This window comes from Lactuca serriola, chromosome 9 (assembly GCF_051521515.1).
Source record: "Lactuca serriola cultivar US96UC23 chromosome 9, Lser_US96UC23_V15, whole genome shotgun sequence".
NCBI classification, from domain to species: domain Eukaryota; kingdom Viridiplantae; phylum Streptophyta; class Magnoliopsida; order Asterales; family Asteraceae; genus Lactuca; species Lactuca serriola.
Window position 1 is genome coordinate 91,626,114 of NC_136416.1, and position 72,089 is coordinate 91,698,202.

At 37.1% G+C, this 72,089-nt stretch overlaps 2 protein-coding genes across 2 annotated transcripts; both read right to left on the bottom strand.

Moving 5' to 3' along the window:
* Positions 1–20,105: 20,105 nt before the first annotated feature.
* On the bottom strand, positions 20,106–21,429 carry LOC145073925 (tropinone reductase homolog At5g06060-like). The gene is made up of 4 exons (XM_079020395.1): positions 21,011–21,429; positions 20,701–20,917; positions 20,530–20,636; positions 20,106–20,452 (listed from the first exon to the last, which is right to left on the bottom strand). The coding sequence occupies exons 1-4, from the start codon at positions 21,317–21,319 to the stop codon at positions 20,267–20,269; spliced, it is 819 nt and encodes a 272-aa protein (XP_078876521.1). The 5' UTR covers positions 21,320–21,429; the 3' UTR covers positions 20,106–20,266.
* Positions 21,430–38,978: 17,549 nt separating this feature from the next.
* LOC145074662 (tropinone reductase homolog At5g06060-like) lies at positions 38,979–40,282 on the bottom strand. Its single transcript, XM_079020996.1, has 4 exons — positions 39,915–40,282; positions 39,582–39,798; positions 39,410–39,516; positions 38,979–39,317 (listed from the first exon to the last, which is right to left on the bottom strand). The coding sequence occupies exons 1-4, from the start codon at positions 40,224–40,226 to the stop codon at positions 39,132–39,134; spliced, it is 822 nt and encodes a 273-aa protein (XP_078877122.1). The 5' UTR covers positions 40,227–40,282; the 3' UTR covers positions 38,979–39,131.
* Between the last annotated feature and the right edge of the window lie 31,807 nt (positions 40,283–72,089).

Genomic DNA, 72,089 nt, shown 5'->3' on the forward strand with positions numbered 1-72,089 from the left:
TCTCTTGATGTTTCTGAGGTTCCTAGTCCATAAAGTTAGCATCTTGATGGTTGTGGATTAACCATACATGTGTTTAGGTCCATTTGGTGAAAGTAGAATGCTAAAGTATATTTTGGGTTCTTTTAAGCCATGCAAAGGCTCCAAGTTGATAACTTTATGGATTAAGACGTTCCACAAGACTTAGATCTGAAGTTGGATGAAAAGGTTTTAAGGGAATAAGACCCTAAGTTGGATTTTATGACTTTGCCCAGTACGTCAGGCGTACTCCATAGTATGCTGCGCGTATTGGGTCAGCAGGCCGTTTGTTTGGGTCAACACGCGTACGTGGTGCATATGACGAGTACGCAAGGGATATGTTGTGATTGGGCTTCTTTTGTTTTTGGTCCTTCTTTTGGACTTTGACTCCCTTTGAACTTTGGGCCTTACTTGGATTTTGGGACTTGTATTTTTTGGGTCATATTTGGATCGTAGGTTTATGGGTTGGGCCATTATTGGGCCACTATAGGTTTATTGGGCCAAGCTAGTTGGGCCTAATAAGGGAAAAGGTAGAATAGTCTTTTACTCTAGAGGCTGAGGGTGTTGGGTTGGGGACCCCGTTTATGAATTTTTACCTAATAATTAATTAGGGTATTGTTTGATTGATTAACGTGGGGATTTTTCCAGATCAGCAATCCAGACATTTATCTTATATTCATCAGTCTGAGGTGAGTCTCCTCACTGTGCCTGGCGGGTCGAAGGCACCAATGTCGGCCCATGATTTATTATGATTAGGATGCTAGTTATGCGTGTGACTCTTGAATATGTAGTATGTGATATGTATATCGGGCGGGGTCTGATGCTAAGCGGGGCCTGATGAGTGTATTGTATGCTATTTATCTTAGTGATTCTTGCATGAGTTTTATGTGTTTGTATGAATGTCGGGTGGGGCCTGATGCCAGGTGGGGCATGATGAATATGATGAGGCGGGCCCATCTCATGTTATTGACAAATCTGTTCTGAGCGGGGCTCGATGCCGAGCAGGGCCCAATGGTTGTTGGGCATGACCCATTATATGTTTGATATGTATGGTATGAGGTATTTTGAGGAAGTCACTAAGCTTTGTGCTTACGGTTTTTACTTTATGTTTCAGGTGCTTCCGGATCGAAGGGAATGGCTCGAGATGATCGCACCGCACACACTACGTTATTTCGCATTTTGTTGACTTGATGTACTTGGGTGATTATTAACATACTCTGATTTTATTTTATCATTTTATGAACATGTTTTGGATGATGATTTTATTATTATAAAAATAAAATTTTTGGTCTTAAAATTTGGGACGTTACAGTTTGCAGGCATTCTAGTAGGAGAAGTGGTGGTACGTAGGTCGACGAGTCCCATTGAATTAAGCACATTATTAAATTAGAAAACAATAAAAAGAAGCATTAACTTAAATATAAAAGATATAACAGTCTTTTTATCTTTGTTAGGGACCAACCGCGCAACAAAACCATATAATATGGACGGTCTAGGTTAATAAAAATAAGTTAGGAACCAAACACACAAATTATCCCAAACCATAGGGTCATAGAGACCATTCACATAATTTACTCTCTTATTAAATTGATTATTATTTTGTGATTTATGTTAAAAAGTTGACATCAACTCGCTTTTTAATCATTTTAGTGCCTAAATACTCTACAAGAATCTAACCCTTTGCAGACGACACCTATCCAGACGACGTATGTCGTTAGCAAAAGTCGATCTATAGAGACGACATGTCATCTGGACAGCGTTTTCAAACATTGATCATATGTATTTGACCAGAAAAGCTACACAGACGACAAGTCGTCTGTATAGGCTCGGCGGGAAGGAGCAAAATATTGGTGATATATCAAATTTCTATACCGACGACCTGTCGTCGGGAGGAGGAATTAAAAAAATATTTTCGATTTATTTTAATTCTTTGTCGCAGAAAAGCAATATGATGCTGTTTTGGTCAGCCTATGCAGACGACATGAGGGTGCTTAAAAATTAATTTCAATTGATTTTTTATCCGTCTTGCAGAAATGGAATACGATGTTGTTTTGGTCACGCTATCCAGACGACATGTCGTCTGGAAAAGGTGGGACCGATCCGCGTGAAAACACTTTTTTATTTTATTTGATTTTTTCATGACGTGAAGTGGAAAGATGCCGTTTTTTGTTTACCTATAGAGACAACATGTCGTCTCTATAGGGTTTCGCTGTAACAAAAACGCTTTCAATCTTCATTTTTCAGTCGGCTGCCCCTTCCATTTTCCTCTCAAGCTTCAGTGATCCCAGGCAGTTTTCGACATTCCACTTCATCGACTAGCTAAAAGGTAAGGTCTTGGTCCTTGATTTCTTCTTAATTAGTAAGAGCTTGAGTTTTTACTCCAATTTTGGGGGATTTGTTTTCGGTTTTGGAACCCTAAAACACTATCGCCGACTGAACAAGAACGGTGACCACCGCCATAGAAAACGATTTCCGGTGATATACCTTTCTTCACCACCGATTTTAAGGTTGGTTTTTTTTTATTTTTTCCCCTGCTTAACGAAACATGAATGCAGTTCTTTTTTTTCTTGTTCCTTTAATACACCATGATATATATATACTTTCTTAGGTTTTTTTTGGCTAATTGCTTATATATATACATATACATATATATATATATATATATATATATATATATATATATATATATATATATATGCATTAGGGAATGAAAGTGTGTTTTGGCATGAAAATGAAGTTATATAGGCATGATTTGTTTATGCTCATTGTGGTATGATTGTATGAAATTTAATGTATGTTTGAAATTGGATGAAAATTGGAATTGTATGTATGAAATTGAATGTATGTTTGAAATTGGATGAAAATTGTAATTGTATGTTTGATTTTGAAATTGGATAAAATTGGAATTGTATGTTTGATTGTATGGAATTGGATGAAAATTGAAATTGTATGTTTGATTTTGATTTTGTATGATGTTTGATTTATACATTTGTATTGTATGTCTAAAATGAAATGAAAATTGGAATTGAATCTATTGTGTACATGTATGATTATGTGATATTTAGGTTTATTAGTTTGAGTGTATATAAGAAAGTGCATTTTGAGGTATGAAAGTGCTTAATATGGTTTCAAAGTGCTTAATTTTGTTAGTGACTTAATGTTGGTTATTACAACTTTAGCTTAATTAGGTTATTAATAACAACGTACTTTTAGTAATTTAAAATTAATTATAAAATAATGGTTAATTAATTTTAAGAAAGTCAATAAAAAATATTAAATTAATTGTAAAATCAAATTAATATTAATTTTAAAATAAAATAAAATTAATTATAAAATCCAATTAAATTAGTTTTAAAATCAAATTAGTGACTTAATGTTGGTCATTACAACTTTATCCAATCTGTCTGATTTTTACTTCTCGAGTATATATTTTTTATATACTTGTGAATACTCTATCCGTTCTCGGGTATATATTTATTTATCTAGCCCAAATACAATCTAACTTTTGAGAGAACCGAAAGTCTTCAAAATACTTGGAAGGTCTTAAAAACTTTATGAAGATTGCTGAGAAACATGTCAACTCTAAAGGCAAAGTGCGTTGCCTGTGTAAAACGTGTGTGAATTCGTATTGACATGTTTTACCTACGGTTTATGCCCACTTACATGACATTGGGTTTCTAAAAACATATACTACGTGGATTCATCACGGTGAGAAACATGTCGGTTCTTCTGATTTAAGCTACAATTTGACTCCAAGAACAAACACGCCCACAAGTAATGAGATGTTTGATGTAGTTGATGATGTTATGGCACAATAAAATACAAATGATGATATAGACGAGGAGGGACGAGGTATAGACCCGTAATTTGATGATTTTTTTGAGGAGTTTAATACCAAGTTATACCCTTATTGTAGCGATATGTTTGCCTTAAACTTTTTGGCAAAGTTGTTGCATATTAAAGTGATCAATAGATAAACAGAAGTTCGTTTGACCAACTTGTAGAGTTACTAAGAGCTGCTTTCCCGAAGAGCAAGATTCCAGCTTCACACTATGAAGGTAAAAAGAAGTTGAGAAAGATAGGGTTAGGATATCAATCGATCCACCCTTGAAAAAATGATTGTGCTTTGTTTTGGAAGGAGAACGGTTCCATGCAGAATTGCCTGATTTGTAAGGAGAGTAGATGGGTGGACACAACTATAAAGGGGAAGAAAGTACCACAAAAAGTGTTGCGGTACTTTCATTTGACTCCAAGACTTCGAAGAATGTATAGCTCCAGATTCACAGCTAAAGATATGAGTTGGCGTAATACTGGACGCTCAATAGATGGTATGATGTATCATCCGGTTAATGGGAAGTCATGGCAAGATTTTGATCAACGATATCTAGAGTTTGCTAAAGAACCTAGAAATGTTCGTCTAGGTTTGGCTGCTGATGGCTTCAATCCATTCAGCAACTTTAATAGTACTTATAGTACTTTGACAGTTATATTAACTACCTACAATACACCACCATGGATATGTATGAAAGAGTCTTCTTTCATGCTAACTTTGCTGATTCCTGGCCCTAAATCACCCTCAAAGGACTTTGATGTTTTCTTGAGGCCTTTGGTGGATGAGTTGAAAATATTGTGGGCCGAAGGAGTCCAAATGAGAGATGCATCAACCAACACCGTATTCAACATGCATGCGATGTTGTTATGGACTATCAATGATTTTCCAGCACGTGGAAGTTTGTTTGGATGGAGCGGTCAAGGTTATTTAGCATGCCCTACTTGTAACGTAGACACATCTTCCATTCATGTCACCAACAAGATGTCTTATGTTGGTCATAGACTATTCTTGCATATGAACCATAAGTGGAGGCAAAGTTTATTGTTTAATGGTCAACCTGAGAGAAGGCCACATCGAAGATGATTCAACAATACAACTATATTAAAGCAATTGGCTTGTCTCCTTCATCGTATTCCAGGGAAACATCCTGAGCATGAGGGTGCAACAAGAAAGCGCAATGATGAAACAAGAAAAAAAGAGTTGAATTGAACGAAATGTAGTATCTTTTTTGAGGTTGAGTATTGGTCTTCCCTCGAGCTAAAACACAATATAGATTTTATGCATGTGGAGAAAAATGTGGATGAGAGTTTTGTAAATACTGCATTAACGAATGAAAAAACCAAAGACAAAAAAGAAGCAAGAGAAGACTTGAAAAATATGTGCATTCGGCCAGATCAATGGCCAAAAGAGAAAGTCAATAAGAGGAAGAAAGTCAATAATAAGTAGGAAGACAACAAGAAGAAAATAATACTACCACATGCTGATTACTCTTTTAAACCAATTGATCGACAACGATTTTGTCGATTTATTAAAGGAGTGAGGCTACCTGATGGTTTTGGATCGAACTTTAATAAGAAGGTGAATGATACCGCATCAAATTTGGTTGGGCTAAAGTCTCACGATCATCACATCATCATGCAACGATTGCTGCCTATAGGGGTTCAAGCATTTCTCCCAGAAAATGTTTCAACAACAATCATTGACTTGTGTACATTCTTCAAAAAAATTTATGCATGGTAATTAGATATTAACGACATGAGAAATGCCAGAAAAGAGGTGGTGAAGATTTTATACAATCTTGAGTTGATATATCCTCCAACATTTTTTGATATCATGATTCATCTTATTCTTCATTTACCTGAAGAAGCCATTCTTAGAGGGCCTGCACACATGAGATGGATGTATCCTTTTGAAAGATACATGAAAAAACTTAAAAATTATGTCAGAAACAAAGCCAAGCCAGAAGGCTCAATAGCAGAGGGTTATGTTGCAGACGAAGCTTTGACATTATGCTCTATGTATCTTGAGGGTATGCAAACCAAATTCAGTCGTGTTGATAGAAATGAGGATCATGGCCTTCCAAAAGGCAATTTACTGTGTTCTCATCACAGTAAATTTTGTGATCTATTAACTACTTTTTCGATAGTGCTATCATATCTTCAAATTATTCTAATTGTTTTGTCTCACATCTAGCGAATTCAAATTAGAATCATCTGAAAGTGATTTGAAAACAGAATTTCCTCCATGGTTCAAAAGAAAGGTAAATACCTTATATTCTAATTTATAATATAAAACTAATTTATATTATTACTTAAATGTACAATATTATATTTCCTTATAGATTTATCGCCTCGAAAGAGAATCACCTTCGGACTGTACTAACGAATTAAAGACGTTGGCACATGGTCCGTTAGATGCAACTTCTTACACTGCCTGCATAGTAAATGGTGTTTGATTTGTTGTGCTTAGCCATGATCTCTAACGTACTACTCAAAATAGTGTCATCCTTACATTAGGAGTAGACGGTACACCATTCTACGGTAAACTGGAGGACATCATAGAGTTGCAATATTTACATGGCTATTCAGTTGTACTCTTTCATGGTAAATGGTTCAATGCATCATTAGGTAATGGACGTTTAATTAGTAAAATGAATATGGTTGTTATCGATACCATTCATGAATGGTATGTCAGTAAAACATGGTATGACGATCAATAATACATCTTAGCCACTTAAGCTAAACAAGTGTTTTATCTCCAAGATCCTACTCGAAACAATAACTGGAGAGTTGTGGAAGATGTTCATCATCGAAAACTTTGGGATCATCTAAGTATCGGTGTTAATGAGATAGATGTGGTGAATGATACTCGATCAAATGATTTTCCCTTGGTTGTCGATTTAGGTGATGATAATGATGATGATGATACATACTCCGTTGACGGTGATGATATGTTCTTTTTAGATAACGATGACGATGGTGAATCAAGTGTGGCTCCTACTATAAATGATGATAGTTTCTTTAATGATGACAATGATGGTGGTGATAAGTACTCTTCAGATAATGATGATGATTTCATAAACGATGACGAATTTATCAATGATGATGTTGTACATGTATATTATTCGAGTGATGATTCTGATTGATGGTATGTTACAGTTGTTATACATTTTGATTGCTTAAAATTGTTTATTATTTTTTAAAAGTATGTTTAGTATATTTTCTAATATTTTTTAAACAGATGGCTACACATGTTGCGAGGGGGCATGGAGGAGATGGTGGGGAACGACCTCCACATGAGCGTGCAGACAAGATATCGGCGGGTTGTTAATCATGTAAGTTACATGAAATTCTTAAATATATTGGATATATTTTTAAAGTTTTAATTTTCTAAATTTTTAGTTCTATGTGTCAATGTAGCAAACCCGATACATCGACATGGAAAAGGAAGATGCTTAAATATGCGAAAAAAGTTCAATCACAATGGTCAACCTTTACCTGTGGAAATTGATAGCATCGGGGGGACCTATAGATTCATAACTACAAATGGCAAAATGTTGACAAGGTTTATTTCAAACTTTGCGTGACCACCGTCAATTTCTGGTCAATTTAAAGTCAAATAAAGTCAACAAGTCAAACCGGTCAACTCATCTAACCCTTGTATATTAGGGTTTACAGTATGCTTACTATTGTACAACTTACTATCTTAATGCAAAGTGTCACTTTGAGTTTTCACGTGTTCAGAAAATTTAAACCCTAATCATGGTAAGTGATGGAACTACTCGATAAAACATTTTTACATACCCTCCGGGGGCGTATAACACTCAAAACAAGGTTTAACCGGGCTTACGAACCTTGCATTTTGAGGCTAAACACTCACAAAGGTCACAAACAAAGTCTCTCTAAATCTCTTTCACTCGCTCTCTCTCTCTCTCTCTCTCTCTTTCTCTCTTTCTCCCAAATCTCTCCTAAATCTCTCTCAAAATCTCTTTCAACTTTTTATAATCACTCGGGGCACCCCGACCCTTAATTTAGTCGAAAACAACTCAAAACAGGAATATTAATGGAAAAACAACCTTAAAGGACCGAAACCCCTCCATTAGAACCGAACCTACTCCTAAGACTGAAGCCACCTTCAGTTTCGCCTCCTTGCAGTTCGGTCCGGCTTCAAGCAGTTCGGTCCATTTCGCCTTCGGTCCATTTCGCTTACCATCCACCTTTGGTTCCCACTCGAACAATTTCGTACGCGAGACCTCTCGGACCGAACCTACCTTCGGTTCTAAGCTCCAAGGACCGAACCCTCACCTCAGACTTCGGTAGTTCGCCTCATTTTCCCGGTTTTCGACCCTTTTCACGTTTTAAGCATGTTTTTGGTAATTTCAACGCGGGATTTTCATATAAATCCATATTTTATAAAGTTCAACCCTCTAAGATCACAAAATATCCATATCCTAGAGAATTCTAGGATATAATCCATAAAATTTATTTGGATAAAAGTGCAAAGTAGAAGAAGGTACTTTGACTTTTCCCATAAAACTATGACAACAAGCCACCTCCCATGTCCCTTTCTATGACAACCTCCAGTCACTATTCACACTTACCATATCAAATCCCTTTCCTTTCATACAGCTTCCAACACTCCATATGATTCTCTAACAAAATCATAAACAAACACTACCTCCTCTAATACTTCACACTTCTCACCAAAAACAAAACCCATTTCCCTCTCACTTTCTCTCTCTAAAATTGAGATTTCAAGGCTATTCTTGAGCATTCTCCTCCATTCTTGGTAATTATTTTCATCCTTCTCTTGAATACTCTACACTCCTTCACTCAAATCACGAATCTCTTACACAAATATCGTCATATTTGTGCCTAGGATCTTCAAATCTTCAAGCACCTCCCAAGTGTTCTTGACTTGGAAACCTCTCTTCTTCCAAACTCATCCCATAAAATCACTCAAGGTGAGTTCATACCCCTATATTTTCATGTTTTCTTTAAGTATTAGGGGGGGGGGGGGATACAAGTTAAATCACCTTAACATCACTCAAACTCCTACTTCATCTTTTCACAGAAAAGTTGAGTCCTATTCACGGACTGTTTTGACCATCTTAAACTTAATATCTTTCAAAACTGTTTAACATGCAAGTATTTCAGGTTTATACCTTTGTAATGACCACTTGTACATGTCCATACGATTTTTCTATAGTTTATGGAGATTTTTACAAAACTGCCTATCATTTCAGAAACAAATTCGGACCGGTCTGTGAATATGAGCATTTGCATACAAGTTAGAGACTTCTAAAAATGATAATAAAAATTATGAACGAAATAGATACATTTTATAAACTCTCAGAGTTTACGGATTCAGTTTTCGACTTCATATGATTTTTCTGTGAATTTACTAAAACAGCGTAGAAAAGTTAAAAGTTAATTGAACAACTTACAATATTAAACTTCACCTTGTAAAATGTTGAGCAAGGTGCATACCATAAGTTTCTAAATGTTGAATGTATTTCTTGTTAGTTTAACATCATAAACAAAAATTAGTCATTCATGACAAAGGTTTTTAATTCAATACGAACACGTGCAATAAACTAAAATAGGTATAATTTATGGATTCTACATTACAAACATACTACATAAAAAGGGGATTTACTCCCACCACAGAAAAGGCTTTACACTCAAACCACATGTAAACTTGTTAACGTAAGTTGTGAGACAATTCTTCAATTGTACTCTTAGAGTACGGGTTAAAAATTCCTATAAGTTATAACCGGAGTCTTTTATAGGGAGAGCGTGATAATTGTATATAGATCTATATTGAGATTGACACCCCACACCTTGCTGCTAGCTACATTGGGACCTGTAGGTCTACGGGTGACAAATGTCATAACATTTCTAACGTCTGAAAAACGTTGTATCAGGTCATCCAGTTGTAGTATGGTTATAGCGACTCACATAGGGAGTTAACAACACTTAAAGTTTACGGAAGATTCTATTTCAAAAAGGGATTTTATCTATAGTAAACTACATATTTCATTACAATTATGAAACACACTCATACATTCGGTCTTGGGATTTAGGACTACATAACATTTTCTAAAGAAAATATCGGATTTTTCTTGAGTATATGTTACATTTACAAACAAAGATTTTCAAACACTACATCCAAAAGCTTATGAACTCACCAACTTAATTGTTGACACTCTTTCAAAACTACTTGTATTCTCAGGAAACCAGTGAAACAGGTAACCAATTGCTTTTGAGGACGAGACGCAAAGACGTCAATTAATACATTTTGACATCATAATGTAATTGATTTTGAAACATGTAATTCATACAATGATGTAACTTTTTCAATTATATTAAGTATGGTTGTGTTTGCTTTGGTCACTATTATACTCGTTGTTATGATACTATACATGAAGTCATTCCCTCCCCCGGACGTTCCCGTCATCCTTGGTTTGGGGGTGTGACACTTTGTGGCAGATCATGTACCACTCCATTATAGGACTTGGAGACGTGTTCCTTTCCATTACTATGAAGCTATGTATCCTGAGATTGAAGTAAGTACAAAAATACTTTTTATATGTGAAAATTTTTATACTTTTTAAATATTTTTTTACTAATTAAATTTGTTTTTTTTATTGCAGACATATTTTAATCTTGATATGTATCAGGGTACAGATCTATGGGAAGCCGTTCGAGTGACTGTACAGAGCGACTGCCAAAGAGCTTATTATTGGAATAGTGTCTAAGGCTGCAACTATATTGGGCAAGTACTTGACCCGGTTGTGCATGGTCCTTTTGGGTTGCCTTCACCATAGCAACTTGATAGGATGATTTAATAAGAGAGAGTAAATATTATTAATATATTATGGGAATAATATAGTGAATAATATATTTGTTATTTGATTAATATAAGTCATAGAATTAATTAGAATTAATTTGGTGACTTAAAGAGATTAATTAAATAAAGGGGTATAAACTGTCAATTGTTTGATAGTTAAACTTTAGACTGTAAATCCATTGGGATATGCTTTGGACGAATTCTAAGGGTTTTAGGATAGCTAAAACCGTCCATATAGATATCTAAGGAATAGATTTGGATAGCCTTAAGAGAAGATTATCCAATTAGGGTTTAGGTTGTAACCCTTAAGGAGTCTACAAGTATAAATAGACCCTATGGCATGGGGAATTCGACACCTGACCAAAAGTAAGGAACCTCTGGTCGAAATTCCTCCCCTCTCCTCTGTCCCAAATCATCCTCCTTGCTTTGGTGTTTGTAAGCCATTAGAGGAGTGACATTTGTGACTCTAGAAACTCCAAGACCTCAAGATCAACAAGGAACTCAAAGGTATGATTCTAGATCTGTTTCAATATTGTTATTTAACCTAATTAGTCATTAGAAGACTTGGATTCAAAGCATGTTTATTAGAAAGCCTAGATCCAAGCATTAGGGTTTTGCATGCGCACATAGGAAAGTTCTTATGGCTAAAACCCATCAGTGGTATCAGAGCCTAGCTTGGTTTTCTTTAAATTGTTGCTTGATTAACTGAAACAAACCTGCAAAATTCGTTTTTTTGGTTTCTGAGTCACTGACTCGGCGAGTCCCAAGGTGGACTCGGCGAGTAGGCCTGACTCGGCGAGTCCCCTTGTGCACTCGGCGAGTCCAGGCGTCAGGAATGGCCAGATTCGGGATTTTTTCATAATTATCTTATGGAAACTTACCTTAATCATAATAGATCAATCTAAATCCGATTTTTTGATATATATGACTATTATCTTGATCTAGTTAAAGGTATTTATCAACTAATAAAATATTTGATTTCCTTATATGATAATTAATTAATTATTTTAATTATTTTGGTAATTATCTTGAATAAAATCAAATATAGATAATTAGGATATTAATTGTTAATTGGAATTATTTGTTATTTGATCCTCCATGTTTTAAATGTTTAAAACTTGCCCTCAAGTTTTGAAATTTATATTTGTGATTAAAAGCTTTAATTTAGACAACTTAAATTTCAAAACCCTAGATTTTAAAAGGTTTAAAATACAACCCTATACTAATATGATATTACTAGTATAATATATATATGTATAACTAAATGCTAGTCTTACCGTTAGTAGGCCTCATTCACGAAGCCGATCTATAAGGTGGGTATAAGGTTGCGGCCTATAAAATGGCGCTTAATGGGTGTACACTCACACCCACCGCTTGCTTGATTGGTGGAGGGTCGTTAGCCGAACGGGTAGGATAGGGCAACCTCATCCTCTCATTAAAAGTATAATAAGAAATATAAAGTAACTACACATATTTTAAAAATTTCCCAATCTTAGTTACTTTAGGAAAAGTGAATTGATGCAATCCCATGAAATTACACTTTGCACCTTGCTAAGAAGTTAGTGGAGCGTGTGTGGTTTACCGGCACACTAATTGGTTCTAAGCGAAGGTGGCAAAGGGTGATTCATTGTATATCATAGTTCGATGGAGCGTGTGTGGTTTACCGGCACATCGAATAGGTGATCGTTACAATGAAGGCACCATGTGAATTTGCATGGTAATTCACACCCGCTTTGTGATCCTCGGCATCCCAGTCACAAACAAGAGAGGCATATCGGGATTTAAACATGCCATTGGATAGTTTCAATGAATCTCATCCGAACCTAGGAATTCTCAAAAACACTTAGGACTAATAGTTTAAGTTTTGTGATGGAGAATTAGTGAATCGTCATTCACTTACCTTCAATTTATTTGCATGTTAGATTACGGCATCCCTTTTCTAGTATGTAAATGTTATTGTTGGATCCTAGCCCTAATTTTCTTATTGGGTGATAATTAGGGATTCTTATTCTAATCTATCTTTGTCCTTTTTTTTCTAATCGTAGATGTCGAACGCTAACAACACTGCTGCTAGTTCTTTCACGTTGATGAGCCTTTGCCAAAAGGTCACCTTCGATGGAACGAACTTTAGCGAATGGATAAGATACATTCGCACCATTGCTCGCTATGAGGACAAGGAGTATGTCCTTGATGAGAAGCTCGAGAAAATCAACACCGAAATCGCTACTCCAGCCGAAATCACCCCTTTTGAAACTCATGAGCGAGATGCAACGAAGGTACATTGCATCATGATTGCTACCATGAACTCCGAATTCCAAAAGTCCTACGAGGACATGTACCCGTACGAGATGCACCAAGACTTATTGGAGAGGTACCACCAAAACGCGAGACAAGAGCGGTATGAGATTTTCACTAACATGATTTCCGCGAAGATGGGTCATGGAGAATCTCTTACCGTGCACTTGCAAAAGATGCAAAGGTATGTCGACCGCCTTCGCAAGTTAAATGTTGACTTCGGTGAAGACTTAGCGATCGACATGGTGCTTCACTCTTTGCCTCCGATGTACAACCAATTTAGGATGACCTACCACATGAACAAAGAAGAGGTCACCCTAAGCAAGCTCCAAGGTCTCTTGAGGGTTGCTGAGAGCAACTTCAAGGACAAGTCTGTTGCACCTACTCCCAATCCGTCCGCTGCTCCTGTCTTGGCTATTGGTCAAGGAAAGGGAAAGAAGAGGAAAGCTTCATCGAAGAACTATCGCAAGGTGAAAGCCCGAGATGGTGCCTCTTCTAGTGGGACCAAAGTTGATCCCACTAAGCCCTGCTCTAACCCGAAGGAGGCAGAGTGCCACCACTGCCACAAGATAGGACATTGGAAGAGAAGCTGCCCAGATTACCTGCAAGCAATCAAAGAGGGAAAGATCAAGCCATCTTTCGCAGGTATATACACAATCAAATCTAACGATTCTAATCATGCTATTTCTTGGGTTCTTGATACCGGTTGTGGTTATCACATTTGTTCTAATGTGCAGGGACTAAGAAGAAGTAGGGATGTGGAGCAAGGAAGGATCAATCTAATCATGGGGAACAGAAGATCGTCGCCTGTAACCAAGATTGGAGTGTATTCTTTAGTGCTTAGGAATAGTTTAGTTTTAGATTTGAACAATTGTTGCTATTCGCCAGAAATGGCAAGAAACATCATTTCATTTCATGGTTTATATAGACAAGGATTTAGATTTTCTTTTAATAATGAGAATGGTTCTATTTTGGCTTATCTAAATGGTGTCTTTTACTTTGAAGCTATACCATGTAATGGAATATATGAAACCGTTATGATTGTTGATAACTTAGGAAATGATGTTTTGAATATTGATTCTTCCACTAGTATGGATATAGCATCCTTGTGGCATTGTCGTCTTGGACATGTCAACAAGAAACACATAGCCCAACTCCAAAAGGATGGAGTGTTGGAGTCATTCGACCTTAGGGAAGATGACACATGCGAGTCTTGTTTACTTGGAAAAATGACTAAGTCACCCTTCACGAGTACATGTGAAAGGGGCGAGGGTCTATTGGACCTAATACATACCGATGTATGTGGACCGTTTAGATCAACCACGAAGGATGGGAACCGCTTCTATGTGACTTTTACCGATGACTATAGTAGATATGGGTATATCTACTTAATCAAGCAAAAGTCAGACACCTTTGAAAAGTTCAAAGAGTTCAAGAATGAAGTAGAGAATCAATTGGGCAGGAAAATCAAGATGCTTCGATCTGATCGAGGAGGAGAGTACCTAAGTCTTGAATTCCACGATTATCTCAAGGAGTGTGGAATAGTTTCACAATTGACGCCTCCTAGGACACCGCAGTTGAATGGTGTGGCAGAAAGGCGTAATCGAACCTTATTGGATATGGTTCGCTCTATGATGAGTCGTGCTTCACTACCAATCTCTTTTTGGGGGTATGCCTTAGAGACTGCCGCCCATATCCTTAACCGAGTCCCTACTAAGAAGGTTGCCAAAACACCTCACGAGATGTGGACAGGGAAAGCTCCCTCGTTGACACATATCAAGGTTTGGGGTTGCGAGGCTTTCGTAAGACGAGATACTCACGACAAGCTTGAACCTCGAAGTGAGCGATGTATTTTCATCGGCTACCCGCCGACATCCTTTGGATATCTCTTCTATAGACCGAAGGACAATGTTGTCTTCGTTGCGAGGAGAGGAGTTTTCCGAGAGCGAGAACTCATAAGCCAAGGAGACAGTGGGAGGCAAATCGAACTTGAAGAGATTCAAGAGTCGATAGATGAAGGAACCTCTACCGTTGGCACTCAACCCGAGGAGGAAACTCCGGTTGAACCGATTGACGAATCCTTACCTCTTAGACGTTCTGATAGAGTTAGAGTTCATCCCCAGTTTTATGGCTTTCATATTACTACCGAAGGGGACACGTATATTGGTACACTAGTAAACCTTGATGAACCTAATAGCTATAAGGAAGTCATGGCAGGCCCGGAGTCTGTAAAGTGGAAAGAGGCAATAGATAGCGAGATCCAATCCATGTATGATAACCAAGTTTGGAATTTGGTTGATTACGTGCCCGGACGTAAGACCGTTGGGTGCAAATGGATCTTCAAGAAGAAGACCGACGTGGATGGGAACGTACACACATATAAAGCGCGATTGGTCGCGAAGGGCTTTACTCAAACTCCCGGAGTTGACTATGATGAGACCTTCTCACCAGTTGCGAAGATTAAATCTATTAGAGTGATGCTAGCAATTGCCGCATTTCATGATTATGAGATTTGGCAAATGGATGTCAAGACCGCTTTCCTTAACGGAAAGTTGGCTGAGGATGTTTACATGGCTCAGCCCGAGGGGTTTGTGGATCCGAAGCATCCGAATAGAGTGTGTAAGCTTGAGAAGTCCATTTATGGACTTAAGCAAGCGTCTCGCAGATGGAATCTTTGCTTCGATGAGAAAGTCAAAGAGTTTGGATTTGTACGAAGCGAAGACGAATCTTGTGTATATGTCAAAGCCAGTGGGAGTATAGTAAGCTTCCTCGTTCTATATGTCGATGACATATTACTCATAGGAAACGACATCCCGATTCTACAGGAAGTTAAGTCCTGGCTCGGGAAGTGCTTCGCTGTGAAGGACCTCGGAGAAGCTTCTTACATTTTGGGAATAAGGATAGTGAGAGAAAGAAGTAAGAGACTAATTGGACTTAGTCAGAACACTTACTTAGAGAAGGTACTAAAACGTTTTAGTATGGAAAACTCAAAGAAGGGAGAATTACCGATACAAAGTAATGCCAAATTGAGTAAGACTCAAAGTCCGAGTACCGAAGCTGAGATAGCAGAAATGAGCCGAGTACCATACGCTTCCGCAGTTGGCTCAATCATGTACGCTATGACTTGTACTCGCCCTAATGTAGCCTTCTCTTTGAGCATGGTTAGCAGATATCAAGGGAATCCTGGCAAAGCACATTGGATTGCGGTGAAGAATATCCTTAAGTACCTTCGGAGGACGAAGGAATGGTTCTTAGTCCTCGGAGGGAGTGATGACTTGAAGGTGCGAGGGTATAGTGACGCCAGTTTTCAGACCGACAGGGACAACTACCGTTCGCAGTCGGGTTGGGTCTTTACCCTAAATGGAGGAGCAGTGACAAGGAAGAGTTCCAAGCAGGAAACCGTAGCTGATTCAACGTGCGAATCAGAGTACATTGCAGCGAGCGAAGTGTCGAAGGAGGCGATATGGCTAAAGAACTTCATCGGTGATCTTGGAGTTGTACTTGCCATAAATGAGCCAATGGAGATTTTCTGTGATAACGAAGGCGCGGTTGCCTTGACCAAGGAACCGAGGGATCATGGTAGATCAAGACATATCGACAGAAAGTATCACTTCATTAGACATCGTGTAGAAGAAGGACAACTCGTAGTGAAGAGGATATCATCAGAAGATAACCTAGCAGATCCGCTTACGAAGGGACTGAGTAGGGTTAAGCACTTGCAGCATGCTAGGAGTATTGGGCTGAAGGATGATATTAGCATAGATTAGATAGTATTAGAAACGTGTAATAGATAAATGTAATTGACATTTGATGATTAAATAAAGGAGTTTTATTTATGAGTAATGTTACTATCTTATGTTAATTGTTTAGCTATTGTTTCACTTTGCATGTTTTGACTTCCAAAATAATTGAAATTATTAGGAATAATAGAATTGTTCAAATTGTCCACAATCGTTCATATGTTGGAAGTAGATATGAATGAAGATTGTCATGAATTGGTGTGTAGATTGTCTAAATGGTGTTAGACATAGCAAAGGGTTGCTGCAACGTTCATGAGTGCTTATGAACTAGTTTTGAGCATTGGAATAAACCCGCGCTTACTGGAATCACCTTATGGAATAAGATATAAAAAGGTGATCGCAAGACGATAATATCATATAGTCTTAAAACCTAGATATATGGTTTGTTATTTGTTAATTGGTTGTACATTGATAATGCAAAAACGCATCAGTAACTCGGTGTTATAAAACGCATTGTTGTGTATAGTCGGTTAATGAATAAGTAAATGCATATAAGTCGAAGTTTATCTGTAACTTTTATCTAAGAAGGTAAAAGCGATATCTCGGCCGCTCGATGATTTGATTTGACTTATGTGCCGTTCCCGGTCAGAACTAAATTGATGTGTTCGATTAAGTTCTATGTCAAAATAAATTAGAGATCGAGAAACCTAAATGCTTGACTAACCATTCCATAGGATTGTCAGCATGATATCTAACAGAGGACTGTACGTTCCCTTATCTAAAGGACAAGATTGATTAGATCAGAGTTGACAGCGTCTTTGAGAGCTACGATTGCAAACCGAATTGTACTTGTATAGTTACTAGACTTATCCAAGTGGGAGACTGTTGGAATAGTGTCTAAGGCTGCAACTATATTGGGCAAGTACTTGACCCGGTTGTGCATGGTCTTTTTGGGTTGCCTTCACCATAGCAACTTGATAGGATGATTTAATAAGAGAGAGTAAATATTATTAATATATTATGGGAATAATATAGTGAATAATATATTTGTTATTTGATTAATATAAGTCATAGAATTAATTAGAATTAATTTGGTGACTTAAAGAGATTAATTAAATAAAGGGGTATAAACTGTCAATTGTTTGATAGTTAAACTTTAGACTGTAAATCCATTGGGATATGCTTTGGACGAATTCTAAGGGTTTTAGGATAGCTAAAACCGTCCATATAGATATCTAAGGAATGGATTTGGATAGCCTTAAGAGAAGATTATCCAATTAGGGTTTAGGTTGTAACCCTTAAGGAGTCTACAAGTATAAATAGACCCTATGGCATGGGGAATTCGACACCTGACCAAAAGTAAGGAACCTCTGGTCGAAATTCCTCCCCTCTCCTCTGTCCCAAATCATCCTCCTTGCTTTGGTGTTTGTAAGCCATTAGAGGAGTGACATTTGTGACTCTAGAAACTCCAAGACCTCAAGATCAACAAGGAACTCAAAGGTATGATTCTAGATCTGTTTCAATATTGTTATTTAACCTAATTAGTCATTAGAAGACTTGGATTCAAAGCATGTTTATTAGAAAGCCTAGATCCAAGCATTAGGGTTTTGCATGCGCACATAGGAAAGTTCTTATGGCTAAAACCCATCACTTATAAGCAACACAAATATGACATGAAAAAGTATTTTTATGGGGTTGGTGGATATAATGATGTGGAAGGTGCAAGACAATGTCCACCGGATGATATGGACGACGAAGCTTGGGATAAGATGATCGATCTTTTTTTTTTTGGATGAGGGTTATAGGAAGCAGTGCAACAAAGGTAAAGAAAGCAGGTCCAAACTTCAATTTACGAGTTCTCATGGAAGTAGAACATATGCAGACAGACGACGTGAGGAGGTAATTAAATTTATTTGTATTTTATAAAATTTTTATTAACATTTATATAAATATATTAATTGTTTTTGGCTTATTATAGAGAGAAAATGGACAAGACCCACAACATATCGACGGTTGGAGACAGATGCGATTTAAAGAAAGTCGGGGTTGGTGTACACAGCAAGCAGAAGGAGTACACCGCAAGCAGAAGAAGTTTGGGTAAGTAATAAAAAAAGTTAATAAGTTGTTTGATAAATATGTTATTATTATTATTATTATAGTTAGTTTAAGGTATATTATTATTATTTTAGTGTATAAATTTAGTTATTTTTTTAATTAATGTATTTTTATTGTTTTCTTTATTTTAGGAAAACATTCAACGAGAGAAGATCTGAATGCAATCACAAATCGAGGAGAACGAAAAGTTAAATGAAGAGCAATACCTCGCTCGTGCCCACAGTGAGAGACGTGGGCATATTCGCGGAATCGGAAGGAAACCAAGCATCAACAATAATTTATTTCCAAATTAACATACCAAACGTTCCAAAGCTTCCACATCCTAATCTTCAGATAATCCCCAAGTTGCTGCATTATCCAAACAAATTCAAATCATGCAACATCAAATGCTACAAATGAACCAAATGTTTAATAACACTTTCGCGTCTATCATTCCAAACTTCCAACCACAACCAATGCCACAATTCCAGTTTAATCCTAATATGTTTTCACAAAATAACCCCGAAACATCCAATGAACTTGCGGAGGATGATAACGATGATGATGATGTTGATGATGGTGGTGATGAGGAGGAAGATGAGAACTAGAATGATAATGACAACAATGTTTGTTGAAAACTTGTTTTTTTTTTTTTTTTTTTTTTTTTTGTTATTTTGTTATTTTGTTATGTCGTAGAATTTGAATGATATGTTATGTTTACTAAATGTTTTTGGATTTTAATGGTATATTATGTTATATTTATATTATTATGCAAATATCTCTTTTGGATTTGTTTTAAATGGTATATATAACAATACCTGTGATTTTTTTTTTTTAAAAAAAAACAAAGGCTATAGCGACGACATGTCGTCGATATAGCTTTATAACTGTAAAAAACTATTTTCCCATTCCAGACACATATCGTCCGTATTGTTCAATTTTTCCAAACGACAAGTCGTCTCTATAGGGTCACACTTGTTCCGACCACAAGTCGTCGGTATAGGGTCCGCATAAATATTTTTCTTATTTCCTCCAAAATCAATCCCGACGATCCTTTGCAGACGACATGTCGTTTGGACTGACTATGCTATACCGACGACTCCTGTCCCGACGACATTTTCTACTTTTACCGACGGGCCTATACCGACGACTTTTTCCAGACCACATGTCGTCGGTATAAGCTTTAGAGTCAATAATTGTCGCGTGCACACGGCTCGATCCTTGTAGTGACAACCCTACTACAACCCTCAAATAGAATACAATGAACATTACTATGATGCTTAAATTTTCTCAACCATCAAACTTCAATTCAAAACTACATTCTTGTGTTTTTGTATTTATACAAGCATGGTGTTTGTTTCCAAACAAAATAGCAAGTAATATTAATTGAAAAAAAACGAAGTTCACAAGCATTCACTAAAAGACCCTAACATTGCACTTACGGATAACCGTTGACTGAAGATCCTCCATCAACAGCAATGGTTTGCCCAGTGATGTAAGAAGCAGCAGGTAAGCAAAGGAAGGCAACCAGAGATGAAACTTCATTGGCTTCCGCAAAGCGTTTCATAGGAGTTCTTGACACCACAGCATCCACAAACTCCTTACTATCAGCACCCTGCAAATACTAAACAAAGATACGTATACGAATCCACCATTATCAATCAGTACACAAAAAAAAGGACGATGAACAAGATCAATTACATTTTCAATAAGGGAGGTTTTAGTGAACCATGGTGCTACACTATTACTCCGAATGTTATCTTCAGCCCATTCACAGGCTAAATTCTTTGTAAGCTGATTCATTGCACCTGTACATGTAAATCAGACATCAATACACATATAGAGTTGCACGTTGGGACAAATTAACCATACCTTTAGTAGCACTGTAAACAGACCCAACAGAAGCATGAACCAGACCTGCAACAGATGAAATGAACACAATGTTTCCAACTCCAGAAGCCTTTAAAAGAGGATGTGCAAGTTGAGACATATGGTAACAAGATTCGAAATTGGTTCCCATGAGCGTTGAGTATTCTTCTGCTGTATACTCTATAGTAGGTTTCACTATACTCATCCCAACGTTGTTTATCTACAGGAAACATTAATACTATGGAAGTAACTCTTCTGATAACTGCTCAAAAGCTTGAGTATTGGGCAACAATGGAAGAAGTCAAGAACTTACGAGGATGTTGAGCTTGCCATTGAAAAGCGAGGAAACTTTTTCAACGAGGTGTTGTCGTTGGGGACGAGAAGATAAGTCGCAGATAGATCCAGTGACGATGAAGCCCTTCCTCGACCATTCTTGTAAGCGTTGATTGAGTTCAGACTCGTTACGTGAGCATGTGTGTACTCTTGCCCCTAACTCAGCGAGTTCCTCCACCACAGCATAGCCGATTCCACGTGTGCCACCGGTGACCAGAGCACTCATTCCGGCTAGCGACCATCGGGAATTTCCGACCTGACCGGAGAAGCTTGCTGGTATCGAGGTCATGCTTCGAGTGTGTTGGTTATTTTCTTTCGACGTCAATGATAATCACATTCACCCAATCGATCGCAGCAAACCAGCATTTTTGTTTGTGAAATTATCTCCAACTAACACATTCAAATAGCGTGTCAATGTTTATCAGCCGAGAAATGGGTATATTGCCCCAAAGTCAAGTGGGGCAGAGTGGGGCACAGTTGACCATTGACGGGTTGGTTGACCATTGACCGGTTTGTTGACCATTGACGGGTTGGTTGACCATTGAATCCTACGATATGATTATGATAATTAAAAAACAAATACTTTTAATAAACAAAACGTATTTTCTAGAATTGGAGGAGAGACAATCAAAACCAAGGTTCTAAAAAGCTCGCCATGGCTTCGGCATGGCGCGCCACGACTCCAAGGCTTGGACTTGCCGCCAAGCTTTGCCAAAACGACGCCTTAACTTATATATGTGTATAAAAATGAATAATAGTTGGAAATACATATAAAAATATTAATTATATAGAAAATTGTCGCCTTAAGTCACGCCTTACAAACGTCGTGACTCGTCAAGGCTCGGAAAAGCTTGCGGCTTGACATTGCCGCCAAGTCACGCCTTACGTTATTTAGAACCTTGATCAAAACCCATATCCTACATTTATCATTTCAAATCCATCTAAAAAAACGAATCAGTCGAGAGTATCAAAAATCAAAGAGAAATCACTTCACAAAGCAAAAACTAGTTCATAAATCAGAATATCAAAAGTATAATAAACCCTTTTCGGTTTATAAATGGAACTCAACATCAGATTTCAAAATATCAAACCCATTTATGAAAATTGAACACAAAATCAGGGGAATAGACTTACAAACTTTCCGGAGACGATGGTGGGTCGTGTGCGGCGGCAGATGGCGTTGGTCAGCCGGTGGTGAGCTTGAGCAACATCAGGACTGTCAAGCCTCTGGCAGTGCTGCAGCAGCGTTGTGCAGTTGTGCTAAGTGTTGGAATAAGTCAAATAATCATATCCAAAAATAAGATGATCAATATAGAGATTTTGGGTTTCTTTTTAGGGTGTTTATCTTGGGGGATTTCTTTTCCTTTTTTTTTTTAATCCTTTTTTTTGTATTTTTTTTTTATCTTTGTATCCTTATAAATATCTTCTTGATGTAATCAACTTGATTAAGAATGAATAAAAATGAGAATTATCAATCATCTTCTTTTACCATGGAAAACATGGTATCAAAGCATGGTTCATCATTCTGGGAAATCAATTTGTGTTCTTCAAAATTTCGATCTTCTTTTAAAATTGATAAAAAAATGGGCGATACAGATAAAAGTCTTGTAATATTTGATGATTTAACGTTGAAGATTGCAGCCTTGCTGCAAAACGGCCTTGGAACCCAACCTACAAAGACGAATTCTGAAAACTTATATATTGGGATAAAACTGTGTGGAGACAACTATTCTTTATGGGCTACTCTCACGAAGAAAGTGATCGACGGCAGGGGGAGAGGTTCTCATCTTACAGGAGAACCATCACCTCCATCAAAAACAGATCATGCCTATGTGCGAAGGGAGCAGGACGAGCAGTGTGTGTTCACATGGTTTATTCGTAACATTGAATCAAGCCTCGTTAACAATGTTTTGCACTATCCCATTACTAAAGCTCTTTGGGATGGGCTAACAGTAAGTTACAGGTCTAGAACCGACTCTCTGCAGATCTTTGACCACAAGAAGCTCAATTCATTAAGACAAGGAAAAGACACGTTAGAAGAATGTTGGAACAAACTGCAAAACATTTGGATGACGATTGACCGAAAAGATCCAAACCCAATGAAGGAGACCAGAGATATACATATTCACAATAAGAAAATTCAGGAACAGAGATTATACCGGTTACTAATAGCCATAGATGATAAGCTGTAACCAATCAAGCGAGATATATTGAAGCGAGACCCTCTTCCTTCAGTTGAAACCGTGTATGCCACTATACGTAGGTAAATTGCAAGACTCAATATCTTGCAGATACCTTCCTCTTCTGAATCATCTGAAATTGGGTTAGGGCTGGTTGTTTGCGAGCCGACAAGAAGAAATAAATTCTGATCAGAATCACAAAAAAGGGAGGAGGATAAATCGAGACTATATTGCACCAATTGCAATATGAAGAAACACACCAAATACACGTGTTTTAGATCGATGGGTTATCCAGATTGGTGGGAGAAACCGGGACTACGGGGCAAAGCATTGGCTGCCATTGGAGGATTGGATGCCGGTGATAAACCGATGATGTCGTCTGCTGGATTTGTAGGTGTAGCTGTTGGGAAAGAATATGTCGAGGAAACAGGTAAAGGGTTTGGAAGTTACCTTCCAAACCCAAGTTACATTCCAAACCCTGCAATTATTAATCCTAAAATATTTTAAACCCTGTTGTTTTGATATTAAAAAAAATGTCACCACCATGAATGAAACACTCAATGGTTATTAGGCTCGATCCCCTATTCCTAATCTCAGAAAAATGACAGACTGGATTTTTGATTGTGGAGCCATTGATACAATGACTTATGATTCGAATGATTTTTTAAATTTGGGATCGTCATCAAAAACTTATATTGAAACTGCTAGTGGAGAACATGTTGAGGTTAAAAGAGGAGGTGCCATTGAATTCTCAAGGAATATGAAGCTAAAAAATTGCCTTTATATTCCAACCCTATCCTCAAAACTATTGTCTATTAGACAAGTTACAAAGGAACTAAATTGTGTGGTTCTAATGTATCCAACTTTTTGCATTTTACAGCACATTCTTACGAGGGAGATAATTGAGTGTGGTACTGAACGAGGAGGCCTTTACTATGTTGATGAGGTGACTCACCAGGGACATGCCATGCTTGCTCATGGAATGGTTGACAGACAACTTTGGTTATGGCACCGTCGTCTAGGTCATCCTTCGTTTGGTTATCTTAAGATGTTATTTACGAGTTTTTTTTGAATAAATCCACTTGTATGAAGTATGAAATGTGTGTCCTTGCTAAAAACCATAAAGTATCTTTTAATCCTAGTAACATGAGGGTTAATTCAACTTTTTCATTAGTTCATTCAGACGCTTAGGGTCTTTCCCCAAATTCCAAGATGAATCGGTTTAAATATTTTGTATTATTTGTTGATGATTTATCTCGTATGACTTGGGTATATTTTATAAAACATAAATCAGAAGTGCCAGAGAAATTCTTTATATTTTATAAGATGATTCAAACTCAATTCAACAAAAAAATATAGATTCTTCGCTCATACAATGGTGGAGAATTTGTTAATCAGACCATGCAAAGCTTTATCCAGTAAAATGGGCTCATTCATTAAACTTCATGTTCTAACACACCTCAACAAAATGGTGTTGTGGAATGAAGAAACCAAATTTTATTAGAAAAAACTCATGCTATGATGATTGAATCCCAAGTTCCTTAGTTTTTTAGGCCCGAAGCCATTGCCACATCTGTATATCTCCTTAATTGTCTCCCTACTCAAATTCTAGGACATAAAACTCCTTTAAAGACACTAGAAAGCCTAGTTACTATCCCTTCTGTCTTAACCTTGCCACCATGTATCTTTGGGGTGCTCTATATTTATTCACATTCCAAAAATTTATATAGACAATTTGGGTCCATGTGTAGAAAAATGTGTCTTTGTAGGATATGGTCAACATCAGATGGGATATCAATGTTATAATCCAGTGTCCCGTCGCATCCATGTCACCATGGATTGTGACTTCTTAGAGTTAGAATTCTTTTTCAACAACTAACCTAGAATTCAGGGGAGAGAATCGGGGAATCTGTAGATTGGTTGCGTTGTTCTGAGGCTGTTCTAACAGAGCAGGTAGATGAAGCCATCGAGTCTCTCACAACCAACTTAGGAGGGGCTGACGAACCAGTTTACACGACCAGTGAATCGATCTCAGAAGATGTCCAACAAGAGGAATAAGAGGTTAGTGAATCTCCTTGTGATAGTACTTTACATACTATTAATGATGATAATTTAGTTCTAGAAACAAAGCCAGAAGAACCAGAGGTTCATGTTTTACCTCCAAGAAAAAATAGAGGAGTCCCACCAAATCGATTCTCTCCGGAACACAAGAAACACGAATCTAAATATCCAATTGGTGGAGATAGGGGAAGAGTTGGTGAAGCCGTAAAAGCCTTCTTTGTCACTCTTCTTTCAGAAAATATTCTTAGAACGGCTCAAGAAGCAAGTGAGACACTTGAATGGTGAGAGGCTATGAGTACAAAGATGAAAGTTCTTAAGGAAAACAACACATGGGAAAAATTTGTGTTACCTGAAGGTAAGAAACCGATTGGGTGCAGGTGGGTTTTTACCATCAAATACAAAGTCGATGGAACAATTGAACGATATAAAAGCAAGACTAGTAGCGAAAAGATATACTCAAACCCACGGTATCGATTACTCCGAAACTTTTTTCCCTATTGCTAAAATTGATACAATCAGGGTGTTATTGTCGATAGAAGCAAACAAAGACTGGCCACTTCTTCAATTTGATGTGAAAAATGCGTTTCTCCATGGAGATTTAAAGGAAGAGGTGTATATGGAGGATCCACCCGGTTTCTCAGAAGAATTCAATAAGAACGACGTTTGCAGGCTTAAGAAAGCCTTGCATGGTTTGAAACAGTCTCCACATGCATGGTTCGGGAAGTTTACAATGGCTATGAAAAAATATGGATATAAACAAAGCAATGCTGGCCATACTTTGTTTTTCATAAAGAGAGGAGAATAGTCACTTATCTGATTATATATGTCGACGACATGATGATTACAGGAAGTGATAAAAAAGAAATTACTTAGCTTCGAGAAAACCTTTTTAAAGAATTTGAATTGAATTTGGAGGGCTGAAATATTTCTTAGGAATTGAAGTTCTTGGATCAAAAGAAAGAACTTTTATTTCTCAAAAGAAATATATACTCGATTTGCTTGTTGAAACTAGAATGGTAGATTCCAAGTCTGTTGATACCCCTATAATAGTCAAACATAATCTTAAGATTAATGAAGGGGCTAAGCCAACAAATAAAGAAAGGTATCAGAGATTGGCAGGGAAATTAGTTTACTTGGCTCATACCAGACCAAACATTGCCTACGTGGTTGGAGTAGTAAGTCAATTTATGGATCAACTGCAAAAGGAGCATATGGAAGCGGTCATGAGAATAATCTAATATCTCAAGGGTACTCCTGGAAGGGGCATTACATAAAAAAGAAATGAACATCTAAATCTGGTGGTTTTTACGGATGTTGATTGGGCAAGTAATCCAAACGGGAGGTGGTAAACCTCAAGATTTTATACCTTGTTAGGAGGCAATCTAGACACTTGGAGGAGTAAAAAACAAAAGGTGGTCTCATTGTCAAGTGTAGAATCAGAATTCAGGGGAATTGCAAAAGGGGTTACAGAGATTCTATGGCTTAAAAAACTAATGAAGGAAATTGGTTTTCCTATAAGACTACCAACTCGGATGTTCTGTGATAATAAGGTTGGCATAAGAATTTCAGAAAATCCTATTCAACACGACAGGACAAAACATGTGGAGGTTGACCGAAATTTCATAAAGGGAAAAATTGAAGATGGTATTGTGGATCTTCCCTATGTAAAATCTGAGGATCAATTAGCTGATATCCTTACCAAAAGCTGTTCCAGCTGCTTCTAGTTCTTGTTAATTGGTATGATAGGTCAAAATTTAAAAAGAAAAAAATGGGAGAGAGGAATCAGAAGAGAGAAGGGAGATGTTGTAAGTGGATGACCAATTTTTTCAATGGGGACCAATGGTTAAAATTAAGCTTTTATTTTTTTAATTTTTTTTATATATATTCCTGGTAAGACCCATTTTTAAGTGGAGGTCATGCACCCCACTCCACTTGAACTAAATCCGCCACTGAATGTATGTACTTGCATAAGTGAGCTATGCTTGTCGTGATTTACTCCAATTCGACTTGCTAATTAAGGTTCAACTCAAGATCATATTAAATGATATTGAGCTCCTTTGTTAAAGGAGCTCATTTCTAAATAAACACGGTTAAATTCATGATAAGATTGTAAATTATATACTAAAATTATTTATAGTTTGCTTTATATATACTAAATTACTAAGAAAAAGTATAAAAATATAGACAAAATTTCACAAATGCTTCTTATAGTTTTAGTTTTGTCCCTAAAACAATCCTTGTGAAACATTTTTCTATATGAATAGTTCCTTTCAATAAAACTTAACACATTAATGGTCCTTTTCTGCAAAAAATAGCACATAAATAAATGGTCTTTGTGACAATGTTAATAGATTCAGTTAAGTGTGTGAAATGAAAAAAAATACTCTTTGTTTTTATTTGATAACGTCTATTTTATGCATATATTTATGATGTTTTCTAATTATGTTATACGATGTTTTTATGCTATTTAGAACTAAAATATACTTAATATGCTTTGAAATGTTAAATTATAGTTAAAATGAGAGTTGGAATGCAAAATGAGGAGAAAGGAGCTAAAAAGAAGAAAAAAAGGTGTTGCTGGACAACTTGACCCCTTGTCAATGTTTTGACCATATCACATGACTCGTAACTCCGATTGACGAGATTCAAGATGTTATGAAAACAAGACACAATTTCAGACGACTTTCGTGTTTTGAGAAAAATGTTGATTCCATACGAACTCGTCGAGTTGGGTCCTCCAACTCGACGGGTTGATCAAAAGCTTCGCGATTCTTGACGTTGACTTGGGGAATACGAGATTTTAATGAAGAACTCGTCGAGTTGGTGTCCAAACTCGTCGAGTTGATGTAGAAACCTATAAATAGAGTCGAAAATTAGCCATAATGAGAGATCTTACACCCTAGATTGATTCCTACGATTATAAAGCCCCAAGAGTTGAAAATTAGCCTATAATCAAACATTGTAAATTAATTCACTACCGTTCCCCGTATGTTCGACACCCTGGCTTATCAAAGCTATACTACTCGGTCAGGTTCACTGCCTATAAGTTGTGGTTTAGATGCGATAAACTAGGAATTATAAATAAAAAACTAGTGCATTAAAAATATACATCAAGTTTTTGGCACCGCTGCTGGGGAACGGTTTTCAATTAATTTGGTTTATTTGATTATTCATTATTTTTTCGTTTTTCGTTTTATTTTTATTTTATTTTCGTTGATATCATGTCACTTGTCGGGAAGGTTTTTGTTGTTATGTGCAGGAATTTGTGATCATACGCATTGCTTGGTTTTACTTTTTGCATGGGTTTCGAGATTGCAAGCGATTAGGGAATTCCTGACTTGTTTAGTCTACTACTTTGGTGATTTGTCAAACTCAATCCACGAGGCGTAGTATAGCGAGGCGTATCGTAATGGTTAAGTGGAAGACCGAACTCTTGCTACTCTTGACTAGTTGGGTCAAATCTTGTTCTACTTGTTAGTTAATCAAACTAAGAAAACAAAGGAAATAGTATAACAAGTCCTGAAAGTTTTTGTTTTCACAAACCACTTCTTGCATGCACTGAATTTAACCATTAATTGTACCTTGATTTCGACGAAGACGAGTGATCGTGATATCCTTTTTGGTTATTTTGGTTTTCTATTTTTTTTAGTTATTTTATTTTAATTTTTAGTTTGTTTAAAGTTTTGTTTTCCATGTTGATACCCTTGATGTTTCAAATCTTTGCTGAATTCTTGCTCTTCGGAGGCTTTCAGAAATTTCAACAATTGAGGTCTAATGCTGATTTGTCACGTGAAAAAAAGCCGTATGAGAATTTGAAGTTGATGATCGGGAGACACGACTTTTAATAAGTGTGGGGTGCGTGTCAATTTCGTTAGAGATTATTATTTCTAAGAGTGGTGTTTCTAACTATACATTGATTCCTATGACATGGAAGGCTGTTCCCATGCCATGGAGTTTTATTTCGACGCGAAGTAGGTTGACACTTGCCTATGTTGTGAGGGAATTTTTCATCGCAAGAAAGAAGCTACCATTCTAGATACCACGATGTGGTCGACACTTACCACGTAGTGGCCATGCAGTTATTTGCGATACAAATTTTTCCTCACTCGACAAAACAACCTGGTCGACACTTCCCACGTCGTGGTCACTATACATTGCATTAGTTTGCAATCTTTTGCACCACATTTTAGAAGTCGATGATCTTGATTTTATTTTTCTTCACATTCAGAAGCAACTGCTCTAGTTTCTAGTCTGCCAACAATTTATGAAATAACTTTTAGGAGCTCCATTCGATCTCACCACTACTACCCCAGGAGAGTTTGTTCCAATTCTCTTTCTTTAATTTATGTTCTTTAATTGTTTTATCATGTAATGAGGACATTGCATCAAATAAGTGTGGGGTATGGGGGTCGAAAAAGGAATTTAAATTGGAAAATCAGAAATTTCTGGATTAGGAAAATTTAAAAATTTATAAACTTAAAATAATAGTTTAATTTAGAAAAATCTAGTGATAATTTAAAATTTTGCTAATATTGTATGGGATGATCCGATGAGAACCTAAATGTTTACCTGAGCCTACACATGTTATAGTGTATTTGTGGCTTCCCATTTTCTAGTGAAAAGTCATGAGATATGAAAGGTAATCTGTTAGTTTTTATATGACATAATACATTTTGCAGCCTAAACTAGAAATCTAACCAGGAGAGCTTATGTGGTCATTATACTTAAACTAATACCTTAACTAATAAAGGTTGAAGTTAAATCCCCTTACTTAAGCATATGTTTTCTAAGGTTTTTAGTTTTGAGTGAAAAAAAGTGAGTTATGAAAAAAGTGAAAAAAAAGTAAAAAAAAAGTTGTGAGAAAAAGAAAAAAAAGTTGAAAAAAAAGAGTTGCCAAGTTTGAAGAATCTACAAAGCTATGAAGACGAAGAAATATCATCATTAAAGATTCAAAGGAGAAATTTTTCAAGTTATTTATTGTTTTTTTATAGGTTATTTTTCCATATGTATGCTTGGGGGTTTAACCAAAAATACCTTGAGGTTAAGAATTTTTTCTAGGGATGGATTCGGAGGGATGCATAAAATGAGCGTTGTTCAAAAGAAGTGGGCAAATGTTTATGAAGATTGTGAGTATTTAGGATTGGGGAGGTTTTTAGGAAAAATTTAGACACAAATACATGCATTGCAGTCTTGGAGTAATGGAGAGACTCAAAATGGATTGTATTATGTGATGTTGGTAGCTACAGTCTTGATATGATAATAATAAAATCAGTTTTGCTTGGGGTCAAACAAAAGGCTGGTGCGGGGTAGTTTGATTATGTCTATTTTATGCATATATTTATGACGTTTTCTTATTATTTTATACTATGTTTTTATGCTATTTAGAACTAAAATATACTTAATATGCTTTGAAATATTAAACTACAGTTAAAATGGGAGTTGAAATGCAAAAGGAGGAGAAAGGAGCTAAAAAGAAGCAAAAAGGGTGGTGTTGGACAGCTTGACCCCTTGTCAGTGTTTTGCCCATATCTCATGACTCGTAACTCTGATTGATAAGATTCAAAATGTTCTGAAAACTAGATACAATTTCGGACGACTCTCGTGTTTTGAGAAAAATGTTGATTCCAAAGGAACTCGTCGAGTTAGGTCCTCCAACTCGACGAGTTGATCAAAAGCTTCACGATTCTTGACGTTGACTTTGGGAATACTGGATTTTAATGAAGAACTCGTCGAGTTGACGCTGAAACCTATAAATAGAGCAGAAAATTAGCCATAATGAGAGATCTTACAACCTAGATTGATTCATGCGATTATAATCCCCCAAGAAGCCGTTCTGAGGGTCTAGAAGGCGGCTGAAAGGCCTTTAAGCTGATATGGAGCAACGATCTGAAGGATTGGAGAGCAGATTCATGTTGGCAATCATATAATTTTTTTAAAGTGAACATGTTTATCATTCCATTATGATTCTATATGCAATTACTTTCTGATTTGGGTGTTAAAACCCATTGCTTTGTGTTTATGATTAGATAAAACCTTGATTTATGGATTAATTGCTTTATGGATTGTTTTATTCATGTTTAATTTATCTTGTAAGCTTGTTAGAAGATCTTTATGTGTTAATGATAATTATTATGAGGTTAATAATCAAGTTTATTGATTTGTATGAATATCTTCTTAATTTTTATATGAATATCTTCTTAATTGTTTGAATCATATAGTTTTGTGAAAACAAGAATGTATGGCTAGTATTAGTGAACATGAACCTAGGGTTAACTAGAAAATAATTAAGTTAATGCGTGAGCATGTGTGATGACCAATCACACATGAGTTAATTAAATTAACAAATTTGATTAACAAATTTGATATGGATACGAACTGAACACTAGAAAACCTGTTAGTTTAATCAACTGAGCACTGTTTGAATTGATTTGTTTGCTAAAGTATTAGTAATAGTGAACTTGAACTTAATCATTTTAGAAATCGGTGAGCATGAATAAATAAATTTTTGTGTGCAATTATCTATGATTTTAAGATGTAATTTTTCTAAACCAAAGTACCTAAAGAGATTTGTCTTCGGTCAGTTTATCGAGATTTATTGTTTAATCAATTGTTTGAGATGTGATTCCATAAATATTTCTTTACTGCTTTGGTGTGTTTTATGTAACCTATAATCAAACATTCTAAATTAATTCACTATCGTTCCCCTTGTGTTCGACACCCTTGCTTATCAAAACTATACTATACTCGATCGGGTTCACTGCCTGTATGGTGCGGTTTAGATGCAATAAACTAGGAATTATAAATAAAAAAGTAGTGCATTAAAAATACACATCATTGTTATTTTATTATTTTTTATATAGAAAACAAAATATGAAATATCTAAAATACCCGTTTCTCATATACCTCTCCCCCTCTCCATCTCTCAACATTCAAAAAGATCACCACCTACCACCTAGTGCTACAATCACCCACCACTTACTGCCACCACCACCGTCCCATTATCCATTTTTTCTCCTTCTCGCCATGTAACGCCCCGATTCTCAGGTATTATTATTATGGATTTAATTTTTAAGTTTCAAGGTCTACTCGACGAGTTGGATGCCCTGACTCGTCGAGTAGCAGCGGGTTTGGGGCCACGTGTTAAGTGACCAACTCGCCGAGTCGGAAGAGTGACTCGACGAGTTGGAGCTAGAGGGTGAAACCCTAATTTCTGGGGTTTTGCACCCTATTTAAGGAATCATTAGCCTCCCTTAGTCCCTTATAGCCTCTGTGAGTCCAGAAACCTTAAATCTCCATTTTCTCTCCATACTTGTGTGCTTAAGCTTGAAAGGTGGATCTTGGTAAGGAAAGGCTTGAAGATCAAGAAGCTTTGAGCAAGGAACAGTTGGGGATCTGAAGTCTACCTCAGTTTATCATCATTTGAAGGTATCAAGTCATCACCTTGAGCTTCTTCTAGCTAGATCCCTTTTATAATTGAGTTTTGGGTCCATTTTGGGGCATTTGGTGTTGCATTTCGAGTGATGAACCAAGATCTAAAGTTGCAACTTCAAATCTAGGCTCATCTTGGCTCTTATCATCATAAAGTCTTAGTCTTTAGCATGTGGGTGAAGCTCTTTTTCCTAAAACATCTTCTTTAGCTTGCTTTAAGTCATTAGCACCTTGCATGGACGTAAACTTTGCAACTTTACATGATAAACATGCCCTAGGAGCTTGGATTTGCAGTATGGAGCCTTGGCATGGCTTAAAAAGCGTCTGTATGGATGAAGGACCGAAGGGACTCGGTGAGTGGCATGGTCGAATCGACGAGTCCGATGAAGATTGTCGTAGACCCAACGAGTCAGTAGAATGACTCAGCGAGTCCGATGAAGATTTCCTTGGGCTCGACGTGTCATACGAGTGACTCGGCGAGTTGGCAAGTTATGCAAGGAACTCGACGAGTAGCTGAGGGTACTCAACGAGTTGAGGTTAACATGGAATGTTGACCTTGGCAGTTGACTTTGACTTTGACCAAGGGTTGACCAGTTAACTTCTGAGGGTATTTTTGGTAAATTGGATATTATAGCAAAGGACATTGGCGAATATAGGTGTTGGAGTTGGAGTTATATTTGGAAGAGTTTGACATTATCTTCCGAGCTACTTGCGAGGTGAGTTATCCTCACTATACTAACAGGTCTAAGGTACCACGGCCGACCCATTGGATTTGATATTCTAGTAGTTATTGATATGTTGAGTTTGAGCTAGTAATGTATGCCAATGGTATGCTAGTCTGGTAGATCTATAGAACTACCTTTGATTATGTATGATTATTTGTATGTGCATTAGTTATGGTATATGTCAACATATTATGTGAGATGGGTTGAGGAGATACTGCTCCATGCGGTAACCAGCAAACCCGGGAGCATTCCAGATACGAGCTGAGGGAGACTCGTACTATGGGCTCGGTGGCAATCCATATGTGAGTTGCAGGCCCATAAGGCAATCTAGACTCACTCTGTGGGCCCAGGGGGTAACCGAGTCTGTAAAACTGTGGACCCAGTATATCATGTTATTTGTATATGTGTTGTCACAACTGGAAATTTTGTGTCATGTATTCTATACATTCAAGCTAATGTGAATCAAAAACTCAAGAACATGGTTGACACCTACTATTATGACATCAAAACTTCAATCAAATACATCATACAAGTACTACAAATAGTCAACAAACAATTGGAGACCCTAGAAGTCCTTGTTTAAGTCCACTTTGGACTAGGACTTCCTTATTGGATCCAAATGGACCAATAAGCTTCCAATTAGACTATCATGGGCTTAGAACCCTAATTGGGCTCTAATTGGACCCACACTAATTTATTTCAACATTTTGGGCCATGTTGGGCCTAGAATGAAATGAATTAAAAGCCTTGATACATGAATAACCTAAACTAGTCCAATAAAAATATAAAAATCCTACCACATTCTTTTAGGCTTAAAACATACCCAAATTAACTCTAATATTGGGCTTAGGGGAAAAGGCCCAAATTTTTCCTTTTTCCTTTCACATTCTCGGCCCAAGGCCCAAGCCCAAGAGGAAATGGAGAAGTTGACTTAATGCATGCCACCTCATTATTACATGGTGGTTATCCAAGCTAATACTCCTCAAATATCTATGCTAATCTTATTTCTCCATGCAACTCTCTCTCTCTCCCTCTCTCTTCTTGTTTCGGCCGTGGGTAACACACACACACACCTCACAAAAATCTCTCTAAATCACTCAAGACTTCTCTCTTCTTCCTCACCCAAGGATCTCGAAATTTGCTTGTGTTTCAAGAAGATTTCACAAGATCATCATCATCCTTTGGTAAGTTTTCCATGTCTAAGTTACAAAACTCCCCTCTCATATAAGATCACTTATTCTAAACAAGTTTATTTGGTGATCATACTCCTAGAAAACTCCATAAACTCGAGATCTTCATCAAGGGGAGCTAGGGCCGAAAATCACCTCATTTTTCTTCCATCTTCTCTTCAAAACCGAAACCACACCCAAGGTGAGCTTCATACCCCCTATTTTCTGTTTTTATGAGTTTTGTGGGGGGGGGGGGGGAATACAAGTGAAAGTGTAGATCTATATGTGTTTTGTATGCTTTGTATGATTTCCATGCTTATATGTGTGCTTTTGTGTGTTATAATGTTGGATCTAGCCATAAAACCCCTCAAAACCGAGATATACTTTATGTTGAATGATTTTAGCATCAAATATATTTCTACATACAAAGTGCTTCTAGAAAAATAGCTAAATGGCTTAGTAACAATCTCTTTGGGCTAAAAACACAATTTTTGGACCTAAAATGTGAAAAATACAAAGTTAAGGGCCCAAATTGTCATATCACGAATTCTGATGGATGAGGTGTGTTAAAACAGTTTCAATAAAACAATTTCTGGAAATATACTCTTTTGGAGGATTAAAAACATAAACTTCAAGTTTAATGGGCTAAAAATGACATTTTCGGCCCAATGAGGCCCATTATGCGAGATTTTCTGTTTCGGAGGGCCAAAACTGTGTTTTTCTGTAAAAAAGTGGACTATAAGTGTTCCAAGTCCTTTCCAAAGGTTTAAAATGCTTTTTAAATTTAAAAAGGACCAAAGTTGCAAAAATTTTTCAATTTGGGCCAAAATTGTCAAAGTTGCGAAAAAGAAGGGTTTTAACCGAGAAAACTGCATTTTCAGGGACTTAGACTGTTTTCTATGAAAAATATGCTGGAAAATATTAATTTCAATAATTTTTAGTGTTAAAATGTCATGAAAAATTGATTTAAGGACCAAACCGGAAAGAATTTAATTAAAGGGTTGAAAAAGTAAATATTACAAACAATGAGGGGTTGAAAATAGAAAACTTTCAAGGCTAATTCAATACACGCAATTTGATCAAATAATTGCACCGCGACTATCGACGAAATACAATACACTACAATACCAGAAGTCGTTGTTAAACGAATTGGTTCGGTCTCGAACAAATAAAATCTGAAACTACTAACACGACGACACTACGACACTACGATTCATACAAGTAACGTTTGGGAATTCAATATACATTCAAGTGTGCACAGACGTCTACGCACCATCTTTGGGCCCCAAAAGTGTAAAATCTTGTTTGTTGGGCCTAGCTAGCCCAATGACCTGATCTTAAGGCCCGAAGACCTCTATCTTACGAAGTGTTGGGTTTTACCGATCTAACACAACGTAAAAGGACTTTCAATGGCTTGTATAATACTGGTCCCCAAGGGTCCTTTGGTATTGCTAGTAAAGTCTACATTTCATGCGAGGCGGGTCTGGGACCCCTGGTACATTTTTTTATCCCTAACCGGTTAATGGAGTCATCGAGGTCTTCGTGGCCTCTTTCTCTTCGGATGTGGGACTACACATAGTCAGGGCGGTTGGATAACGTGATTAGTACGGACGACGCCTACGGGATCGTTAGTATAGCTATAAACTGGTCGTTTGTGTAATGCGTGTTTGTAGCAATTAATCATGCTAAAAAATAATCCAAAGTCGCCTGGGACTGACACTACACGCTATGCAATGGTTTCAATGTGACTTCATGGAATTCAAGGAATTAGGAAAACATCGGGTTTTCCTAGGGGTTTCAATACATACAGATTTGAAATGCATATAACTTCAAAGAACAATTTTTACAAGTATAGAAACAAACAAGCATACCTATGGATCTTCACAAACGTTTTCAAAAGCATTTCTTTTCAGAAAATATCGGATTTTCTGGTGGTCTTCAAACGATACGAAACATTGTTTTTCTTCAAATACCGCTTATGAACTCACCAACATTTCACATGTTGACGTTTTCAAAATACTTGTATTCTCAGGGAACTAGTGAATCAAAGGAAATCATATTCAGTGATGGCTTGCAGTTTATTTATGTACGAATCGAACAATTTATTTTTGGGAATGTAATGTTTAAACAATGTACATCATGTAAACTCTACTGGTTGTACTATATTAATGCATGGTGACGAATGTTGTTACGTTTCATATATATTCAATGTTAAGATATTCAATTGAGTCACGACAGCCCCCGAACGTTTCCGCCGCCTGGTTCGGGGGTGTGACATGTGTTATGTGCAGTGTATCGGTATTTTGGGGGAACTCATTAAGCTTTAGGGCTTACAGTTTTAGTTTATTGTTTTAGATACATCGGGGGATCGCGGCAAGGCGAATGCATGATCGTACAGCTCCTCATGTTTTATTTATGTTTCTGGGAAAAACTCTGATACGGACTATTTTGAAAACTAGTTTGTAATAATTGTGGGTTTTAAATGTTTTGAAAAGTTCAAATTATCTTGAAATTTTTGGATGTTACACGCCAACAACACCACCACTCCTCATCAAACACCACCACCACAACTTCCGACATCAACCCCAACCGCACCTCCGATATATAATACCATCGCCACCATCACTGCCATTGAACACCAACACAAACACCACCTCCAATCTAGAAATTAAACCCATAAATCGTGCCCTCATATGGAGATCTATTCTATCATGTACCACCACCTACGACATTTTTCTAACGAGAGATATGCTAAAAAAACACCCCTCAACTGGGTTGCAATCTGTTAAAGATTCACATAGTAGGTGGTAGTTTATATGGGTTTGATTTCAGATGGGTTTAATTACTTCAAAAATCGATTTCATTGAACATCATGCTCGACCCTTGACTGAATAATCTTTTTCTGAGACAATCAATTATGACAAATCTCCAAGTGCATTTTGGGCTTCGAATCATCATAAGCAAGGAAACAAATGAATCGTTTAGGGGTTGACAAACTTTTTTGGATTTGTGTTATGGGTTTCAAATGGCTGGTGTGAGACTAAACCTAACTCCTTCCTATCTGCTTTATTGGTAAGGTGGGGTGATGATTTTCATTAGAGGCACACAGGTGAGAATGATGCGATGCGATGAAACATCGATGTTAGAGCAGAACAACGAAAAGATCGGGTTGGGATGGGTTTGCTGGTGACCATCATCCAAGATATAGTGGTGGCGACGAAAGGACTGTGGTGTTGAGGGGTTTCCGATAAAGAAGAAAAGAAGAAGGTGTCATGGCTTTTGACCTTTTATAAGAGTACATGGAGGAGGTGAAAATTATAAATGGAAAAACTAACGAACATTCCCTCGTATGCAATGCACATAGGGCATGTTAACGACACTTATAAACATACATCCACGATAAGGACAATTTGAATGCAAAGTTTCAGACAAAAAGACCATTTGCGCAAAATAAAGTTTCATAAGGATTTTTTGAAGGAAAAAATAAAAACCATAGATCATTTTTTAACTTTTGTCAAATGTAACTTTAACTAAATACTAAATAGTATCTGTTTCCTTTCTTTCCGTTTTACAATCACTACCATACGCCTTTTTATATATTTGCTCTCTTTTAGACTTTTCCATATCAAGGGTTTTGGCAAAAGTTGTGTAGTCTCGTCATTATATTGCCCTTAAAAAACAAGTAATACAGTTTACTTGATTTTATAAACCCATTTATACTGTTTAACTAGTTATACTCCTTAGTTACAATTATGCTTTTCATTGGGGATTGAAATAAACAATCTTAACAAACAACAAACGACCTCGCACTTTAAGAATACCAGAGTGGCCTCTTTTAGGCATACGAGCTAAACCCAAGTCTGTTAGATCTTTCACGAGCAGAGCTTTAACTTAAGTAATAAAATAAGGCTAAAAACAAGTTGAAGTCAGTGCGCGTGCCCTAAAAATTTAAATAATCTGATACACAGAGTTGTTTAGGGTTTAAACCAGCTCTACTAGTTTACAAACACTAGATACATCGGAGTAAATGTTTTATTTTCTAAGAAACACACACACACACACACACATATATATATATATATATATATATATATATATATATATATATATATATATATATATATATATATTAAGTACAGCATTTTTATAAGAGGCAAAGCCTAGTGAAGTAAGTAGTTGTTTAATCTAGTGCTTAATATATATTGCATTATTGATAGTGCTGCATAGTTGAGAAATTTTCAACTTCCCCCTATAACCACAAAGCTTAAAAGGGAAATTGAAAAGCCGAAATTCAAACTCGTTAAACCTCTAAAACCGAGCTAGGAAACCGAATTATAACACACAAGGGCATACCTGTATAACGATTGTGAGAACAAGAAAAAACATGAAATCATGAAAACAATGACATATATAAAGATCTTAAACAAGAACATACTATAAAGTGAAACACAGATATACTATTTCAACTTTTACTTGATAGAGAACATCATATATAAAAAACGATAATACACATTTCAATCGTGACAAACAATTTGCATTCATGCGAAAGCATTGACCGAAAATCCCCCATCAATAGCTATGGTTTGACCAGTGATGTAAGAAGCACCAGGCAGGCAAAGGAAGGCCACGAGAGAGGAAACTTCATTGGCTTCCGCAAGGCGTTTCAGAGGAGTTCTAGATGCCACAGCATCCTCAAACTCCTTAGGACCAACAAGCTGCATATACTAAACAAAGCAACAACGGGATATTATTAGTCACCAAAGAAAAAAAGAACCGAAGATGAAGAAGTTAATTATAATACTTATCACTATATTACCTGTTCAACAAGGGAGGTTTTAGTGAACCATGGTGCTACACAATTTGTCCGAATCTTGTCTGTTGCCCATTCACATGCTAAATTCTTTGTAAGCTGATTTATTGCACCTGATGTAAAACACACATTAAATCTCACCCTTTTTTTCCTCAGATTCGCGCCAAAACAACCATACCTTTGGTGGCACTGTAAATAGACCCAACGGAGGCGTGAACCAACCCTGCAACAGATGAAATGAATACAATATTTCCAACTCCAGAAGCCTTTAGAAGAGGGTGAGCAAGTTGCGACATATGGTAACAAGATTCCAAATTGGTAGACATGAGAAAGGAATACTCTTCTGCTGTGTAATCTAAAGTGGGTTTCACGATATTCGTCCCAACATTGTTTATCTACAAGGAAAAAAGCTCGATGGAAGTGAATAATCTGACAAATGTGCAAGTTCGTAAAATTCTGAAAGAAGAAGAAGACAAGAGTACTTTTTAGGGTAAGAAATGGAAGAGCTTACAAGGATGTTGAGTTTGCCACCAAAAAGTGAGGAAACTTTTTCGATAAACTGTTCCCGTTGGGGACGAGAAGATAAGTCGCAGACGGATCCAGTGACCTTAAAACCCTTGTCGGACCATTCTTGTAAGCGTTGGTTAAGTTCAGACTCGTTACGTGAGCAGGTGTGCACTTCTGCCCCTAACGCCGCCAGTTCCTCCACCACAGCGTAGCCGATTCCACGTGTACCACCGGTGACCAAAGCAGTCATTCCGGCTAGTGACCATCTTGAATTTCCAATCACACCAGAAAAGTTTCCGGCGGCTGAGGAAGTCATGCTCCGAGTATATGTTGATTATTATATCTTCGATATCAATTTTGGTTCTTAAGCCGTTAAGCATTGGTCCTTTATATATCGCTCTTTCTCATTTTTTTTTTTTTTGCTTTTAATATCTTCTTTCTTCTAACAAGCATGTGACCTTATACACAATGGTATTGATTTATTCGTGGCCAACCTCAAAAAAAAAAAAAAAAAAGATAGAGATGCTTTTACCAAAAAATTCTCATTCCCTAATTACATAAAATTTAAATAGTAGACGAAATATTGAAAATAAGTAACTTGTGATGCTATCATTTAGCCATGATCGTAACTAAAGAAAAGATGCAATGGTATTAAAGGATATCAGGATGTTAAAATACATGCAAAGGCGACAAATGATCTAATAACCATCACAAACAATATTGCAAAATGTTTGTCCATGTAACATCCTGAAACTTAGGTATATCTCTTTAATCCTTATTCTTTTCCAAGTTGTCAAAATTAGCCCAAAATAGAAAATGGTGACAAGTGGGTACGCGCATGGACGTGCCTTTGACGCGGATCCTACACGGTACGCTGGGCGTAATGGACCCAGACTCAAAATCCTATATGAGACATGAGCACTATAAAATGAATGCTATGGCCTCCATCCCAGCCACCATTTCCTGAGAGTGAAACCCTAAAAAAGCTAAACCTTCATTCTAAACTTGTGTGTGTATTTGAGCTTGAAAGTGTCATTGCGTGCTTGTGAAGAAGAAGAGAACACCTTAAAGAGGAAAGATTGGAGTCCAAGCTTCTAGATCTGAGCTAAACTGAGTGGGGATCTTCCTTAGAAAGGTAAAAAGCTTCAAACTTTACCACTCTTTTGTTATGAACATCATATAGGATCATTTTTAGGGTTTAAGTCCCAAAGGTGGAGACATTTTGAGCAAAGGAACTCCATGGACCTTGATCTACCCCATTTCAATGTATCTTGTGTTATAAATCCATAAAAATCCAATCTTGGATGTTAAGATTAAGGGCTTAATGGGGAAAGAGGATATGTGTTTGAAGTGATTGGTGACCTTTATAGCCATGCAAAGGCTTAAAGGTTTCGACTTTATGGCTTAAGAGACAGTAGAGTGCCTGGATCTGAGATATAAGCTTATGTCTTAATCTTTTCAGACCAAAAATCATTAAAATATGAAACTGGGACTTACGCTGGGCGTAATCCCAGTACGCGTTGTGTAGGGGGTCGAGTTCCCCGATTCTGGATGACCACGAAGTACGCCTCACGTACAGAGCTGGTACGCGCAGCGTACCTCCCTACAATTGACTTTTGTTGACTTGTATGGTTTGGTCAACATGTGGACTTTTGGACCATTAGAGAGGTAAAATGGTCTTTTAGCCTTCCGAAAGAACATAGGAAGGGATTAGTCTAGCCTTGAAAGCCGTTATTGATTTGAGATAATTACTTTATGTGATTAGGCGGGGGCTAAGTGATTGTTTCGAGTTCGGGGATATCGAGCACGGGAGTTACTAGACATCATATGAGGTGAGTCTTCTCACTATACCTTACCTAGAGTGGTAATTATGTGTAACCGGAAGGTCTTACGTGCTATGACGAGTATGTGATATATGTTTCTATGTGTTATATATGTTATGAGTAGTATGATATGGACCGGAAGGTCAACAGTGTATGGACCGGAAGGTCAGCAGTGTATGGGCCGGAAGGTTGATAGAGTAGGACCGGAAGGTCTACTTAGATTGTGGGATTGGAAGGCCCCTGAGATACATTAACCGGAAGGTCTCGTAGAGCTATAGCCTCGAGTGGTTAGTTGTATGTACGTGGTATTTTGGGGAACTCACTATGCATTTATGCCTACCGTGTTATGTGATATGTGTTTCAAGTACTAGCAAGGATTGCGGGAAGACGCCGACATGATTTGTACACACTGACAGAAGATTTTGTATTTGAGATTCTGTGATATGTTTTACCATGATAACATTTGATACACTTGAGTTTTGAGATGATTATATGAGATATGTTATGTTTGAAAAATAATTTTTTTTTTAAATTTTGACGTCGTTACATACTGCATGGTATCTTCGATAGATATTGCAACGAAGGCGGTCAAGTACATGACAAGACTCGTTTAAACTCGTTCATCGGCCTTTAAATTGGACCCCATCCACTCATTCGCCGCCTTTAAATTGGACCCCATCCTCGAGGACGAGGCTCGATCATTTAGTTTGGAGACTAATAAAAATGGAATTTTTTTGGTTAAATGATGAGATAACTGGGAGCTTAGACAAAATTTATTTCTAAGTATTTGTCGATTGTGGTACATAGCATTCCTTCCCATTTTAGTGTAATCTGTAATTAACGAAAAGCAAACACAAAACCAAACTCATGTATTAATGAAAATATATTGGAGATTAAATTTTCACATTAGTATAATATACATGTTAAATACTCAAGAATCAGGGTGTCCTAAGGATTGAATCCTTCAATCCATTTGAGTAACTGAAGGTCCTATACACATAAGTTAAACACAATATATAATGTTTCATACTTGACACTATTATAATTATGTGTCCTTATACATTCATGAGTTCATAAAATCCTAGCCCAAACTTTCAGAAGCGGCGACACACACTCATATAGTTAGTCCTTCAATATTATGCGTCTATTAATGCATTTTTTCAAAAGAACTATTAAGAACTTAAATAACCTACTTTAACTCTAGATGTTATAAGCACATACCATGGGATGTAGTGACCAATATGTGCTTCAATCTTCATAACTAATCTTTCCACATTGAATTGAACTTCTAACATTATATTAAAATGGTATTGGGTATCTCACCCATATAGATATTAAGTGGGCCTTAAACCCATCCCTATAACAAACTTCCTTACCGACTATATAGCCAACCCCTTCGTTAAATGATAAACTAAATTTTGTTGAGATCGAACAAACTCTATAAAAATGATACTACGAGTAATGAGCTTAAGTACCATACTGTGCCTAATACACAAATGTCATGGCTTTCCAGTATAAACTTGATTGTATGCTTTTGTCAATGTGGCAACACTATCACATTCTGTTAAGATAAGTGATATAGGCTTTGGCCACAAGGGATTTCAAAGATTAAATTCCTTAACCATTCTGCTTCTTTTCCAGTAGCTGCTAGGGCTACAAATTCAGATTACATAGTTGAATTTGTGACACATATTTGTTTCTTAGAAGCTCATGAAATGACACCTCCACCAAGAAGAAACACTCAACCACTTATAGAAGAGTGATCCTCAATATTTGTAATCCAAATAGCATTTGAATATCCTTCAAGGACTAAAGGAAACCCTACATAATTCAAACCAAAGTCCATGGTCTTCTTAACATACTTCAGCACCCTCCTTAATTCTTGTCAATGATGAGTACTTGGATTCCTAGTAAACGTACTTAGCTTTCCAATAACAAATGCAATATCAGGCCTTGTGGTGGTCATAACCTACGTTAAACACCCAATAACCTTTGAATACTCAAGTTGTGTAAATGGCTCACTAGTATTTGGCATAAGTTTCAAACTTGGATCACAAGGAGTACTCATAGGAGAACAATCTGAACAGTTGAACTTATTAAGTACTTTCCAATGTAATAAGACTGTGAAATTGAGATTCCTTAATCTTCACGCTTGATTCTTATTCCAATAATCACGTATGCCTCCCCCATATCTTTCATGGAGAATCGAGATGATAAAAACTCTTTAGTCATGTCAACTTGCCTTTGATCATTACCAAAGATCAACATATCATCTACCTATAAGGATATGATCACTCCTTTACCAGACTCATAAAAATTACTATATACACACTTGTTTGATTGATTCAACTTGAAACCATGTGACAAGACTGTTGGATTAGGTGTCTACGCCCATAACTATTTTGGTATGTACTTGACCCGATTGTGAGCATGGTCCTTTTGGGTTTCCCTCACCATAGCAACTGATAGGATGAATTAAGGAGAAAGAAGATTAATTATGATTTATTAATATATTATATGAATAATATATTAGAATAGAAATCATATTGTTTAATTAATATTAGTCAAGAGTTAATAAGAATTAATTATGTGGCTAAAAGAGATTAATTAAATAAAGGGGACTGATATTATAATTATAAGATAGTTGCATAAATGGGCTAACAGACTCCATAGAAGTTAGAGTGGACGAAATTTATGGAGAAACCCATTAGAATTCGTCCAAGGCCTCTAAAGAGGGAGTCCATGGGCTGCTTAGGGCCTAAGCAGTCAGATTAGAGTTTCCTTGTTTGATAACCCTAATAGCCTAACTATATAAGGAACCCCTAAGGCCCCAAAAACATGTAGAAGTAATCCCCAAGGATTCTTAGACGTTTTTGGTGCTCTTCCTCGTTCTCCTAAGTCATCTTGTTGCTTATGGTGTTTGTGATTCCATTAGAGGTGCAACATTTGAGCCACTAAGCTTTCAAAGGTCAAGATCAAGAGGAATTGAGATTGTTATTACTACATAACAATCAAATTAATATCTAAACCCTTTTATTATGATAATATCGACTATTATATGCTAGATCTAAGGTTTATGAGCTTTGGATGATTATTGCATGTTCATTAGACAAACTAGATCCAAAGCTTTAGGGTTTGCATGTACACCATAGGATTGATGCAGTGCTCATAACCCATCGGTGGTATCAAAGCCTAGACTGTTTATTTGATATTTTTGATGCTTGTTTAATCATTCATTGCCTGAAAGTCGAAGTTTTTGGTCCACTGCCTGAATGACTCAGTGAGTTAGTTGATGAACTTGGCGAGTCAGGCTGACTCGGCGAGTCCAAGGGTCAGACAGAGGAAACTTCGGGATTTTTTTGCTGATTTGGCTTGGGAAAGTTACCAATAACGTTTTTAACACTTAAAATTCGATTTTTTTATGTTTGGTATTGATTATCCTAACCCAAATAGAAGATAATTGTCATTTAATAAGATATTTATTGTCTTATATAATAAACTTTAATTATTTGTATTATTTGATGTGCATTATCTTGCCTTAAGATAGAATTAGGTTAAATTTGGATAATCACTAATTAATTGATTAATTAATGGTATTTGTAATTTGATCTTTATGGTTTTGAAAAGTTTCAAAACTTGCCCTCAAGTTTTCGAATTTAAATTTTTGATTAAAAGGTTTAATGTTGAAATATTTAAATTCTAAACCCTAATATTTTGGAAAAGTTTCAGAAGTTGTCCTCAAGTTTTGGAATTTAAATTTTTGATTAAAAGTTCTAATTTCTAAATGTTAAATTCTAAAACCCTAGTTTTTTGAAAAGTTCAAATTTCACCCTTATGGTTTTATTAAGTTAATTAAATGTATAATTAAAAGAGAGTTAATAAATCCATAATGATATGGTTTATATTTAATTAAATTAAAAGTTATAATTTATTAAATTAAACCACCTAGTATTTTAAAAGTGTAAAATACATCCTTATACTATATAAAATTAAAACTCTAATATTATATATGTATGAGTAAAGAGTCAGTCTTACCGTTAGTATGCCTCATTCACGAAGCTGGTCTATAAGGGGTGTTTAAGGAAGTGGCCTGTAAAATGATCGTCATTGGGTATCCACTCTTACCCACCGCACTCTTGACTAGTGGATGGTCGTTTGCCGGACGGGTAGGATAGGACACAACCTTCCATTATAAGTATAATGAATACAATGTAACTAAACACTTTTATAAATTCCTAAATCTTAGTAACTTTAGGAAAAATGTGGAGTTGGTGTTATTCCATGAAATTACACTTTGTACCCTTGCTAAGATGTTAGTGGAGCACGTGTGGTTAACCGACACACTAATTGGCCTCTATGCAAAGCTGATACAAGTTGACTCGATGTTTGTCATAGATCGATGGAGCATGTGTGGTTAACCGGTACGTCGATTAGGTGACTGTAACATTGGGGGCACCATGTATATATGCATGGTTATCCACAACTTGTTTGTGATCCTCAACATCCCAGTCACAAACAAAGGACACACTCGAGATTTAAACATGCCATTGAAAAGTTCAATGAATCTCAAAAGATCTAGGAGTTTCAGTTCATTTAAAACTTAATTGTCAATTTTCGTTTTTCATTGTGGAAATTGGTAAATCGTCATTTACCTACCTTCAAATGTTATGCATTTTGGATTACGACAACCTTCTTCCATATTGTAGGATATTGTGTTGGGTCCTAGCCTTGATATTTCATTTGGGTGTTATATCAAGGATTCCGATCAACTAGCTTGAATTTTCTCCCGATTTGTAGATGTCAAATTCTATCAACTATGGTCTTCCTAAATCCATTGGAAAAAGTTTTCCACATGAAGATGGTGTTCCACGATTGGATTGCAGAAATGGAAATCACTCTTCACTTCCTTCACCTCCTCCAATAATTCTTCATGACCCACATGTTCGAAGACTTGAAAAGTTCAAGGTCACTCAAGCCCTATTGGCAAAAAGACACGAAGATGGAAAGTCGGTATGCGCTCAGTCTTGGATATGAAGTTGCATATTGATAGATTGGGAATGTTGGGGGTCGATGTCTCGGAGAAGTTGGGTGTTGACTTGGTTCTTCACACACTTCCCGATTCATATGGTAAGTTCGTTAGAGAGTACTATATGATGGAACACGACGTGACCCTCATTGATTTGACTTATTTGCTTATTGCTGCTGAATCAGAAATGATTTGGCGCACTAGTCGAACAAATTTGTTTGGTAAATCAATATCCCAAGCTTCTATGGGCAATGGAAACCTTGAAAGTCCAGAAAAGTTCTCTCTACGCAAGAGAAAGGCTGAGTCTGATATAGTCTCGTGTACCATTCCTGAAGAATCCATATGTTTCTACTGCCAAAAGAAGGGGCAATGGTTATGAAGCTGCCCTGACTACCTGAGAGATTTAAGATATGGGAGAGTCAAGATGTATGACTCTACTTCAGGTAAAATCCACTATCTGACTCTATTAAGTTCTTATTTGGAGATTCTAAATAGATGACGTGATAAGATTATATTTGGTGTTTTGTAGGATTGAAGAAAAGAAAGGAAGCTTAAAGGAAGAAGCGTGCTGAGTCTGATCATGAAGATATGGATTTCGATCGCATGATTTGATGATCGGATTTTTGAACTGCTGCTTAGAGTTATGATAGATTGCTTAGGAATATGTAATAGCATAGTTTTCATTTGAATTGCATTGTAAGGACAAATTTTTCCGCACCTTTTATTAATAAAATAAATTTTGGTTTTTTGTCTTATTTATATTTCTTTGCAATGGCATGTATGAAAATTGATGTTTATTTCTATTTTAGCAATGTTGAAATGGATGTGATTCTTAGTTATGTTATTTGTGGTAATGTCGAGAATTTACCAAATAAGGAAAGAATCTTGTTGCCCGAGTTTCAATTGGACAGAAACTTGGAATCATAAAACTTGTATTGTATGATGAATGAGAACCTTCATATTTGGAAAATTAAGACTTATTGCTTGACAAAGAGTCAAGTGAAGGACTAGGAGAACTGGTACACAATGTTGTGCACTAGTCAAGTCCAACACAAAGAACAATAAGATTATTCGTCATTATTTACTAAAAGTCTAGTAAATATGGTTATGCTTACAAGATTAAGTATAATTATGAATCATTGAAAAGTTTCAATGAATGACAGAACGAATAAGAAGAATCAAATAGGAAGAAAGATAAAAGTTTCTCCAGTCTGAAAAGATGGGAGCGTACTTTAGTATCATGTTTTATGATCGTCTTGTTTATTATGAAACCATATCACAATTGATCCTCCAAAGACTCCTTAGTGCACTAGTATCGCTAAGAAGAGGAATCAGAAATTGTTGAAATGGTTAAATCAAAAAAGGATGAGTCATACTTCGTTCCAAAATAAAGTCTGAGAGCCATACTCCAAGATTTTGACTTGAGTGACACATCTTAAGAAGTTTTAACACACTCATCAAATGTAGAGTAAAAATTGTTTTTCTTACTCTTCCACGTTTGAAATTGGTAACTTGTGATGTCTTGGAGAAGACAAAGACCAACTAAGACCAATTGTGTGTAGTGGTTTGTCTTGATAATAATCTGCACTAACTTCTAAATATTTGTTTGTTAAGAAATGTTTCTTGACAAGAGAATCTTATATGTCAAGAGGTTAGTGGGAGTCTATATGATCTTGAAAAGGTTTCAAGAACAAATCAAGAATAAACCTAGTTAAACACTAGCACACGACTTGAGGTTTGTAACCTATTGTGTTGACATATTCTTGTTTCTGTGCCATTCCAGTTTGGTCAACTATGCATGTGAGTTTTATGTGTTCTCAACGGCTTGCATAGGGGCAAGGCACCATGATAAATGGAAAGTACATTGATAGGTAGGGGTGAGCTGCTAAATAACTTGGAAGCAATGGTGGGAACCTTGATGGAAAGAAAACAAGAATGAATAAGTTCTATCCTTTGGATTTGTCATAAACATTATCTTATGATTATGGTTATGACAAATTCACATGGATAGGAATACATATACCATTAAATCTAAGTGTCATAAGGTTTCTCTCCTTCATGAAAATGATTGTGAGGAAACGCTTTCACTAGGAAGATTTTATGGAGTTTGCTATTGTGTAAATTGCATTCTTAAATTCGATTATGATTACGGCATCCCTCTTCATAGTTCGAATTGTGAGATTTGGAAATTAATTTAAACATTTAAGACTTATTGTTATAAGTGTTGAAATTGTTTAGACACACATATAAGCTATCTATGGAAAGGTGTATGAGGTTGAGAAGCTTAGATAAAGGCTTATCGAAGCATATCGTATTAGAAGTATGAAATTTGGAAGTCAATAAGTATTGCTTTCTAGAAGTCCAAATGTTTTCTGGATACGTGTCATAGCTAGTGGGAGCATAAATGTTATGCTGGTATGGATATGATTATCATGTTAGTGGGAGCATGATTATTATTTTAAGCATTGCATGTAGCAATATTAATTATAGAAAACAAAAGTTTCACTTTGCATAGTTCCATGGGTTGAAATTTTTTTTTGCTATAATTATGGGAGAGAAGATTATACTTCGTTTCGAAATCTAAAAACTTGGATGGAGAAATTTTAATCAAATTTAGTCAAAGGACATATATGGATGTTATGTTGAAAAGATTCAACTTAAAAGGATTCTATATATGGCAATATCATAGCAAGAAACTGGTAAACTATCATGTTTTTTCATTATGAATCGTGTCCCATACGCTTCGGGTATAGGATCGATTGCATATGTTGTAATATTCGACAGTTCTAAAATTTTCCAAATGCCTAGGGCGTTAAGAGGGAAAGGAGACTAGAACCAGATTGACTAAAATAATTGAACAACTGTCAATGACAATCTAAGGTTCGTTAAGGATTGGTCGATTGTGAGCCGTTGGAAGTGTAGTAATTAATGGACCATAATGACATTATTATGATTAGATATGATTCTATTAATAATGAGTTGTCATATGGAAAATATGGAAATGTTTCCACACTGGGAGTTGTACGTTAAGAATTTATGTCTAGATTAGAAACTTTCATGCAAAAAGGATGTTCAAAAGAATGTACTTTGAATGTAAGACTTCACATCTATGGAATTGTCTTGGAACAATTCCTAATAGAGAACTTTGTAATTTCACTGGCAAAGTCTTGGTAACTTTTGTGCAATAAGATTACAAAAGGATCGCTGCATAAAATGTTAGAATCTGACATATTCTAATAGCGACGAGAATTTTGTGTTCTTACAATAACAATAAGGATTAGGAATTGTGGAACAAGCATCATTGGAAATGTTTTCAATTGATCTATTTCATAAAGTATGGGCCATAGGTAAACAGAGTGTGTATGCTTGGTGCATGGGATAACTGCTGTTATAATTCAAGTAATAAGTTGATTATCCGAAACATTATACAATGAATAATGTGTAATTAATATGGTGACTAAATAAAAGGAGTTTTATTTATACTCAAAAGTTTGGGGCCATATTGGATTCGATTATTATTGTGTTTCACTTTGCATGTTTTGACTTCCCGAATAATAAGATTTATCAAACCATCTACAGTCGCTCATGTTTTAAAAGTAGGTATGAAAGAAGACTGTCATGAAGTGGTTTGTAGATTGTCTAAAGTGTATTAGACATAGCAATGGTTTGCTGCAACGTTTATGAGAGCTTATGAATATGATTTGAGCATTGGATTAAACCCACGCTCACTTGGATCGCTTCATGGATATTATCACGAGTGATTGGTGAGGCGATAATATCTTATATTCTTGAAACCGAGACATGTGAGTTGTATTCTGCAAGTTGGTTGGACATTGATAATATATAAACGCACCAGTAACTTGGTGTTATAAAATATATTGTTGTGTGTGATTTGATGAGTAGGTACAAGTGAGCATTGAGTCAAAGTTTATCCGTTCTATTTACCCAAAGTGGGATAATAGTGATATTTGTGGGCCACTCGTTGATTTAGTGATGACACCCTAAGCGCTTGGCCAAGCCGGGACTAAGTTGATGTGCTTAATTGTAGTCTGTTGTCAGTCGTCATAAATTGGAAATCGGGAAACGACACGTGAGCATAGATTATGATTAAAATTCATGTCTCAGTTCATACGATATCTAGAATGGAGGAATATATGATCTCTTATCTAAAGGACACGCTTCTGATCATGTTCCGAAGTCATACGCAATATAGTTATTAGACTTATCCAAATGGGAGACTTTGGATTAGGTGTGTAAGCCCATAACTATTTTGGTGTGTACTTGACCTAATTGTGAGCATGGTCCTTTTGGGTTGCCTTCACTATAGCAACTGATAGGATGAATTAAGGAGAAAGAAGATTAATTATGATTTATTAATATATTATATGAATAATATATAAAAGAGAAATCATATTGTTTAATTAATTTTAGTCAAGAATGAATAAGAATTAATTTTGTGGCTAAAAGAGATTAATTAAATAAAGGGGGCTGATATTGTAATTATAAGATAGTTGCATAAATGAGCTAATGGACTCCATAGAAGTTGGAGTGGACGAAATCTATGGGGAAACCCATTAGAATTCATACAAGGCCTCTAAGGAGGGAGTCCATGGGCTGCTTAGGGTCTAAGCAGTCAAATTAAGGTTTCCTTGTTTGATATCTCTAATAGCCTAACTATATAAGGCACCCCTAAGGCCCCAAAAACGTGTGGAAGTAACCCCCAAGGACTCTTAGACGTTTTTGGTGCTCCTCCTCATTCTCCTAAGTCATCTTGTTGCTCATGGTGTTTGTGATTCCATTAGAGGTGCAATATTTGAGGCACTAAGCTTTCAAAGGTCAAGATCAAGAGGAATTGAGATTGTTATTACTACATAACAATGAGGTAATATATATTCCCTTTTATTATGATAATATCGATTATTATATGCTAGATCTAGGGTTTATGAGCTTTGGATGATTATTGCGTGTTCATTAACAAACTAGATCCGAAGATTTAGGGTTTTCATGTACACCATAGGATTGATGTAGTGCTCATAACCCATCAAATGCAACATCATAAAACTTTTGATGCCACTATTTAGGGGATTGTTTCAGCCTACAAAACGATTTAACCAACTTGTACACCTTATGCTCATTTCCAAGCATAATAAATCACTCAGGTTATTTCATATATACCTCTTCCTCCAAATCACCATTTAGGAATGATATTTTAACATCCATTTGGTGAATAACCAAATTATGAATTGATGCTAAGGCAATCAACAATCTAATGGTAGATATAAGAGTAAATGGAGCATATGTATCAAAGTAGTCAATGCTAATTTTTGTCTAAGCCTTGAATAACCAAGCAAGCTTTAAACTTGTCAATTGATCCATCAACTTTCATATTCCTTTTGATTATCTACTTACAACACAAAGTATTGCATCCAGGAGGAAGGTCATACAATACAAAAGTATTATTTATCATAATAGAATCCATCTCATAATTTATTGCTTCTTTCCAAAAGTAATATCTTGAGATTTCAATGCATCACCATATGTTTGAGATTTCCAAAAGTTGAAAATCATTACCAAATGATTTAGTTTTTCTTTGTATGTTGCTTCTTCTAAGCTTAAGTGCTTCAATTGAATCTTATACAGCTTCCTTGGTAATTCCACTGGAATTAGGCTCCATATCCTTTGATGCAGGTATGGATTAAAATTGATTTTCTTCAAATATTGTGAGTACTAGATTCAATTTGCAAGGACAAGGTTTGAAAAATCAGACCTTGAGTTAATCTTTAAGATCAATGCTTGCTCTTAATTAGAGGTTCTGGTCGAGTCTGGTAATACCAGTCAAGACATGAATGAAATATTCAATAAAATACACAATATTAAATGAAGTAAACTATGATTATAATCAATGCAAAGACATTAAATGAACAAGAAGAATGTTGTGTAAGATATTGACTTGAGAGAAACGTGAAAGTTAGTTAAAGAGAAATTCTTGATATCTTCTGGGTAAAATGCATATATTTTCTTGTCATTCAAAACACTCCTTAAATAGACAAAGGAAGTAAATCATACAAACTAGAAAATATTCCTTGGACAGGTTAATAATCAGCTATTAACAACTGATTATGTAAAGGATACAAAAAGATAAGTCCTATGAAACGTTACATCATGAATAAGACAAGAAGCAATAAATGTTCAAATAGAAAATCGGATCTCGGACCGATCTCCATCTCGGACTCCATCTTTATTTCGGACTTCATCAATCTCGGAAACTGCTGATTTCAGATCTTTTTACTTGTGATTGCTAGAGGTTCACTTTTCATGTTTCAACAATCCCCCCTAAGTGAATTTAGCAATATGGTCAGCCTAGTTGGCTTCAAGATACCATTGAAGTTGATTGATGAACTTTGTCTTTACATGCTCTGGAGCTTATGACTTTTCTGCATTAGAGATAAACTTTTGAAGAACTTTGGAGGGTATGGGATGCTTCTCTAGGACTCGTAAAAAGTCCTATTTATTTTTCTTCTTTTGCAAGTAAACGTATCCCAACACCGCTTTATCAATTGGCCCTTCTGCCATGATTTCAACTCCAGGAAGTTTGTAGTCTATCTTTGCCAAGAACTTTTAGTTCCAAACCAGTGAGCCAATTCAAAGTCACATCTGCAAAACTCTACGACATAATCCTTGAGAAAGTTCATTGCAACACTGTAGGCAGCAATGCTTATATGATTGTCTTGATGAGTTCATAAATAAGCTGTAATAATCAGGATGTCATTATGATTAATGGAGGGGAAGTCAGCGTCCGTGATGGTGAGTTGTCTTGACTTTTTCTGATAGACGTAGTAGTGATGCAACAACCAGTCTAAGTCAAAGTTTGTTAAAACCTTCCTTCCGAACCCTGATATCTTGGTGATTCTCTTCCGAGACCACTTCTTTTTGGGGACTTCGAGTAGAAAGTATTCAATCGTTCTATTTTGGTTCTGATGATCATTTGAGGATCGTCTTCTGGATGGAGATGTGAAAATTTGATGTAGAACTTTCCATATAGAGAGATGAGGATATCGAGCTAGTCCGAGTCCTAGGTTGGTAGATTATAATTCATGAATGGCAGTATGTCCAAGTCATGGATTATTTCTTCATGGTAGAGTGGGGAAAGCCATAGCATTGGATTGGGGTTATCCTTGAGGATTTGGATCCGAATGCTTTCTTCAAGAGCTTGATATATTTGAGCTTGGGACAACCTTCAAACTTTTTGGTGGTCTTTTCGTAGCTGTGAAATTCTGAGATAGGTTTTTTTCCTTTGCCTTTTGTTTGTTGAGAACAGAAATCACATGCTGCATGTTCTCATTAATGGTAAAATCTGGAGGTGGAGGAGTTAGAGGCTCTTCCAAAATATTTTTAGGTTTCTGAAGTGGAGAAACTACTTCGATTGGAGCTATTCTTGGTGAGGGAATTGGAGGCAACATCGACTGAGTAGCTCGGAAAGCTTCAATTGCAAGCTTTGTCTTTGCTTTAGCCATTTCACAACTTCTTTGTAGAACATCAACTAAGGATGATGGCCATGAGATACCATATCCTTTGCTCTTCCTTGGAAAGAACTTTCGCCGGAAAATTCTTTGGAGCTTGAATACCTAACACAAAATTTGAGATGTACTCAACATCTTGATCATCATCATCAAATGGAGTGCCTGTGGGAGTAATTTGAATTGGGTCTTCATCAGATTCATCTCGGAGTTTGAACTCCGAGGTAGGCTTCCAAGAGATAGATTGATCTATTTTGCTTAGGCCTTCTCCCCCTCTTGCATCAGACGCACCAACAACCGAGGATAGTAGAACTAAGATATTAAATTAAGAGAGTCGATCAAACACCTTCTAAAAGTTGGTGTTCATCTGCAAGGTGAGGGCATCATAGGCTTCAGCAACCGGAGCCTGAGCTTTGAGGTGGTCGAATAAAGTGGCAAGGATCGAAAGCATTTCATCGAACTTATTTTTCGGAACATCCACTATATTCTAGCAGGCTCGGAGGAGTTTGTTGAGGGCTTGTTGCATTATGAGATTCATCTCATTTTTCTTCTTGATCTCCTTCTCCATCCTTTGAATCTACTTTTCATGCTTGACATGTGTTTGTTTGATCAAATCGTTGGTGGAACTGATCAAGTCATTGTGAAATTTCGGCATGGTAGTGATGGTGTCGAGGTAGTGATCAAGACTCGAGTTGTACTTTTTCACAACCTCCTTAATGGTGTGCTTGAGTCGGAAGGAGATGAGTTGATCTAGCTGTTGTTCTCTTTCTTCATTTGAGGGTACTGGTTTCTTGACTTTCGAGAGGGAGAGGAGAATTACATCCAGGTTAGTGTCGAGACCAAACACTTTTGCATCAAATTTTGTGTCAAGTTGGGCAACCGAAATTTCTAAAGATTCAAACTTGGAGGCTGTAGCAGACACATTGTCTCAGAGATCCAACAAGGCAAATGGATCAGCATAATTTTAAGTTGATGATCCCGTGTCTGAGGTGGAACCTCATACTTGGATTTATCACTCTCTTGATTGACTGGAGGTTTGGAAGGGCTAGGATTGTTGGAAATTTTTTTTTTTGATTATCCTTGGGAGGACTGGCTTCTGTTTTACCTCCGAGATTGTGTTGATCGTGGTCATCAACTTGGATTTCTTCATCAACAGGCTCTAATGAAGACGATGGAAGGCCGAAGACATAAATAAGATTTGATGAAGATGGCTTCTGAGAAATGTGAAAAGTTGAGATGACTGGAGGATCAACAATAGAGATAGAATCATCATCGAACATAAATTCTGATGAATGTTCCTCATCAATATTTAGATGTAATGCATCATGGTGGGAGGACTTCGAAATGTTGTCTTGATGGGTCTCTCCTGATGAAAACTCTTGATCAGTGACGTCATATGATGGAGTAACAAAAGGAGTATTGCTTTGGATTGCTTGATTTGTCATAAAGAAGAGAGTTGATTCCACTTGAGATCGAGTGATCTCCATATGCCTGGTGTGAGCCCTGCTAACAAAGTCTAGCCAATCAGGATCGTCAGTACCTGGTTGTGCTCTACCTGAGCCATGTATCAGACCATTTGAGGCTTCCAAGGTTGGAGGGACTACCCCAGCTCCGGAAAGCTTACGATCCGAGACATGGTTCTCGAATTGTGCATGTGTAGAAGAAGGAGCAATATCCGAGATGAATCGTAGGTATGTTCCAGAGGGTGCAAGGAACCTTGTTTAACACCTACATCACCTTTTTTAGGAAGCTGAGGGTGGATTATGTGGAGACTCCTCATAAGTGTGTATATGTGATTTTGAAACTCCGAAGGTACATCAGAAGAGTGGGCAGATAGGGTGAGAGGATGAACATAGTCAGTTAGAATGTCTTTGATAGTTTCCTTTTAAGATGAAGTATTGAATTTGGATTTCTTTTTGGATTTTGGTTTAGTGGGAGAGGTCTTTCTTTTGGCAGCCTTCTTTTTCTTTCTGCCAGTTGAGACTGGCTTGGCCGCATCTGAGGTGGGCTTAATAGAGATAGGGGTAGACTGTGTAGGGCGGTACATAATGTAAGTCTCTAAATGATATTTCAAATGAAGGGACTAAGATTGTAGAGTGGCCAACATGTGTTCAGGCAGTCTACGAATGGGTCTGAAAGATGCCCAGTTCGGAAGGCGATAAGTCTTAATAGCTTTGAAGGTCAGAAATACCTCTTTTGGAATGGTGTCAACTGGAATTGGTTCACGCCTCTCTCAATAGAGCTGTTGAATTGTAAGATCCCATAATCTCAGACTCGATATTTCCGTAGGCTTTCTTGCTACAACAAATTTCCAAAAGTCTTGCCACAAGACTTCGGTTAAGTCGACAATGTTCGTCTTTCCGGAGTAGATACTCTAGACGATATAGAGCCAATCTTTTCTCATAGTGTCCCTTCCTCCATGTTTCCCAAAGAGACCTCGAACGATGAGGTGCATGTGAACTGTCCATAGTCTAGGAACTGTAGATTTCTTGAACCTTTTCGCTTTGAACTCTTCAGCATACCCAATGTGGTTTAGAAACGTCTGAAACTATTCAGACGATGGTTCTTGAACTGTAAAACCCTTAGGGTTTTCTAGAATCCCAATAGCCCTAAAGAATTTTTTCTTGGAGACTGGTACAATTCAATCTCCTGTAATCCTAATCTCTAGGTCTCCATCTTCGATCTTGATTCTGTTGAAGGCGGTGTAAAGGAGACGAAGTGGAACGGGTGGATAGGGAATTTTTGTGAGAGCAATAAAGATGGGATGACACAATATGAACTCAATCATAACCATGATGGACTCATCATAGTCCATGGGATCCTAGGAGAACAGTTGATTGGTGTCTCGAAGGAATGGTTCAGTCGAAGACGACGAGGCAGAACCCTTGGAAGATTTCTTCTTTGGGAGCAGTTTTGGTGATTTTGGAGGTTGTTTGAGAAGAACCCATTGTTGCACGTTTTGAAAGCTTGAAGAAAAATTTGCAAAGAGAAAGTGATGAGTGCAAAAAGTATCAAATGGGTTTTGGTGAGCCTTTTAAAGGTTGAATGAAAGTGGTTCAGGTTAAAAAGGTGTAATGATGAAACCCGGATATAGATATGGAGCGCATTTAATGTGTTGCCACATTTGGTATGAATTGACCTGCAAGGAGGAAATAATAGTATGACAAGACGTACAAAATGGAAACCGTCATTTGATTGAAAGGATGTTTACTTTATTGGGACGTGTGAAAAAGGTGCGATTTTTAAGGATTAAAGGATAATCATCATTAAAAAATAACTGTCTTAGTTATTAAGAAAAACGTTTCAGAAATAGCAATGAAAAAACCTTTTGACCTTCTTCTAAAGAAAGTGATCTCGGCGCAAGGAAGTTCCGAGATGATTTACCAAAGTGATCTCGGAGCATGAAAGTTCCGAGATGGATTGTTATAAGTTACTTCCGAGATGAGAATGAAAATACTTGTACACGATATAGAGTTCGATATTGCACAAACTCTGACTGAATATTAGAGGTAAAAGGAGAGAAGATCTTAGAGGACATATTTAAACAGATTTTGAGATTCTAAGACATGAAGGAACAAATTTCGGACAAAGGTAAAAGGAGAACACACATTACCATTTCGGACTTGAATTCTGAGATGAGTCTCATAACATACTATTTGAGATATAGTCGAGATGATATCAAACAAAATACCAATGTATCTATATTGGTCATGAACTTCAAGAGATGGAGTAAACTGTACAACTTAAACTAGAAGAAGAAGTTAGATAAAAAGACAAGTAAAACAATCCTATTTATTTCGAGAGGAACGATTTCGAGACGAAAAACAATTTTGACTTTGGAATTGTTTCACTTCCTGATGATAATATCAGAGAGTGCAAGTCTCTTGAAAGAATTGAGGATCAGGCAACATCATACCCATTTTGTTCAGAAAACCATTGAATTTGGATTCGTCTAATGCCTTTGTAAAGACATCATCAATTTCATCGTCAGATAGAACAAAAATAAGTTCAATGTATCCTTTTAAGACATGATCTTTAATGAAATGGTACCACATATCAATGTGCTTCGTCATGGTCTGCTAAATTGGATTGTGTGAAATCATAATGGCACTTTGAGAATCATAATAGTTTGGAATTTTTTGGAACCGGTAAACATAATCCAAGAGCTGTGATTCCATCCAAAGAACTTGAGAGGTGCAACTAGCAGCAACAATGCATTCAGCTTTGGCTATTGATAGTGCAATTTTCTTACTTAGATGACCAGCTAACCAATCTTCCACCCAAAAATTGATAGCCACCAGAGGTGCTTTTTCTGTCCAATTGAAGACTGCCATAGTTCGTATTGGAATATGCTTGAAGGATGAAACTCTTATTTGTTGGGTACCAAATTCCGAGACTCTTAGTACCTTTGAGGTATCGGAATATTTGCTTGACCGCCAAAAGATGAGACATCTTTGGATTGACCTGAAATATGGTACATAAACATGTAGAAAACATGATGTCCAGACGACTTGCTGTTAGGTAAAGTAGCGATCTAATCATTCCCCTATAGTTCTTTTCATCAACACCAACACCCGATGGATCCGAAAATATCTTATGTCTGAAACCTATAGGTACCTTTGTAGAGGCATAGGTGTCCATTGAGTATTTCATGAGGAGCTTAGAAATGTATTTTTCTTGATGAATAAAGATTCCTCTTTTGGTTTGTTTTACTTGGAGACCGAGGAAGAAACTTAATTCACAATTCATACTCATTTGGAATCGACTAACCATTATCTTGGCAAAATCAGCAACCATTGATGGATCGGTGGATCCAAAAATAATATCGTCCACATAGATTCGAACCAGCATAAGATGCTTTCCATTTTATCTTTGGAACAGGGTAGGATCGAGAATTCCTCTTTGAAAACCAGAACGCTTGAGAAAGTCAATGAGAGTCTCGTACCACGTGCGAGGAGCTTGCTTGAGGCCATAAACAAATTTTCGGAGGTTGTAGCAATAATTTGAATAAGAAGGATTGACAAACTTGGGAGGCTGTTGAAGATACAATTCAGTATCTAGTTCACCATTAAGAAAAGCACTTTTGACATCATTTTGGTGAACTTTAAAGCCTTTGTGAGCTGCATAAGCAAGAAAGGTTCTTATGGCTTCAAGACGGGAAATAGGAGTAAAGGTCTCATCATATTCAAGTCCTTCAATCTTTGTGAATCCTTTGGCCACCAATCTTGCTTTGTTTCGAATGATAACTACAGTCTCTTCTAACTTGTTTCAGAACACCGATCTTGTACCTACAATGGGGTGATCCTGAGGAGTAGGAACGAGAGTCCACACATCATTTCGGTCAAATTCTGCCAATTCTTCTTGCATGACTATAATCCCCAAAGCATGTTCAAGTGCTTCCTTGATGGATTTTGGTTCAACCATTAAGATAAATTCCGAGAAATGATAATCATTTTGGAGGTTAGTGGCAGAACGAGTTTGAGTACGGGAGTTTAGATTTCCAATAACTTGGTTTGGAGGATGACCCTCGGTCCAGATGTGTAGTCTTGGAAGCTCTTCTACAGTGGATGATCTGACATCAACATTGGGGTTGTTTTGCTTCCCCTGAATTTCTGAACCGGAGATATCAACGTCATTTTCTTCTGGAAAGTCAAAGAAGTTGTTATTGCCATTGTTGTTTTCTAGAACGGCATCAAATTAAGCAAAGTGATCCGCTGCATCTTGGAATCCTTAAATATTTAATTCAAGAGAGGGAAAATCATTATTCTCCCCCTCAAGTTGAGAAGATTGAATCGGTTCAGAATCAAATGGAGGAAATGTATGTTTCAGACCTGAAACATTTTGTCACATTAGAGCTACAGTTGATGATGATTAGCTTGATCGAGATTCCGATTCAAGAGCTGTTTCAGACGGCACGAACAGGGTTTCAAAATCGATTTAAAGAATTATTTGAGGATTCGGACATCCTGGCGATGGAGCATCAGACTCCATGATGTGGGTTGTGACATGGATTGGGCTAGAATTTCGAACATAGTTGTCATCAAAGGTGACCTCAAAGCTTTCTTCAAGAACAAGAGTTCGACGATTCGGAACTCGCTAAGCTTTTGATTTTTTTGAGTATCCAAAAAAATTGGTTTATCGGAACACCCGTTTTAGGGTACTTTTCATTTTTAACCATTGGTGTGTTAATGTTTTGCATATTTGGTCCCAAGGGAGCAATTTAGCCATTTTTGGAAAATTTGGAGTACGGTGGGCGTATGCACTCAGGGGAAAACCCTAAATTTTAGGGTTTGGACCCTATTTAAATAGCACATTGCCCCATGATACTCTCATTCCTCAACCTCCATTGCCCTTTGAGCACCATTTCAAAGCCATAGCCCCTCTTGAAGAGATTTGACCCTATTGTGTCTGTTTGTAGTGTGTATTGGTGAGATTTGAGGAAGAAGAGCTTGGAAGAAGGAGCCTTGATCAAAGGAGAACTTCTAGGTCCACATTTCACACATCATTTCCAGCTTCATTGAGGTCTAAGGCTTGGAACTTGCTACTTGTATGTTTAGATCTACTCTTTATGAAATTTTGGTCCCTTTTTGAGCCCTATGATGAGACCTAGTGGGTTTCATCCACTCCATATGCTAGGAGTTGCTTATCTTGATGTTTCTGAGGTCTCTAGTCCATAAAGTTAGCATCTTGATAGTTGTGGATCAACCATGCATGTGTTTAGTTCGACTTGGTGAAAGTAGAATGCTAAAAGTAAGTTTTTTTTTTCTTTTGAGCCATGCAAGGCTCCAAGATCATGAGTTTATGTGTTCAGACGTTCCACAAGGCGTATATCTGGATTTTGGATGTTTGGTTGCAAGTACTAAGCACATAATGGAAAAAGTGCTTAATGGTGCATACGCTGGGCTTACGTAAGCATATGTTGCACGTATGCTGGTGAGTCCCTTATCCAGCACACAGCCTAGCATGCCAATCGTACGTTTGATATGTGTAGCGTACCAGGCCTGGTCTTTGGGATTTTGAGGTTTGGGCCATAATTGGACTATCAGGGTTTTGGGCCTTGTTGGGGCACTCGTGCTTCTAAATTCAGGCCATTGTTAAGCCTTGGGCCTTCTTGGAATTGGGCCCATGGTGATCTTTGGGTGTCATTTAGGAATTTGGGCAATATTAGGCTTTTAGAACCATTGGGTTGGGCCTCAGTTATTGGGCCAAGTGAGGAAAGGGTAAAACGGTCTTTCACCCTAGCAGTTGGATAAATGATAAAGATTTATATTTATGGTTTATGGACCAATTATTAATTGGGATTTTATTTACTTAATGAACACAAAGACTTTCCAGATCAGTAGTCTAAGCAATTATCTGATTTTCAGCAGTTTGAGGTGAGTCTCCACACTCTGCTTGGAGGGTCGAAGGCACCAATGACGACCCATTATTTATTATGATTAGGATGCTAGTTGTTTTTTTTATGCTTTCATGTGTAGTATGTGATATGTATACCGGGCGGGGTCTGATGCCATGCGTGACTAGAATGGTGTATTGTATGCTAGTTATCTTAGTGATTTTTTGCTTTTGTTTGTGTCTATATGAATGTAGGGCGGGGCTCGATTCTAGGTGGGGCCTGGTGAATATGATGGGACAAGGAAGATCTCATGTTCTAACAGAACATTTCCGAGCGGGTCTCGACGAAGAACGGGGCTGTTGGATAAGGTGTCTAAGTCCATAACTATTTTTGGTAAATACTTGACCCGACCCGACATGGTCCATTTGGGTTGCATGGCACCATGCAATTGGATAAACTAATGAGAGAAATAACACATATGGTTATTAATATATTATAATTTCTAATATATTAATAATATTATTTAATTAGTTTTGATCAAGAATTATTTTAGAATTAATTAAGTGATCAAAAGAATAACTAATTAAATATATAGGTAGATTATGTAAATCTTCCATATCTTATATAGTAGGCTAAAAGGCTCCATGGATTATCAAGTTGGGTTCCACCCATAGGATGCTCCATGGAGTTAACGCATGGATTGAGAAATGAAGAGTCATGTTACATTAGGGTTTTACCTAATGCAACACACTATATAAGGACCACGCCTCTACCCAAAATCGACTACACTAGTGAGACACTAGAGAAAGAAGAGGGCTTGGCCGATTTTGAGTGTGTTAAAGTATTCTCTGAAGTTTATACTTTGCATTTGGTGTTGTGTGAAGCATTTGAGGCATCACACTTGAGGTGCTAGGCTCACAAGGTTTCAAGGAACACTATCATCAACAAGGTATGTAATTCTATCTTTTATACAAAGAAAACTTGTTCCCCATGTATGCTAGATAGGTTCATAACCTTGGAAAACAACTTTGCATGATTATTAGACAAACATAGATCCAAGGTAATTAGGTTTGCAGACTTAGGAAGTGTTAGAATGCTCAAAACCCATCGGTGGTATAAGAGCCTAGGCTTGCTTGTTTGATTTTTGTGCAAACTGCTTGAAAAGTCGAGTTTTCTGCTTTCTACCCGTATGAACTTGCCGAGTCCATGGGGGGACTTGACGAGTCCATGACCAAATGCAAGCTACTCGTCGAGTCAGTTCATGCACTCGACGAGTAGAGGGTGCAGTTTTCAGAATTTCGATCTTTGTTGCTGGAAATGGACTAGGAACATTACCCTAAACTGTTTTGGTGTTTTAAAACTTGTTTTAGTTGGTGTAATGTTCATGCTAATCCATTTACAATGACAAATTATCAAAATTACAAGTTTTAAGTGTAATTTTTGATTCATGAAAGTGTTCATATTCATGTTCTTGATCTTATGATGTTTAGATGATCATAGGAATTATTTGTAACCTATGTGGTAGATTAATTCATGATCTTTATGTGTTTTAATGGAGTCCATAACTTGTCCTCAAGTTATGGAAAAACCAAAAGTCTTTTTGTTTAAAAACCATTAAAAGAACACATGGGTTATAAAAATGAAGAGTCTTCATTTTTAATACTCTAATTAACTCATAAGTTACAAGAAATGAAAAGCTTTGAAAGCTTACAAAACTTGCCCTTAAGTTTTGGAACATGTAAAGTCTTGATTAAAACTTTAGTGCCAACCCTTAGAATTTTAAATTTAAAATTCAACCCTTATACTTATAATATTATAAGTTAACAATAATATATATATATATATATATATATATATATATATATATATATATATATATATATATATATATATGTGTGTGTGTGTGTGTGTGTGTGTGTGTATAAGTTTAAAAGTCGTCTTACCGCTAGTACGCCTCATTCACAAAGCCGGTCTATAAGTTGGGTATAAGGTTGTTGCCTATAAAATGACAACTTAATGGGTGTCCACTCTCACCCACCGCTTGCTTGACTGGTGGAGGGTCGTTAGCCGAACGGGTAAGACAAGGACTTATAAATTCTCATTAAAAGTATGATGAATATTATAAAGTAACTAAATGTTTTATTAAATTCCCAATCTTAGTTACTTTATGAAAAATGTGAATAAGGTGCTAATCCATGAAATTACACTTTACACTTTGTCTAAATCATTGGTGGAGCGTGTGTGGTTAACCGGCACACTAACTTGGACTTAACAAGGTAGGTAAAGGGTGACTTAATATTTATCATAGTATCGATGGAGCGTGTGTGGTTAACCGGCACATCGATTGAGGGGTAAACATTAAGGGTACCAAGTGATTTGCATAGTTACTTCACACCTCGTTTTGTGATCCTTGGCATCCCAGTCACAAAACTTGGAGGGCACACTCGAGATTGAGACATGCCTTTCAAAAGTTCATTGAATCTCAAAAGAATCTAGGAGTTTCTAAGAACCAAATTAAATATTTTTAATATTTCGTCTTTGGTGGAAGTTGGTGAAACGTCATTCACCTACCTTTCAAATATGTTATTACTTAGATTACGGCATACCTCTTCTAAGTATAATATATTGTGATTGGGTCCTAGCCTTAATACTACATTTGGGTGTTTTATTAAGGACTATCTCTATTTCTAAACTAAACTTTTCTTCTCTTCAGATGTCAGCAAACAACTCTGCTTCTGGCTCTAATCCTAGTGGCTCCTTTTCTCTTATGAACTTGTGTGGGAAAGTCACTTTTGATGGATCCAACTTTAATGAGTGGATCAGAAACATCCGAATGATTACCCGCTACGAGGACAAAGAATATGTCCTCGATAAGGAGCTTAAGGAGATTGATGAGATAGTTGCTACTCCTCAAGAGATCGTTGAGTTTAGGGCACATGAAAGGGATGCCACCAAGGTGGCACGCATCATGATGGCCACTATGACCGCGGATCTCGAAAAATACTATGAAGATTTCTACCCCTATGAGATGCACCAAGACTTGATGGAAAGATACCATCAAAGTGCTCGTCAAGAGAGGTATGAAATCATCTCCTCCATGATAACAACTCCCATGAAGGATGGTGAACCCATCACGGGCCACATGCAGAAAATGCAAAGATTTGTGGACCGTTTGCTGAAGCTTAATGTGAACTTCCCCGAGGAGCTTGCAATAGATATCATTTTGCACTCCTTACCTTCATGTTATGATCAATTCCGCATGACATACCACATGAACAAGGAAGAGGTCACACTCAACAAACTTCAAGGACTCTTGAAGACCGCGGAAAGTGGTCTTAAGGGTAAGGCGATTGTTACTCCTACTCTTACTAACTCCGCCCCTATCTTGGCAATCGGGAAAGGACGAGGGAAGAAGAGAAAGAGTTCTTCGAAGGGTACCAAGGTTAGTACCCTTGATAGCTCTTCTTCAAGTGGAACCAAGAAAGGTTTTGTCACTCCTTCTTCTGACCCAAAAGAGGCTGAATGCTTCTATTGTCATGAAAAGGCACATTGGAAGCGGAACTGCCCAAAGTACCAGCAAGATGTGAAGGATGGGAAAGTTAAACCCAACCATGCATGTACTTACACTATCTTATCTAATAACTCACCCCATTCTAACTCATGGGTCCTTGACACCGGTTGTGGTATTCATATTTGTTGTGACTTGCAGGGACTAAGAAGAAGTGAGAATGTGGAGCATGGAAGAATAAACTTAATCATGGGGAATAGGAAAGTTACACCTGTCACCAAGATTGGAGTTTATACTTTATCGCTAAGTAGTGGGTTTAATTTAGATTTGAATAAGTGTTGTTACTCGCCAGAAATGGCAAGAAATATTATTTCCTTTCATGCATTGTATAAACAAGGTTTTACCTTCTCATTTAATAATGAAGTTGGTTCTATTGACGCTTTCTTTAATAATGTTCTTTATTTTAAAGCATTACCTTCTGATGGTGTGTATGAAGCTGTGTCTGTTGTAGATAACTTAGGAAATAATGTGATGTGTATTGATTCTATTAATAATAACAACTTGGATAAAGCATCATTATGGCATTGTCGTCTTGGACATATAAGCAAGAAACGCATGGGCCAACTCCAAAAGGATGGAGTCTTGGAGTCATTTGACCTACAGTCGGATGAGAGTTGCGAATCATGCTTACTTGGAAAAATGAAAAAGTCACCCTTCACAGGTTCTTGTGAGAGGGGTGAAGGTTTGTTGGACCTTGTACACACGGATGTGTGTGGACCATTCAAACATGCCACAAGGGATGCTAATCATTATTATTTGAATTTTACTGATGATTATAGTAGATATGGATATGTCTACTTAATCAAGCATAAGTCAGAGACTTTCGAAAGGTTTAAGGAATTTAAACAGGAAGTTGAGAATCAATTGGGTAGGAATATTAAGATGCTTCGATCCAACTGAGGTGGTGAGTACCTTAGTTCAGAGTTCCTCGACTATCGTAGGGAATATGGGATTGTCTCACCATTGACACCTCCCATGACACCGCAGTTGAATGGTGTGGCTGAGAGGCATAATCGAACCTTGATGGATATGGTTCGTTCCATGATGAGTCGAGCTTCGCTACTAATCTCATTTTGGGGGTATGCCTTAGAGACTGCCGTCCATATCCTTAATCTAGTCCCTACAAAGAAAGTTGCCAAAACTCCTCACGAGATGTGGACTGGTAAAGTACCCAAACTAGACCACATCAATATTTGGGGTTGTGAGGCTTTTGTGAGGCGCGAGTCTCATGATAAGCTAGAACCCCGAAGCGAGAGGTGTATTTTCATCGGCAACCCACAAAGATGCTTTGGTTACCTCTTTTGCAGACCTAGTGACAATGTGGTCTTTGTAGCAAGAAGAGGAGTCTTTCGTGAGAGAGAATTTATAAGCCAAGGAGACAGTGGGAGGCAAATTGACCCTGAAGAACTTCAAGAGTCAAGTGGTGAAGGAACTTCAAACCCTAGCCCTCAACTTGAGGAGGAAACTCCTGTTGAGCCAATTGACAAGTCTGTACCTCTGAGGCGTTCCACGAGAGTTAGGAATGCACCTGAGCATTACTATGGTTTCCATATTACTGCGGAAGGTGAGACACTTATTAGTGATGAGACACTAGTAGGTCTGGATGAACCTAACAGCTACGCGGAAGCCATGGCAGGCCCCGAGTCTGCGAAATGGATAGAGGCTATGGATAGCGAGATACAATCCATGTATGACAATCAAGTTTGGAACTTGGTTGAGAATGTACCAGGTCGTAAGACTGTAGGGTGCAAATGGATCTTCAAGAAGAAGACCGACATGGATGGTAATGTACACACTTATAAGGCTCGACTGGTTGCAAAGGGTTTCTCTCAAACTCTTGGAGTGGATTATGATGAGACCTTTTCTCCAGTAGCCAAGATTAAGTCTATTAGAGTTATGTTAGCCATAGCTGCATTTCATGACTATGAAATTTGGCAAATGGATGTCAAAACCGCTTTCCTTAATGGAAAGTTGACTGAAGATGTTTACATGAATCATCCAAAAGGTTTTGTTAGCAACAAGTACCCTAATAGAGTGTGTAAGCTTGAGAAATCCATTTATGGATTAAAGCAAGCACCTCGTAGATGGAAACTTTGCTATGATGACAAGGTCAAGGAATTTGGCTTTTCTAGGAGTGAAGATGAATCTTGTGTGTATGTCAAGGCTAGTGGGAGTATAGTTAGCTTTTTGGTATTGTATGTGGATGACATACTACTCATAGGAAATGACATCCCAACTCTGCAGGAAGTTAAGTCCTGGCTTGGGAAGTGTTTCTCTATGAAGGACCTAGGAGAAGCTGCCTATATTCTAGGGATAAGGATTATGAGAGACCGGAGTAAAAGACTAATTAGACTTAGTCAAAGTACGTACTTGGACAAGGTGCTGAAGAGATTCAGCATGTAGAACTCCAAGAAAGGAGAATTACCTATCCAGAGTAACGCCAGACTGAGTAAGACACAAAGCCCAAGTACTGAGGTTGAGATAGCAGAAATGAGTCGAGTGCCTTATGCTTCGGCAGTAGGCTTGATCATGTATGCTATGAATTGTACTCGACCTGATGTAGCCTTTGCTTTGAGCATGGTTAGCAGGTATCAGGGGAACCCTGGCAAGGCTCACTGGACTGCGGTAAATAATATCCTCAAGTACCTACGGAGGACTAAGGACTGGGTCCTTACCCTCGGTCGGAGTGATGACTTGAGAGTTGTAGGGTATAGTGATGCTAGCTTCCAGACTGATAGGGATAATTTCCGCTCTTTGTCGGGCTGGGTCTTTACCCTAAATGGAGGAGCAATCACTTGGAAGAGTTCCAAGCAGGAGACAGTGGCTGATTCTACTTGTGAATCAGAGTATATAGCAGCAAACGAGGCAGCAAAGGAGGCTATATGGATGAAGAAATTCGTCGGAGACCTTGGAGTTGTACCAGCTATAAAGGAGCCTATGGAAATTTTCTGTGATAGTGAAAGTGTTGTTGCCTTAGTCAAGGAACCAAGGGATCACGGGAGATCCAGACTAATCGACAGAAAATATCACTTTATCAGACATCGCATAGAAGAAGGAATCCTCTTGGAAAAGAGGGTATCATCGGATGAGAACCCAGCAGATCCCCTCACGAAGGGACTGAGTAGGGTTAATCATCTCCAACATGCTCGGAGCATAGGGCTGAAGGATGATATAAGTTTTAGTAGTTAGATAAATTATCAAATTTGTAAAGTGTAATTGACATTTGATGATGAATAAAAGTTGTGTTTATTTATGAGTAAAGTGTTACTATCTTTTGTCAATCGTTTACTATAATTTCTTTTGCATGTTTTGACTTCCAGAATAGTATGTTGTGGTTTCACATATTATTCAAACCTCCATAATTGGTCATATGTCGGAAGTAGGTATGAATCAAGACTGTCATGATTGGTTGCAGAGGTCTAAGGTGTTGGACATGGCTACAACAGTCATGAGTGCTCATAAGTTTTGAGTATTGGAATCAACCCATGCTCACTGGAATCACTTCATGGAATTTTATCTCGAGTGATCGTGAGACGGTAATATCATATAAGTCTTCAAACCTAGAGATATGATTTGTTACTTACTAGTTGGTTATACATTGATTGTAAGAAAATGCATTGGTAACTCGATGTTATAAAACGTGCTTTTGTGTATAATTCAATGAGTAGTAGAACAAACATATGTGTCGAAGTTTATCTATTCCTTCTTGGATTAGAAGCTGATATCTAGGCCCCTCGATGATTTTGTTTTGAACTAGGTACCGGGCCTGGTCAGAACTAAGTTGATGTGTTCAATTAAGTTCTTTGTCAAACAAATCGGAAATCGGGAAACAAACTGCTGGACAATAAGTAAGACATTGTTCCATGTAATTATCCGGCTGATATCTAGAATAGAGGATTATATGATCACTTATCTTAAATGGCATATCAACATCTTCTCAGTTCCGAGAGACCTTGAAAGAGCTACGATTGCCGATCAGTTCCTGAAGTATTACAGTTATAGTTATTAGACTTATCCAAGTGGGAGACTGTTGGATAAGGTGTCTAAGTCCATAACTATTTCTGGTAAATACTTGACCCGACCCGGCATGGTCCATTTGGGTTGCATGGCACCATGCAATTGGATAAACTAATGAGAGAAATAACACATATGGTTATTAATATATTATAAGTTCTAATATATTAATAATATTATTTAATTAGTTTTGATTCAAGAATTAATTTAGAATTAATTAAGTGATCAAAAGAATAACTAATTAAATATATGGGTAGATTATGTAAATCTTCCATATCATATATAGTGGGCTAAAAGGCTCCATGGATTATCAAGTTGGGTTCCACCCATAGGATGCTCCATGGATGCTCCATGGAGTTAACGCATGGATTGAGAAATGAAGAGTCATGTTACATTAGGGTTTTACCTAAAGCAACACACTATATACGGACCATGCCTCTCCCCAAAATCGGCTACACTAGTGAGACACTAGAGAAACAAGAGGGCTTGGCCAATTTTGAGTGTGTTAAAGTATTCTCTCATGTTTATACTTTGCATTTGGTGTTGTGTGAAGCATTTGAGGCATCACACTTGAGGTGCTAGGCTCACAAGGTTTCAAGGAACACTGTCATCAACAAGGTATGTAATTCTATCTTTTATACAAAGAAAAATTGTTCCCCATGTATGCTAGATAGGTTCATAACCTTGGAAAACAACTTTGCCTGATTATTAGACAAACATAGATCCAAGGTTATTAGGGTTGCATGTACACTTAGGAAGTGTTAGAATGCTCAAAACCCATCAGGGGCCTAATATTTGTCGGGCATGGCCCATCGTATGTTGATAGTTATGGTATTGGGTGTTTTGGGGAACTCATTTTAAGATTCATGCTTAAGGTTTTTAGTTTATGTTTCAGGTACTTTTGAATCGAAGGGGAAGAGCTCAGGATGATCGCATCGCACACACCACAACTTCTGTTTATTTGAATCTAATGTATTGAGAAGATTGATTGACATAGTCTGATTTTCTCTTTTGGTTTTATGAACACGTTTTGGATGATGGTTTTATTATTATTAAAATGAAATTTTTGGTATTAAATTTTGGGACGTTTCAAGTTGGTATCAAAGATATGGTTTAAGGGATTCAGGCATACTCTCGGGTGTTTCTGAACTGAAACTGATGAATTGGTAGATTTTTCATAAAATAAATGTTTTACAAAAAGAGTTTTCTAATAAAATAAAGCGGTGTGGTGCATGCAATCGACCAAGCTCAAGTAAGCTATCCCAAAATACCCATACATGTTTTATGTTATGCTTTGAATTGTGAATCTGTGAATCGCATGTTAGATTAGGGCTAAGCATCTACTCAAGATTTAATAATAGAATGCTAGAAGATATTCCTTTGTATGACTATTGAATGAGCTTGTACACTTGCATGCTAGTACAGATCAGACAGTGATAGGATGGGCTGATTAGGTTATGCTTGATTTTGATTACTTGGTGCTTGAATGCTACTTGCTTTGTGCTTTTAGGAGTTCCATTTAACATCAGCTAAATACTAAGCGAATATGTTAAGTTACGTATTATTGAGACTAGATAATTTTAGAAGGTTAGGTTTTAACTATGTTATGCAGCTCTTATTTGAGTCCAACCGTTGTAGTGTGAGACCTCCATTCGAATAATTATCTGGTGTCGGTGATATGTAGTGGTATTCGTGAGGTAGCTAGGGAATGCTAACGGGGAGTTCCTTATACAGCTGATGGCGGAAAGTGGTGAGGTGGTTGCCCTAGGAAGACCTAGGAGGTGATTCAGTGTTGAAAGCCTTGTCATGTTGAGAATTGTTGGTTTGATAAGGAAGTGACCTGGAAGACTCAGGGCGATCCTTAAGGGAAGTACAAATAGATGTGGAAGGTAGTATAGGCCCATACTAGTGGAAGTAGAGGATCTGTACTCGAGTCAAGGAAAGCTTCGATGATACCAGGAAGTTTGTAGAGTATGGGAAACCTTGATGTGTATATATATATATATATATATATATATATATATATATATATATATATATAGTTGTGTGTGTTCTGATGGTTTGAATGGTCTATTTTAAATATGGTGTTCACTCGAGGAGGATCTGGTAGTGATCTTTGGTATGATCAACGAGGGTATCATGGAGATTTTGGATGAGCGCATGGGCTCTTTTCGTTCTAAGATGGTGACGATGATGGGAGCTTGCACTTTAACTTTCCAAGAGTTCCGGGAATATGGAGCCTCAATGTTCTACAGGAAGAAAGACCTATTTGTGAGCAGAAAATGGTCAGCAGACATCGGGAACACGTTCGGATCTAGCATTTGTCCTGAGGAGGTGAAGTCTGGCTTTCAACTTGTATTTTGAAGGACATAGATCAAGACTAGTGGGATGAGGTTGAACACACCTTAGGAAGCGAGGTGATTGATTGAATGACTTGGGAGGACTTTGTGACTCGATTTTGGGCTGAGTTCGTACCTGTGATTGAGGTCCAACAGTTGGCGAGGCAGTTTCAGGACCTTCACCAGATTATTGAAACAGTTGCAGGGATCACTACTATGTTCCATGAGAGAGGGTTATTGGTTCACCAGTATGTGGTGGGCGAGGGGTTAAAGAATTTGAGGCATCACCAGATGTTGAGGAGCGATATCTGATGGTTTGTTAACGGATCTAGTTGCAGGACACTGTATGATATGATAACGCGAGCCAAAGAGGGAGATTGATTTGGAAATGGAGAAGAAGAGGAATCCAGATCATGTTTAGAGTTTAGAGGGTTCGTGCAAGAGGCCCAAGGATTTTTACTCAAGGTCGACGGGCCAGTAGGGTCGGGGCTACTGATATAAGTGTGGCAAGACGCATGATGGGGCGTGTAGGGTGGGTGGTTTTGGATGCTTCAAG

Excerpts from the sequence above, each read along its gene's own strand:
- LOC145073925 (XM_079020395.1), bottom strand. The coding sequence starts at position 21,319 with ATGACCTCGATACCAGCAAGCTTCTCCGGTCAGGTCGGAAATTCCCGA. Across the intron at positions 20,637-20,700 it reads TGTTTACAGTGCTACTAAAG|GTGCAATGAATCAGCTTACA; the intron begins GTATGGTTAATT and ends TTACATGTACAG. Across the intron at positions 20,453-20,529 it reads AAACCTCCCTTATTGAAAAT|TATTTGCAGGGTGCTGATAG; the intron begins GTAATTGATCTT and ends ATCTTTGTTTAG.
- LOC145074662 (XM_079020996.1), bottom strand. The coding sequence starts at position 40,226 with ATGACTTCCTCAGCCGCCGGAAACTTTTCTGGTGTGATTGGAAATTCA. Across the intron at positions 39,799-39,914 it reads GTGGCAAACTCAACATCCTT|ATAAACAATGTTGGGACGAA; the intron begins GTAAGCTCTTCC and ends TTTTCCTTGTAG. Across the intron at positions 39,318-39,409 it reads AAACCTCCCTTGTTGAACAG|TATATGCAGCTTGTTGGTCC; the intron begins GTAATATAGTGA and ends TGCTTTGTTTAG.